Source organism: Phragmites australis, chromosome 13 (genome assembly GCF_958298935.1).
Source record: "Phragmites australis chromosome 13, lpPhrAust1.1, whole genome shotgun sequence".
Lineage (NCBI taxonomy): Eukaryota > Viridiplantae > Streptophyta > Magnoliopsida > Poales > Poaceae > Phragmites > Phragmites australis.
Window position 1 is genome coordinate 1,666,382 of NC_084933.1, and position 63,572 is coordinate 1,729,953.

General features: G+C 42.8%; 3 protein-coding genes across 8 annotated transcripts in view; 2 read left to right on the forward strand and 1 right to left on the reverse strand.

The window, feature by feature from the left end:
• The window catches only part of LOC133888355 (uncharacterized), a 2,299-nt gene extending 1,467 nt beyond the window's left edge, over nt 1–832 (reverse strand). The window contains exon 1 of the mRNA XM_062328562.1: nt 765–832. Coding sequence (XP_062184546.1) covers nt 765–832 — 68 coding nt within the window. The remainder of the gene's footprint in view (nt 1–764) is intronic.
• Nucleotides 833–31,644: 30,812 nt separating this feature from the next.
• LOC133888842 (uncharacterized) lies at nt 31,645–33,173 on the forward strand. Its single transcript, XM_062329215.1, has one exon. It carries the CDS (start codon nt 31,787–31,789, stop codon nt 32,381–32,383), a length of 597 nt encoding a protein of 198 aa, XP_062185199.1. The 5' UTR covers nt 31,645–31,786; the 3' UTR covers nt 32,384–33,173.
• A 487-nt stretch (nt 33,174–33,660) lies between these two features.
• LOC133888057 (SWI/SNF complex subunit SWI3D-like) lies at nt 33,661–41,572 on the forward strand. 6 transcript variants are annotated; one of them, XR_009903695.1, is made up of 8 exons: nt 33,661–34,053; nt 36,186–36,724; nt 38,052–38,735; nt 38,828–38,994; nt 39,076–39,614; nt 39,674–39,898; nt 40,049–40,073; nt 40,226–40,368. XR_009903695.1 is itself a non-coding variant. In XM_062328162.1 (7 exons), the coding sequence occupies exons 1-7, from the start codon at nt 33,720–33,722 to the stop codon at nt 40,917–40,919; spliced, it is 2,652 nt and encodes an 883-aa protein (XP_062184146.1). In that variant the 5' UTR covers nt 33,662–33,719; the 3' UTR covers nt 40,920–41,572. The 6 variants fall into 6 exon arrangements, 1 of the variants encoding a protein (XP_062184146.1); XR_009903693.1 differs by lacking the exons at nt 39,674–39,898; nt 40,049–40,073 and adding exons at nt 40,695–41,318; nt 41,426–41,572 and having other exon boundaries at nt 33,662–34,053; nt 40,226–40,389; XR_009903694.1 differs by having other exon boundaries at nt 39,674–40,073.
• Nucleotides 41,573–63,572: the final 22,000 nt, after the last annotated feature.

The following is a 63,572-nucleotide window of genomic DNA, read 5'->3' on the forward strand; positions in this document are numbered from 1 at the left end:
GTCGTAGTGAACTAGCCCCAGCATCCACCCCAGAACCTGCTCCCGAGGGCTAGCCAGTTCGGCCGCCAGCTGTTGCGCCGCCAGCCGTCAACCGAGGGTCTCTGCGTGGGGATGGCAGAGGTGATGGCGACGGAGAGGGCGAGGACAGTAGGGCGATGGGCGACTGGGGATGCTTCCCCTTGCCCCCCTGGCTCGGCGATCTGCCATCGTCTACAGCAGCGCCTCACCCTCCGTTGTCGTCTGCCCCGGGAATGTGCAGTGCCCCGGGGTCTCGACGCCCCGTGCGGTACGTCGGCCCCTAGGCGTCGAAGACCGACATCAACTCCTCAGAGCCATCCGGCCCGGTTCCAAATAGAGCGCCAGGTCTTCACGTGGTAGGACTGCCCGGGCGAGGTCTTTGACGCCAGTTATCACCTTGAGCAGTGCCGCCAGGGCTCCCTCATTGAGGTTCCCACCGCCGTCTATACACGTCCTCGTCACATCGCGAGACCCGGTGTACATCCAGATGGGAGGGACGCGTTCCCTCAGGGGTGCCAGCCATCGGCGTAGGAAGTCGGTGACCACCATCAGCGAGGTGAGCCCCAAAAACGCAGATCTTCGATGCGGTTCAGCACTGGGCGCAGGCAGGCATCCGCCGCGGGAGCCGACTCCTAGACCCGCTTGTTGGACTCTGCTGGTGACCGGGGTAGCAAAAGGTGGTCGTGGGGGCTGACGTCGACGTAGACCCAGTCCCGGCACCAGTCGTCCCACTTGCCGTGCAGCACCTGCTGGATGTAGGCGTCGCCGACACCCTCCCGCAAGTGAAAGTTGCAGCAGCCCACGACCTCCGCATCGTCCGACCCTTTCTTCTTCCCGACCGCCCAGAGGATGAAGAAGTGCCGGAACAGCGCCACAGACGACGGCACCCCTACGAACATCTCGCAGAGGTGGGCGAAGGCCGCCAGGATCACCACCGAGTTCGGGCTCAGGTGGGCCAACTGGACGCCATAGGTGTCCAGCACCTGCATGAAGAATGCCGGAAACGGCGGCACTAGACTGGCGGCCACGAAAGAGGTGAAGATGACGATCTACCCTAGCCCACGCGGGGCGGGCGGATGGGTGTCCAGCGTCACCACCGATGCTCCCCGTTGTCTAGCGGGGACCATAAGCATCCGCACCTTCTCCGCGCCCTCCTCGTTCAGGAGGCGGGATTTCGGCAGAATGGCACTGTCGTTCAATGCTCCCCGACGGCTGCCTCCTACCCTTGGCATTTTTAGGGGTGGGAAATGCGCTGGAAGTGGCTGGAGTGAAGGTGCACTGAAGGCTGAGAGAGGCTCCCAGTGCTCAAGAATGGCGAAAGCAAGAATGGCGATGAAGGAAGGCGACTATCCGTTGCCTCTCCCCTTTTTATTGCTGGGGTTCAAACGCCTTATTCCTCGGCGCAGTAAATGAGGCACGTTTTCCTCGGTCCACGCGGAAGCTTGGGTGTCTCCCGCCTCATCATCGTCTTCCTCGAAAGTCAAAATGGCGCGCGCCCTTTCGGCTCCTCCTTGGGTTATACCAAGAGCTTGGGCCCAAAAATTGCAAGGCCCGCAAAGATTTCGGCACCGGGCGATAGAAAGCCATGTGGCACCAATGCTGTGATCGGCCTCGAAGATATAGGGCCCCACACTTAGTCTCTAGTCCATCACTTGCCGATGGGCCCGGGGCTGCTGTCGGTGATATGGGATTCGGGGGTTCTCGAGTCCCGAGGCCAGGACAGCGTGGTACCACATGGCGCCTTCCGTCGGGGATCACCTCCCCGAGAACCCGAGGGAAGCACAATCCGGGAGTGGGTGCTTGGGGTCAAGAACAGTTGGTCCTCGAGCACCCAGAGAGCCCCAAGCACCGGGCAAGCCCCATGCCGGTGGACCACGCAGGGACTCCACGATGAGGTGTCGGTCAGTGGGAGGCCCGATGCTGCATTTAATGGGGAGAGTGGATGGTCACATCCAACCACTCTCCCCCACGCCTGCCACTCTGAATACGTCAGTCCCTGCCGCCGCCTGGTAGAAAGGCGTGGGCACAATCAATACGGCAGGTCCCATCGCATGTCCCCTCGCGGGGCCCATGAAGAAAGATGGCTTGAAGATATCTTTGATTGTTTCGAGGCTTATCGCATTGTTACATCAGACCGCGTCAGACCTACTCTGACCAAATGGGCTTGAGAGAGTACTCAGAAGCTGGCCGGTGGGTGCCCCTGCGCCTGCTAAAGCTGGAACACGAAGACCGAGGGAACCGTCCGAGGGATGTATTTTCAACCCTCTGTAACATCAACTGTAGACCAATGATGGTGACTTTCCATTTATTGTTTACAGGAACTTGTGCCCTCGTTCTGGACACTCCCTGAAGGGCCTCCCCCAGGTAGATAAAGGGGGGAGCACTTTGTAAAAAAACGAGGGAGACGAAAGGAGAGGAGCATTGATAACATATTGGACATACAGGAGTAGGGTATTACGTCTCCGCGCGGCCTGAACCTATCTAAATTCTTAGTGCATTCGTTTCTACTAGCTGACGATCCATCCTGCCTAAGTCCCACTCACATTAATCTCGCGTACGAGGTAGTTCTAGGACCAGCTCCCGGCCGAATCTCAAAGGGGGTCCCTCAGTATCCCTGCTCGCGGTGTTCATCCACCGACACATCTCATATACACATTCTATCTAACATTCAGTGTGGTTTTTTAATTTTACTTACATGTATTTATTGTATCATCACTTTAATATTTTTTGAGATTTTTGTTATTTTTATCTTAAAAAACCTCAGGTTTTTGTTATTTTTTTAATAAAACTAGGCTAACCACCCCTGAGAGGGCGGTAGGGGCGCTAACCGCCCTCTCAGAGGGAGGTGAGGGGCGGGCACGCGGAGTGGCTTATCGTAGGCACTAACCGCCCTCTCAAAGGGCGGTAAGGGGAGTGTGGGGTCTAACTGTTTGAAAGGTCGGTAGGCATGCCACGGTGGGACAGGTATCTCTTACCACCCTCTCAGCTCCTTTCAAAGAGCGGTAGGCACCTATTTATACAAATGTTTTTATCAGAAATCTATTTATTTAAATATTAATATTAGAAAATGTAAAAAAAAAACAGCTTGAAAACAAACCTTCTTCTTCGGTCCAATCCAAAATTAGCTGTGGGCTGAGTCTTGTGCGTGGCCCATCTGATTTTGGGTTGTTTTTCTTAAGTTGTTAAGTTGAGGTCGAGATCATCCCAACTATATAAAACACGAGTTGTTTCATGTGTCATATCTTCTTCATACTTTCCTCTCACCTATTAAAAAATTTTAAAATTCGAATAATTTATCCACTTTTGTTATTCACCCTTGTCTTCCCTACATCGTTACTGGCTACGGATATGCGACCGTTTTACTAATAAAAATAAAGAAAGAAATATGAGGAAAATTAACAGATAATCTTCTTCTCCTTTTTCGAATCTCATCTGAAATTAAGTTACAGCATCACTCCGAACGTATTCATTCGGTAATGCTCACATGACGCATCCATATCTCCATCCTTAAGTTTATACTTGATGTTACCGTATCTAATATTTATGTTTTCATTACAACGCACGAACACTCAGCTAGTTTAAGAATACCACCAATTTTTTAGACCAATAAAATTTATCCTTTGACCCAGCTAGCTTCCGGACCAACCCAGGTTAAGTCTAGCACGAGCCCTGTTCAGACCCGGACCCACATATTAGGGTCAACTCTTGACCATTGACTTTCAGTGGAGCCCACTGATCGGTAACTTTGGAGTTTCTGAAATTAAAACCGAGGAATATTCCAGCTTTTTTTCCTGAACTAATCTCAGATCGATATTCCAGAGCCCGTATCTTTCTCCTGCGGACTCCGATTCTAGCGATTCTTTTGCCCATATCTATCTAAAATTAAAATTCATCTCTCAATCCAAATTCCAATCTTAGAAACTCTCTTAGCAGTCTGTTTGGTTTCGTTAGTGTTCTATCGCTAGCCTTCTATCCAATTTGTCACAGTCACACCTGCCATTTCCTCGGCTGAAGCCATGAGGCGAGCTCTCACAGTTCGGCCATGATGATATCATCATCATCATCATCATCACAATCTATATTCGTTCACTATCAACCATGACCATACTCCTAAGCTGACGGCCACCACTGTGGTCGTCTTCAAGCCAAAATTATCTGCGGCCATATCCTTAGTTAGATCCGAAACCGAAGGATCATTTGCGCTAATTTAAAGCGCGCGAATCCTCTAGTACGCCCCTTCCTAGTTCTCTGATGTTCGCTCATCTCCCTGACTGAAATAAAGTGCCGCTCAATATATCATCATAGAATGTCGCCTAGGGAGCCTCGGAGTAGATCCACACAGCACTTATGACCTTAGCCACCTAGCCCGCACGACATCCGATAGACTAGTCTGTAGTCAAGGGCCACTAGACAAAACCCGATAACCAAACTTGGTCCAAATGGGCCGTGAATCCAACTAAGCTTAACACCATTTAGACCCATTGGTAACCCAGCCTTTTAACCCTGTGATCGATCAGGCGGCCCACCAAACAGTGGGATCTATCTATCAACGAAGCCTAATAGCCAATCCCGTCGTCATCCGAGTGATCTTTATCCAACTTTCGAAAATCAGGCAATTCAATAAGGGGCTTTTGCAAATTTGCCACTGGTTTTTTATTTTTTGCAAGAATACCACTCGAATGACAGTTCTGGTGGTATTTTTGTAATTTTTTAATGGCAAGTTTGCAATAACGGTTCAAAACAGTGGAAAATTTACAATTGTCCCATTCAAAAAAAATCTTCTTATCCACAAATAATCTTCCCAATCCATCTTCCGAATGCCTTAGATTCTCTGATTAATCTATTACTCCAGTAGTTCCTTCACCCAAATCCATCTAAGATCTTAGTCTATCCATCTTCCCTAGTTGATAATGCCTAGAACCATTTTTAGTTTATTTAGATTCGAGTAGCTTCGTCGTCAGACGTAATTAGCCCTTAAGCTAAATAACATTAAGATAGATTAAATTGGTAGCCTCTAGGCGTGATCTTAGTAGGATAAGAAGACAACTTAGTTAGTAGCTAGTTACCAGACAACTAGAGATGGTCAGTAGGCCATAAGAGATAGCAACCTCAGTTAGAAGGTCAAACTCTAATTCTTAAGGTCAATCCATTAGCATGCATGCACGACTCATAGTGTACCCTAGTAGATACCGTGCCTAGCCCTTGTACTTCATGTTCACATAGTAGTAGAAGACGCCAGTGGAGTCTTCCCTAGAGTTGTGACCCGCGTAGGTCACTAGTTTTGGTGTTCTTCTTTTGCTTCATTAATCTAGTTAGCTTTGTATTAGTTTGTTCCTTAGTCATCGTTTATTTGTTGACAATAGATTGCATAATCTAATAGATGGAACTTAAAGAAGCTATTAGAGAGACATGGGCCAAAGGGTAGGACTAACGAGACACTAGAACTACGACAAAGTTTAACAGGAGGAATAACTGCAAGAAGGCAAGTCCTAACTCCTTGATCACGTTGATCCCATCTTTGTAACTAATTAAAATGACAAACTACAACCTGGTAATTATATATGCATGCTACCTTTGCTACTTTACTGTAAATGCTAGTGTTAGTTATAACCTATTTGTTGAATAATACCTTGATTGCTACTCACAATGCTCAATAATAACCCTGGAATATCCTCATTATATGATATAATGATGTTGGATGAAACCTTACTAACTAGTATGCTTAGGCTTGGTTACTCAGCTCTTTTCGGAGATGCTTGCTCTCTCCTTGGACAGCTTTTAAACACTTTTTATCAAGATCATTTGCTTTGCAAATGGGTGAAATGGGTTGAGTGAATTGTGCTGTGTGTGGTGTTGGTGTTAAGAAAACCATAAAAACCACTTTGGTGGGGGTGAGCAAGGTAGTCCTTTGATGGTGGGTGCCTCAATGGAGCAAGTCCTTTGGGGAGGCTTGCTGATGAAGATGCTTGACTTGGTCATATAATGAATGAGTCATCGTGTTGTTGTGCTAAGCCACTCCAATGCAACCACATGTCCTGACTAGGTAGGACTTGACTTTTTTTTCTCCCGACCAAGATGGACATCCTACTAGGAGGGCTGAGAGTAGCGAGGATCCAAGTGACTAGTTAGTGCTATACTAAGGTGTTGTAGAAACCAGACGCTAAAGGTATAAGGGGACTGGCATCCAGTACCCTGGTGTTATAGAACGCTAAAGCTAAAATGGGACAAGCATCCAGTACGAGGCCTCTAATACTTGTGATGTCTTATAGTAGAGTCTACAAAGACATGATGAATGAAGGGCCATGGTATAATTTCCTCCTCCACTTGCAACGGTTGGAGACTAAGTATATTGTGTGGATACAACGTACTACATATGCAGAGTGTAAATCTATTTGAATAGTTGTGTCCATGGTATGAACATGCAAAGTTATAGACTTACAAGACTAGCTTTATGGTGTGAGTACTCCTTGATGTGTGAGTGGGCATTGTTCCCATGTTTTGGAGAAAATCGACTATATACCATTGAACTAGTTGGGACTAAATGTCCACCAGCTAAAAGATGGGAAATGCGGGGTTGGATAGCTCCCTCCTCCAGGGCCACCAACTCTTTTAATATCAATCAAACCTGGCTTTTCAACTATTTTAAACTAAGTGTTACACCTTAATTCATATTGCATGAAAAGCTTGCTTTATGCCTAAACTATAGCAATTACTCCCCTTATGCATCTACCAACCTCTTTAAGTAGTGTTAGGACTTACTAAGTACCTTTCGTACTCAAGCTTGTTGTTTTCAGATTAAGAGATGGGTTTCAACCTCGTGTCGATCGAAGATGAAGAGTAGAAGTCTAAGGTTACATCCACACCTAAGTTGCCTGTGGTATCAGAATACCATGCTCCATTCCGTTGTTGCCCTTCTGTTTGACCGGTCAATCATGGAATCCCAATACACAAGACCATTGTTTGCCCCATTCAGGTAATTAAATTGTTTGAAGTATGTATTTGATATTATACTATTGAATTCTATGCGTATCAACTACTGATCCAAGAACTGATACAAGAGGCACAGGGGAACCTAAGATCAGGGTCCGACAAGAACATCACCAAGTGGAGGCCTCAGATCAACTCCAAGGTGAGTGACTTGCAAGCCACATTGGAGGATCTGCGCTCCAAATTGGATCAGATCATGATCAATCAAGAGACTTCTCCCTACAAAAATAGTGGATTCACCTGGCAACTTCCTTGTGTGAGGCAACAATCAGGTCTAATGGCCACAATTCTGCACTACACGACCGGAGGTTAGGTCAGGGGTACATCACCACCCTTGAACCACCTGTTGTCACAAGTGTGAATAACTTTCAAAATCTCACTCCTATTCCTTTCGGATCTAGCTTTTCTAGCAATTCAGGTCAATTGGGTTGTCATCGTAGTTGAAGTGATGTTCTTCCACAACTAAATTTTCCTCAATTTGATGGTAGTAATCCTAAAATGTGGAAAACAGATATGTGAGTCCTTTGAGATATATAGTGTACCCATCCATATGTGGACTAGATTGGCCACAATGCATTTCATATGCTCAGTAGCTTTCTGGTTACAGTCGATAGAATGAAAAGTTCAGGATGCATCTTGGATATGTTTTGTGTAGTGTTGTCGGCATTTGTTTTGAAAGGGATCAGTACAGTAACCTACTTGGGAAATTATTTCATGTGAAACAAACTGGTTTAGTAGTGGATTACATAGAGCATTTTGATAACCTAGTTCATCAACTGCTACCTCATGATCCCACTATTCATGCTGATGTTATCACCAATAGATTCTTAGATGGGTTGAGACAAGATATTAAGGTTGTAGTACTTATTCAATGCCCTATGGATCTAGATACTGCTAGTTCGCTTGCAATATTGCAGGAAGAAGTAACCATGGATTTATCAAAGAGGGAAATCATAAGACTTGATGTCAATATCAATTCAAGAAGTTATGGCAGCATGAATATGCCATTACCTATGGGAAATTTGAAGAACTCTCCTATTACACATACGGAAGAAAAGAAGAATGCAGAAGTATCAAGAGTCAAGCATTCTGACGATAAGCTGTCAACTCTATGAAATTACAGAAAATCAAAGGGCTTATGTAATAAATGTGGGTTGAAATGGAATCCAAGTCGCAAATGTGCTTCCAATATTTCATTGCATGCATGTGGTAGAAGAACTATGGCAGGTGCTGCAAGGTACTGACAGTCATGCTGGAATCCCTCTTGAGCCAGAGAGCTCAGACTCTGTACATGATTTGATGCAAATTTCAGTAAATGTTGCAAATGGTACTGACTCCCCAAAGACTGTCAGATTAATGGGTCATGTTCAGGGTTATGAAACTATCATGCTTCTGGATTACGGTAGCTCTCACAATTTTGTTAGTGAGCAATTGGCAGTGAAAATATCTAATTGGACTATTCTCAAGCATCTAATAAAATTCAGAGTGGATGTAGGACTGAGGATGGTGACTAGAGGGCGGCGAATAGGCACCTCATAAATTTTTTTGATGGCCTTCTCCTATTTTGGTTACCCAACGCATCTCAAAAAATCAAAGCAAACTTAGGAAAGACATATCACACCAAAAGATCATCAAAGAAAGCATGGCTCTCGTGGATGTATATGAACACTACGTTCCTTTGAAACTCATTCCACGAGTCATAGCCACTAAAAGATTGCAACTTGAACGAAGAACACTTTGCTCCAAAGGAAAGATCACCGGAAGAAGAAATTCTCCAAGTTGATGATTTAGAGGCAAGAGAATTCAAGACCAACTTGTATACATTTGTAAGTGAATTTTATTCCTCTAGCAACAAGAAGAACAATTTCCTAAGGTGCAAAAATCTCAACTCAACACACAAAACGAAAATCACAATCCAAAAGAAAAAACTCGTAACAAAGCAAGGGAGCCAATAGAGCAAAACTAGAAGGAGATGAACACAACTATAAGAGGCAACATGATCTTCATTACTTGCAGAGCACAACCCTCTTTTTGGCAGATTACAGAAGTATTTTGTTCACAAAAGCTCTCACATACACATAGGCTAAGCACTCCTCTCACCTTCCTTCTAAATCCCTAGCATACAAACTCAAATGGCTGGCTCAAGCCACCCATACAGCCCTACCCCTCTATTTATAGGCCTAGGGAGGTAGCTTAGCCCTTAAACTTTCTTGTTCCCAAAATTACCCTCACTTCCAATAGCCTCCTACCTACCACCGAAGTATTTTGGTACATTTTTCACTCTATCCATTGGATGACCGTGACGCCTTCACGACTTAGCTTCCCTCGATGCAATATTCATGATGACGTCACGTGCACTCCATCCTTCCATGGTTTTGAGGCTAACTGCGAAACCGCCTTGCAAGAACTGCTTTGGTGAACTCTCCAGTGTTCACAGACCCCACCGCCGAACCTTTCGGCGTGTATATTTCTCCAGATAACTTGTTTGCACCCTCTGTGCAAGAAATAGTCTGGCGTATTCTCCGGCGTTCACATTTCTACGCACCGGACTATCCGGCAAGTGATATTCATCCAGACACATTTTGCATGCTCTCTGCAAGAATTAGTCTGGCATGCACTGCAGCCTATCGCCGGACCATCCGACGTGCACTTCAAATTCTGCCTCTGAGTTGCATGCTCCGGTGTGAACCTCAACTGAATGCCGGACCATCTGGCGTGTACAAATTACCAGTGCTGGATCATCCAGCGTGTATAATTTTTCTGGACTCAGAGACAAAAATGTCGACTCAATTTTTCTCTGCAACTTTGGTTAGTCATGATCATAATTGCAACACATATACATGCTTTTGCAATCCCACAAATTAACAAACCAAATCCACAACCTTGTCAATCACTCATCACATATAAACCAAGGCACATTTCAACTTGGTTTCTCAATCTCCCCCTTGATAAGTGCATTGACAACCCTTAAAGCACAAAGAATTTGATTTGAAGAGATTCCATAAGAGAAGCTCATTTAAGTGACCAAAAACTCAAGAAAGAGCAAAAAAAAAAGGTCACTTGGCATAAGAAGATTGCATAAGCCTGAAGAGAAGCAAAGACAAGCCAAAAAAGCAAAAACTCCCCCTTAATGAATGCATATTTTTCATTACACATGATTGTTCTTTGTGATTTAGTGCATATTTTCTTCACAAAAGTTTAGTGCATATTTTCTCCCCAAAAGCTTAGTGCATATTTTCTCCCCCTTTGGCAATGTAAATATCAACGATAAAGCACCATGCAATGCATGAACATGCAATCCTAAGAAGCTTTCACAAGTATACCACAAAGCATTTGCAAAAAATAGAAGCATTAAAGAGCTATAAAGAGTAGAATGTGGAGCTCACAATCGCATAAAGGCTCAAAAAGATATAGTATCACAAGAACATGAAGCTACACAAGCTAAACCTGAAGAATTATTAGCACATTTAGGTTCACATAGCCGAATCATGTTAAAAGTGACCACCACATAAGCATCCACTCGTACCGAGGCAATACAAGCATTAATTACTAGCAAATTTCAATCTCAAACTAGGTAAAAAAGCATTCATGACAATAGGTTTTGCAAACACTCACATATGAAATCAAGACTTAGTTAGATCAAGTGATTAAAGCAAAATAAATCATTTAGGCACATTTCTTTGTAATTCATTTTATCCTCAAGTTGACTTTAACAACCATGGGTCCACTTTTTTTGGCAAACCACATGAAGTATCAATACAACCGCATTGGATTATATTTTAGCGCAAGAAACTTGATTGCTCAATAGAATTCAAATTGCACAAATTATCAAGTTTTCACTTAGATCAAGTCAAGTAGTGTCTTTGTGACACGAGGAACACATGTTCCCCCAAGGTTATATCTTGAGCTAAACATTTGACAAAGACAGAATACATAGTGCAATGTTCCTCAATCCACTGTCTTGAACCAAGAAGCTTAGAGCAAGATATTCGTCAAACTAGCCTTATCACAAGCATTGACTAAGCCAAAGTAATTATGAACATGTGATCAAGAATGTAGCATTTTATAGTCCACATGAATCATAAAATTGCCAACTTTCATCTTAGGAAAGCTAGCTTGCTTGAAATGTTCCATGTCAAACCATCAAGAGGAGACTAAGATTAAAAGCTTGCTCTGCACAACTACTCAACTCAGTCCAAAGTCAAAACTAGCAACTAAAAATGCTAAAGACATACAAGTCAAATCTCAAGTAGCTTGATTATCTTACAAGATGAGATGCAATGCAAATGCAACAAAAGTAAGATAGAGTATGTACAAAGACAACTCCTCCTCATACAATACCACAGGGATGGCACATTCCAAGCTCTCCCCACAAATAGGCAAATCTTGTTGCATCTAGAGGCTTGGTGAAAATATCGGCAAGCTGGTGTTGGGTATCTATGTATCTCAAATCAATATCTCCCTTCTCATTATGGTCTCGCAAGAAGTGGAATCTCATATCTATATGTTTGGTTCTAGAGTGTTGGACTGGGTTATTGGCTAAGCTAATGGCACTGATCACTAGTAGAAATATGATTTGTACAGATAGTTTTTGAACTGTTTGTACAGACGGCTTGTTATTGGAACCGTTTGTACTAAGTTTTCTAGAGCTAAAAAAATCTAAATAATATTTTTCCTACCCACACCAGCCCCCTATATTATTATGTAAGCATGGTTGCAAGTCACACGATTTTTCACGCGAAATACCACGAGTGCATTTTCTAGGAGTTGAACCCACAACCTCTAACCTCGCACGAACCTTTCTTACCGTCTCACTTGTCGTTCATTGCTGATCATTGTATGAAAATAATCTATATAAGATATATACTCAAGACGAGTGGGACACTATAATTATAGACGGTTCGAACCATTTGTATTATTAGTACAAACGGTTCTAGGTTTAGAACAGTCTGTACTGCTCTTTTTTGTACAAACAGTTCTAATTTGGAACTGTTTGTACTATTACTACCAATAGTACAGACGGTTCCAAATTAGAACCATCTGTACAAAAAGGAATAGTACAGATATTTCTAAACTAGAATCGTCTGTACTATTAGTACAGACAGTTGTAGTTTGTAACCATATGTACTGTAGTGTCCCGCTTTGTTGCAACTTCTCGTTGCCATTTTCTCAGACGGTTCTAGTTTGGAGCCATCTGTGGTACCCTTTGTACAAGCGGCTCTATAGATCTATCTGTATATGGGCTTCCCACTACATAGATTCTGTAGTAGTGGGTGTTGTCACATAAAAGTGGAACACTATTGAAGTCTAACCCAAAATCCCTGAAGGTGGCAACCATCCACAAAATTTGAGAATAACTGCTAGCAACAACAACATATTCAGCTTCAGCAGTTGACTGCGCAACACTAGACTTTTTGCGAGAAGACCAACACACAAGAGAGATACCCAAGAAATGACAAGTACCGGAGGTACTCTTCCTGTCAATTCTACAACCAGCAAAATTTGCATCCGAAAAACCACGAAGAGAGATGGAGAAGATGCAGAAAACCAAAGACCAAATTCAAGGGTGTGTTTGAGATACCACAATATGTGCTTCACCGCTTGGTGGTTTGATGTCCTTGGTGATGCTTGGAAGTGGGCACACAAACAAACGGCGAAGTGAATGTCAGGTCTTGTTGCTGTTAGGTACAGGAGGGAGCTAATTATGCTCATGTACTCCCGCTGGTCCACCGCCTCGCCATCTTCATCCGGATCAAGCTCGGTTGAGGTAGTCATCGGTGTCACCAAAGGCTTCGCATCGCTCATGTCGAACTTCTTTAGCAAGCCCTTGTTGTACTTCATCTGGTGGACAAATGTGTCTTGCTTCCATTACTTAATTTTAAGCCTAAAGAAGAAGTTGAGCTCGCCTATCATCGACATCTCGAATTCTCTATTCATAGTTTTTGTAAACTTGAACACAAGAGCATGAGGGGAACCACCAAAGATGATATCATCCACGTATATCTGAATAAGTAGGAAATCATTGCCATACCTAAAGGTAAACAAAGTTTTATCAACCGACCCGATCTCATACCTATGCTCTAGCAAAAAAGACTTATGCCTATCATACCAAGCCCTAGGCGCCTGCTTAAGCCCATAGAAAGCCTTCTAAAGCTTGTATATTCTATGTGGATATTTGGGGTGCTCGAAACCAGGGGTTGCTTGACATAGACCTCTTCCTCTATGAAACTATTTAGGAAAATACTTTTGACATCCATTTGGTACAACTTGAAAGCATGGAATGCCACGAATGCAAGGAGAAGCCTAATGGTTTCTAGTCTAGCTACTGGTGCAAAGGTCTTTCCAAAGTCTATCTCCTCTATTTAAGTGAAACCCTAAGCTATAAGTCTAGCCTTGTTTCAACTATTGACCCATCCTCCCCTTGTTTGTTTTTGAAAAACCCATTTGGTACCTATGGTATGGATATATGGAGGTGGTTCTACAAGGACACAAACTTAGTTTCTCTCAAAGTTTTCTAGTTTTTTCATGCATGGCATTGACCCAATTTGAATTAGAAAGAGTGTGTCCAACATCATGGGGCTCGAAAGAAGCAACAAATGTAGAATCTGTGAAATGAGCATATTGAGCAGATTTGGACCTTGTTACCCTCTCACGAAGGTCGCCGATCATCAATTGTGAGGGATATGCTCGCTGAATGTGTCGAGGAGCCTCGCGTTGTGAGACGATCTCCCCCTCAAACGCTGCTGGTGTAGGCTTGAAAGCAACTGATGTGGAAGTAGAGGCTGCAGTACCATCTGCCAATGTCAAAGAAGCAGGAGCCAGCTCAGAAGCAGATGTAATGGCTGGAAGTAGTGGATCATCCTCATCATCACCGAGAGTTGGAAGGTCGCCATCTACAAATATGCTTTCACTCATCTTCTGATCAGCTGCACACTCAAGAACATGAATTGACAAAGAAAGGAGTGGTTTTAAAATGGGGACTTGCACAAGAAAAAACATTCAAGTTGTTGAAAGAGAAACCTACTTATGCTCTACTCCAACTCCCTGATTTTGGTAACACCTTTGAGCTAGAGTGTGATGCTAGCGGGATTGGAATGTTAGATGTGTTAATTCAAGAAGGTAAATCTGTTGCTTATTTCAGCGAGAAATTAAGTGGGCAAAGTCTGAATTATTCTACCTATGATAAAGAATTGTATGCTTTAGTTCGTGTGCTTAAAACTTGACAACATTATCTATGGCCCAAAGAATTTGTATACATTATGATCATGAATCTCTAAAACATATTAGGAGTCAAGCTAAATTGAATAAACGATATGTTAAATGGGTCATTTATTGGGTCTTTTCCATCTATCATAAAGCATAAGAAAAGAAAGGACAATGTGATTGTTGATGCGCTTTCTAGACATTATACCATGTTATCTCAACTTGATCATAATATTTTTGGTTTATAGACTATTAAGGACATATATGCTGTTGATTTAGACTTTAAAGAAGTGTTTGAACATTGTAAAGAAGGAAAAACATGGAATAAATATGTGTTGAATGAAGGATTGCTCTATCGTGCTAACAAGCCATGCATTCTAGCTAGCTCCGTTCGTCTTTTGTTGTTACAGGAGGCGCATGGAGCAAGATTGATGGCACATTTTGGAGCAAAGAAGACTGAAGATGTGTTAGCTGCCCACTTCTTTTGGTCAAATATGAGATGTGAAATTGAGCGCTACTTTTTACGTTGTACCACTTGTAACAAAGCTAAGTCTCACTTAAATCCACATGGTCTTTATATGTCTCTTCCTGTTTCTAGTGCACTATGGGAGGATATCTCTATGGATTCTATTTTAGGACTGCCTAGGATAATGAGGGGGAGGGATAGCATTGTAGTTGTGGATAGATTTTCTAAAATGGCACATTTTATACTTGTCATAAGAGCGATGACGCTACAAACATAGCTGATTTGTTTTTCAGGGAAATCGTTTGACTACATGGAGTGCCTGATATTATCGTCTCGGATCGTGACACAAAGTTTTTAAGTCACTTTTGGAGATCACTTTGGAATAAACTGGGGACGAAGCTACTGTTTTCTACTACGTGTCATCCTCAGATCGACGGTCAAACAGATGTTGTCAACCATACATTATCGACCATGTTACAGGCTGTTCTAAAGAAAAAATTTGAGGATGTGGGAAGAGTGTTTACAATAGGTCGGTACAATAGGTCAGTACACTCCACCACCAAGGTAAGTCCGTTCCAGGAAGTGTATGGATTTAATCCCCGTGCTTCTATTGATTTACTACATTTGCCTATTTTTGAAAGACTTAATTTATATGCTAAGAAACATTCTAAATTTATTCTTAAGTTGCATGAAACAACTAAAAAGAATATAGAGAGCATGACTGAAAAGTATAGGATTGCTGGAAGTAAAGGTAGGAAGGAAATAAAATTTGAACCGGGTGATTTAGTTTGGTTGCATTTGAGGAAGGATAGGTTTTCAGAACTAAGAAGATCAAAGTTGATGTCTAGAGCTTATGGACCATTTAAGATAATTAAGAAAATCAATGACAATGCATATAAATTAGACCTACCTGTAGATTTTGGGGTTAGTCCCACATTTAATATTTCAGATTTGAAGCCCTACTTGAGAGAAGAAGAAGAGCTTGAGTCGAGGATGACTCCAATTCAAGAGGGAGAGGATGATGAGTCCATGGCTCCTTCAGATACAATCAATACTACTAATATTCCTCAAATCATACAAAGTGCAATTACAAGAGCACGTGTACCACAATTAGACCACCAGGTGAACTCGTTTCTCGTTGTTTATGCTTCCTTGGATAGATTATTACTAAATTCTTGTGATATTTTATTGCTTAGGAATGTAGAAAAAGCACCACAATCTTACCCGGATGTCACACCTCGAAGGCCAAGTCTACTTGGACTCGAGGCTGGGCTCTAGTCGTGGTCGTGGTCGTGGTCGTGGTCGTGATCAAAGTCGTGATCATGGTCGTGGTCGAGTCCTAGGACAGCATGTCAATCAAACGAGCATAACTCTCGAATAGGGAGTCCAATTGAGGCGTTCTTGGACTTGCTGAAAATCTTATGATGAAACCATTTTCAATGGATCTATGCTCGACCAAATATTCTTTATAGTGTAGTCAGAGTCGAAGGAATAAGGTGTTGCATCACTATTTTGGACCTTGTCGGGTCTTGTAATCGTGACGGGGTCAGAGTCCAAGTTGTGCACGCCTCTTTCCACAGCTGCACAACCCTAGGTCGACCTCCTCACGTCCCCCTATAAATATATAGTAGTCATCATAGTTTAGGCTCAGGTTTAGCTTAGATTATTTTGTTTTAGATAGTTTCACCATTTATTAGTTTGTTGAACCCCAACTTGAGCACTTCATTGGTAATTAGCAATATTCAGATTGCATCTACTTGCTCTTGCTTGTGTTCTCGATTCTCTTGCAGGAAAAGCCTTCTTATCAAGGTCAATCACGTCTTGGCATGGTTAATAACCACGGAGTAGTGGTGTAGTGGTTGCGAGGGTTCTCGATCTGTTCTGGTCGGAGCCTTTGGATCATCAAAGTTGAAACTCCACCAATCGACTTATCATATTACCTTCGGAAGATCGGGCAAACACTCATCAGGCATCAAACCTAACTCATTGATCTCATTAACAAGAATGTTCAAACGAGAATACATATCATTAGCACATTCATGGGGTAGTTGCTTGATGACATTGAGCTTAGTAACAACCACATGATATTTCTCATTGCGCACATCCTTTGTGTCTTCATGTATTTCAATGAGACTAGTTCAAATATCATATGCATTGGTGAGAGAATAAACACGATTAAATGCATAAACACATATTAAAGTAAGGGTATCTCATCCCTAGCTACCTTTTTTATGTTTAGATTTAGATTTAAGGCATAATTAGGGTTTAAATGTGATCTAGAGATGCTCATGGTTCTTGCCATTTAGATCTTCGAATTAGCTAAAATTTGTTGCCAATATTAATTCAATTGTATAGATTCACATGGTTCTAATATTATATAAAAAAATGTAGCTAGAATTTGATGTTTTTTAGCATCTAGGAGGTTTTATCATGAATGAGGATTTTTTTTTCTCTAGATCTAGATCTAGATCTCTAGGGAAAGGGAGAGGGAGAGGGAGAGAGAGTAATGAATTCACATTATTTTGAACCATAAATTTGCTCCAATGTATATTCAATTGAGATAGACATATTATAATCATAACAAACCCATTTTTCCTTTTTTTAAAAAAATCTTTTTAATTTTGATTATCAAATTAATTAATTGATGTATCTAATTTTGTGGTTGAAGTTAAAGATGGACAGAGCATGGATGTACGATGCGCCAAGACATGGAGAAATATACATCAAAGGACTCTCTGCTTTTATTGAAGCCGCCAAGAAGGACACTTTGACTAAGAAGACAAAGGAAATATATTGTCCATGTTCTGACTCCAAGAACCAGAAATTGCAGGACAAATCAAGCATAATCAAATCACACTTGATCTTGAGAGGTTTTGTTGAGGATTACAAAAATTGGTCCAATCACAGCGAACAACATACAAGCGAACCAAATGAGGACATCGCTACTAATCAAGTAGATGGTGATGATGAGGGAGCAGTCGAATGCAACACTAATGTTATCATGGATGATGATACTGATTTTGATCTGGAGGAAACGCTATGCAACGCAGAACCGTATGTTTTAAGGGACACAAGAGGTTTAGATAATTTCGAGGCGTTACAGAAGGCATCGAAGGAACATTTGTACGAGGAATCAAAGGGCTGTGATAAGGAGTTTACAGTGTTGCATTCAGTGCTTGTACTTCTAAGGTTGAAGCCCAACAATGGATGGTCCGACAAGAGTTTCTCGAATCTATTGAGTCTCTTGGCAAACATGCTTCCGAAGCCTAACTCCTTGTCCAACACCGCTTATCAGGCGAAGAAGATTATCTACCCATTGTCATTGGATGTGCAAAAAATACACGCGTATCCGAACCACTGTATCCTCTACCGTAAAGAGTACGAAGCCTTGGATAGATATCCAGTGTGCAATGCGAGTCGGTACAAGAGGAATGATGATTGTGAGGACGAAGAAGCTTCCGCCAATGCGAAGAAGAAGAAGAGTAATGCTGGTCGTGACGAAGAAGACACTTCTTCCAACGCGGAGAAGAAGAGAAAAAGTCCTGCGATGGTAATGTGGTACCTACCAGTGATCCCCTGCTTGCAGCATTTGTACTCGAACCCTAGGGACTCTGAACTGATGCGTTGGCATTTCGATAAGCGCAAGAAGGATGGAACTAAGCTTCGACACCCCGCTGGTGCTAGCCAATGGAGAAAGTTCAATGCCATGTATCCAGAGTTTGCTGAAGAACCAAGGAATGTAAGGTTCGTGTTGAGTACCGACGAAATGAATCCTTTCGGTGACATGAGCACCTCACATAGCACTTGGCAAGTGGTTCTGGCCATCTACAACCTTCCTCCATGGCTATTCATGAAGCGGAAGTACCTTATGCTGACCATTCTTATTCAAGGACCGAAGCAACCTGGCAACGATATAGATGTGTTTTTGGAAACATTGATGGAAGATATGGCGAAACTGTGGCACGAGGGGGTCCGGGTGTGGGATGAATTCTGACGACAGTATTTCACACTGAAAGCCATGATTTTCGTTACCATCAATGATTATCCCGCCCTTTTTTCTCTATCGGAACAGGTAAAAGGAAGCAAGGATATGCAGTGTGTTTGGATGAAACCACGTATGTGTACCTTCCGTACTCACAGAAGGTAGTGTACACGTGACACCGACGGTTCTTACTCTCACAGATACCGCAAGATGAAGAAATATTTTGACAACATAGCCGAGGAAGATACTGGCCCGAAACCTCACAGCGGGGCACTAGTGTTTCAAATGGTCAATAGCATCAAGGTTGTTTTTGGGAAGCCGCTTAAGGGTAAAAAGAGGAAGAAAAGTGAGACGCCAACCAGCATGCTGTGGAAGAAGATGCCGATTTTCTTTAAGTATTTGCCCTACTGGAAGGACTTAGACGTCCGTCACAGCATCGATGTCATGCACGTTGAGAAGAATGTGTGTGATAGCATCCTTGCCTCTTACTGCACATACCGGGCAAGACAAAGGATGGAATCAAGTCACGTAAGGACTTGGTGCATTTTCAAATCAGGCCAGAGCTACACCCTGAAGACAGACCAAATGGGAAACATTATCTTCCCCCGGCTAGCTACTCTCTGACACTTGAGGAGAAAACGTCACTGTACAAGTGCTTACGTGGGGTGAGAGTCCCGACTGGCTACTCATCCAACATTAAGAACCTAGTCTCGATGAAAGATTTGAAGCTAATTGGCATGAAGTCGCACGATTGTCATGTGATGATGATGCAGATGCTCCATATTGCAATCAGGGGTATCAAGCCAAGATACATAAAGGTGGTCATCACACAGTTGTGTCACTTCTTCAACGCAATTGCTCAAAAGGTGATCGATGCTGAAAAACTGGGTGCTCCACATAGTTACTTGGTAGAGACTCTGTGCCAACTTGAGATGTGCTTCCCTCCATCCTTTTTTGATATCATGGTACACCTCTTGGTTCACATTGTGAATGAGATAATTGCGCTCGGCCTTGTATTCTTGCATCAGATGTATGCGTTTGAGCAGTACATGGGCATTCTCAAGGGCTATGTACGGAATCGTGCTCACCAAGAGGGTTCCATGATCGAGGGCTACAGTACCAAGGAAGTTGTTGAGTGTTGCATCGATTACATAAAAGATTCTAATCCGATTGGTTTACCTGTATCTCAACATGAGGGGAGGTTTTCTGGGAGAGGGACCAAAGGAAAGAAAAGATTCATCGATCATGATTACAAAGCAGTGGAAGAAGAACATTTCACCATCTTGCAGCAACTCCAGTTGGTGGCGTCGTACGTCGAGCAACACCTGGATGAGCTCCACATAAAAAATCAAGGCCGCTCGTATGATTGGATCTTGAAAGAGCACAAGCGTCGCTTCACCACATGGTTCAAGAACCAAAACCTTCCAGATGGTGAATCTATAGATAAAAAAAATTGAAAATGTTGGCTTGTTACCCATCAAGTTTAGTTACGTCATGGAAAGTGTATGACATTAATGGGTACATATTTTATACTAAAGCAAAGGACAAGAAGAGCACGACCCAAAACAGCGGCGTTCGAACAGAAGCCTATGACACAACAGCGGAAAAGGTCACCTACTATGGGTTCATAGATGAAATCTGGGAACTCGACTATGGAGTGAATCTGCAGATCCTCGTCTTTCGGTGCAAATGGGTCAAACACCCCAAATGGCGTGGCGGTGGACAACTACGGATTCACAACTGTAGACCTCAGTCTTATAGGGCACAAAGATGACCCGTAGGTACTCGCTAATCACGTCGCACATGTTTTCTATATAATCGACCCCACGAATGAAAAGAAGCACATAGTTGTTGCTTGAAAACAAAGAATTGTCGGAGTCGAGAATGTGGAGGATGAGAAAGAATACAATCAGTTCGATGACGTGCCGCCTATCAGAGATCCAGAAAAGATCAAACTTCTAGAAGCAACCCTAGATAGATCTATGATGCCCTACATGCGCCTTGATGGTGTAGGGAAAACAGTTCAGGGAAAATAGTGCGATGTTATGTAACATATGAAAACTTTACTATTTCTGAAAATGTCATTGTGGGCCTCTTTTGACCAAACAAGTTGATGTTTTGCGTTATTCTACTCGAAATGTATCCACAGTCAAGGACTTTGTATGCAATATGTAAGATTATGCTTTAATTTATTTCAAGGGCATGTATTGAGTAAATAATATGCTTTAGGGCATGTATTAACAAGTTGGTGTTTTTCCCAAAAAAATAAAAAAAAATCCACAGACGGTTGCTTACGTCAACCGCCTGTGGAAATTAATATTATATATATATATATATATAACCCGCCGAGGCCCCTGAAACCCTATCTCTTTGACGAAGTTTGGCCGCGCACCATCAGGCTCCCTGTTCCCTCGCCGCGCTCCTCCCCGACTCCGGCCACGTGCTCTCCTCGACTCCGGCCGCCTTCGCCATCTCCCCGACACCGCCGTCCCCCCGCCACCGCCCTCCTCATCTGCGACGAAGAGGCGCCTCCCCGCAACGCCGCCGCCCCAAACGAGGAGGTTCCACCCATGATGCCTCGCCACGCTCCTCCCGACTCCGACCACATCCACCCCCCCCCCCCCCCCTGATGATGACCACAGCCGAAGTAATAGCCGGTGCTCCGGCCGGCCGGGTGATGCCTTCCTCTCTTTGTGATGCCAGCCATTGTGCTGTTGTGATGCTGGCCATCATGCCGTTGTTAGTCCATGGCTATGGTCTGATCTGGTTGTGTTCGAATCCAATGTGGTGCATGCGGCTCAGTTGCGGCGACGAATTTGTGCCATCTCAGCGACCACGTGCTTGACCAAGATAAAAACCAATGCCATCTCAGCGAGTATTTTGGGCGTACTCCTCTGATTTTTGGCTGCAAATATTTGGTTATTTGGTATGCTCGGTGATGTGAATGTGTCATTAGATGTTGATTTGGACAATGGCAGTTCGAGTTTTGGCCTTGAACTGATATTAGTATACTAGTTGCTTCCTGTCAATTTATGAAGCTAGAGAGGTGATTTATGATCAACATTTGGATCCAGAACAAACGGCAACAAATTTGATGATTTTATGCAGTCCTAATTAGAACCGTTTTTGTTTATGCAGTGCAGATTTGTCCATTGGTATTTATTTACTTCAGAATTCTAGGGTGTAGTTTCCACCCTATGTACTTCTTTGAGTATGTGCTTTGGGTTTGAGCAAATAAATATATTAGGTTTTCTTAAGACAATATATTAAATTGTAGCAGTTAATGGGAACTAAAACCTATCCCACTTTAAGGTGTTAAGGAATGGAGATGCGGTAAAGTCATCTCCCATGTTTATTCATCCGACTCAAAAAAATCGAGAAGTTTAAGAGGAGCAAATGGGCATGTGATTGTGGTGGTTAATGATGAGATTGGGTCAAATAGAGGATGGGACGGAATGAGGGAAGGGAGAGGAAAGGGAAACCAGTTGCATGAGGGTTCATTTTGTGGGATTAGGACAAGAGAGAGGCTGTTCGTTTTGTGGCTATTTCTCTTCTTTGCGAATTGTTCCCTACATAGATAGAAGAACCTTAAGCTTTGAATCGGATAGAACAGTGCAACATAGAAAAGCCATCGTTGTAGACTCCGCCGCGAAAAAAAACCCTTTGCATCAAGGTGAGTTTATCAAACATATATAGTGTTGCACATGCATGTATAAACATAAGCATATTAACACAATAAAAGGTACAATGGATAGGACACATATTTGATGGAAGTGGAAGTGATCAGTAAAATAAATACTTTTTATTGTCCGCATTGTTAATTTACCTATATGATATCTTTTTCACTACTACAAAAGCTATTTTTCGAGACACCTAGGTTTTATTTCTACAGACGATTTGTATGACCAACCGCCTGAGAAAGTGGTTGAGGCCCCGTGCAGCTGTGGACCGCCTGTGAAAACTAATTTCCACATGCGGTTTCTTATGTGAACCGCCTGTGGAAATATCTCTATTTTTTAGGTGGTTCATATAGTCAACATGGAAATGTCAAAATGTCATCAGAATTTACCAACAATTTGCTTCAAAAAATGTAGACTAAGAAAAGCAAAATAGTTAGTTCAATTAAGTATGGCTCAAAAATAATGCCACTTGATTCCTTTTCTTTCCTATACAAAAAGTTTAAAACACATACATTGATTCCTTTTCGTTCCTCTAAAGTAATATTATTGTATCTTTCTATGTAACAATAATCCAGTTGTCGAGTAAGTACCATGGAGCCTAAGAGGCCGCTCCCAATAGAAGGCGTCCCGGCACAGAGGCTACTCCCAATAGAGGGTGCCCCGGCACAGAGGCCGCTCCCAATAGAGGGTGCCCCGACACAGAGGCCGCTCCCAATAGAGGATGCCCCGACACAAGATGGAGCGGATGCAAACAGGATGTCGGATAGGAGCCTAAGCCCGCATCAGCCGTCCTCCTCCAACAACAGCAAAAGCTTGGGCTCGTATCATAGCCCGAGCCCAGTTCCGTGCGATCGGGAGATCTGACGTCGGGAAAGTGACAACGACTACGATCCCGCCAAAGACGTATTTAGTTAAGTCAATGCATTTTATACTTCTTAAATGGAGGAATATCTTCTGTTCATGTCAACTCTCCTTTTTTTCTCTAGAGGGTGAGGGTGCAAAGATCTTCGCGTCGATCATCTGCACCACAATCCACTGCTACCTCTGTGCCCAAAACTTCGGGTCCCTCTGGGCCTTCACTGAAACGAAGAAGGGGCGAGCGTAGCAGAAACAAGTTGTTGTCCGGCATTTATACAATAACACAGGTCAGTGTTGAAGGGAAGCATGTTGTACCTCGTGAGGCCTGCGCCAAATTCCGCAACAGTTGCAGATTTCTTGTAAAGGAGTACGTCCCAATCACTATAACTGATTGGCGGTTGCTGCCGGTTGAGACAAAGGAGTTCCTGTGGGTAACATTGCAGAGAACCATCCGATTCCCCTCGGAAACAGAGGAAGCCGCCAAACAGAATGCATTGAAAACTATGGGAAAGAGCTTCTAAGGCTGGAAGAATGAGCTGAATAAGGACTTCGTGAAAAAGAACCTGGTACCATTTAATAAATACGGAAAGATTACGCCAGACCAATGAGCAGAGTTTGTTATGTAGAAGACCACACCTGAGGCCATCAAACTGGGTGAATCGTTCAAGCACCTTGCGAAGAAGAACAAGCACCACCATCACCTGGGCTCGTTTGGGTACGCCCCCAAAATTCCTGAGTGGAGGAGGCAAGAAGAAGAGGCCGCCCGGGCTAGGAAACCGAACCCTTTGGAAAATTGTGATGAGCGAAGCAGGAACTAATATGAACAAGGGTTCCCGATCTTCCGAAAGGTTCTGGTAACTCTCGATTTGGTGGAAACGAGACACAAGTCGATCCGGCTTCCGAACAACACGATCCGAAACCCCGCAATCGCAGCACCACGTCTCCTCTGGTTATCAACTGGCGTTGCACGGTTGACCTCGCCAAGAAGGCTAAAATCCTTGCCTGCGAACCGAAGAACACAAGCAAGAACAAGAAAGAATGCAACCAAATTGCAGATGAATGATTAATCTCACGAGTTGGGGTCTCACAAACCGACGAAACGGCGAAAATGTTCTTGACAGAATAATCTAAGCAAAATCCAACCCTAATTAGGACAGCGGCTACTGTATATAAAGGATTAGGGTCGGCCAAGGACCCCTGGACGCGTCCCTAATGGACTCCAACACGATACATGGCCCAACGGACCAAAAACGGTGACGCAGCACCGGGACAGATTCTGGACGCTGACTTGTTTCGACGTTTTCCGTTGACTCAGAAGGAATTTGGACCTCAAACCAACGCCATTGGTTTCCTTATGAAATTATCTTTCCAACCATATGTGAATCGTCGAAAACGGAGTCCGGATGCGTCCTGGGCGTCCGTTTTACTGCTCGCTGGTCCTGGAGGTCGAGGCTGATTCGGACTCGAGTTGGACTGGACCTCCTGCTGTTGTTGGACGTCCTAGCTGCTCCTCCACGCCTCCAAGCCTTCCTCTATGTGTCTCCTTGTCCTCTCCATGATTCCTAAGCAACACATAATCATTAGATAGTAATCTATTCTCAAAATTATATAAAGAGTTGCTTAGGAACGAGCTCACCTCTAAATTTAATTGTCGTGCGCGAGCCCTTGTGATTGGACCTTGAAAGTTCAATGGAGGATCATTGTATGTATCCGAGGAAGTGATGTCCTCATCAGGAACTGGCTCTACGCTTGGTCACAACGAACCGAGTCTGGGAACTTAGCCTTCAATAGCCCCGAGACCATGGAGGTGACCCAGACCATTCAAGGTATTGCTAACAAAGGGTCTCTAGAGCCCGACAGGGAGAATGACCTGCTTACCAAGGCTCTGGGGAACAAGGAACACCCGGGTCGCACTCAAGGCATCGCATCAAAAGTGGCCTGGAAGCGTGGATCCCAAACGCCGCGGGCCAGTACAAGACCCATAATAGATATAAGAAGACCCTAGAGGAACAGATACAAGAACATGTCAAGGTCCAATTCATGAAGATGTGGAATGAAAAGGAGAAGGAAAGGGCGGCATTAATGCTGATAGAGCAACCAACCAGCCCAAGCTTTCGGAGCAGCTTCGGGTCCAAGTAGGCCGATAACTAGAGATATCCTGTGGATGATATCACAGAGGCTACACACTACATGCTACATGTTCCGGTCGGCAAGGGAGACTTCACTATCAAGGCTGCCACAGGCCAAGCCATTCCAGGCCGTATTTTTCACAATCAAGACATTCCAGCCGGTTACACCAGGGTACAAGTGGACTCAGTATAGTCGTTTTTCATGAAGTACAAGCTAGACATCAACACACCTGAGGGTATCGAGCTTCTCAATGAGGCTGTTGGCAACTTCATTCTGTGGCCCAGACGGGATATCATCTTCAGCCGTTAGAAGTTACAATCGCCAGCGTCACGGCCGCCCCCGTGCCCGGCATCTCTGCCTCAGGCACCTCTGCCCCAGAGCCGAGCCTCTCCACCTCAGGCACCTCCACCCCAGGGCCAAGCCTCTCCGCCTCATGCACCTTCGCCCCCGCGCCCAATATCTCTTCCTCAGGCATCTTCACATCATGCTTCATCGTCTGTGACTCAGGCACCTCCGTATGTGCCTCCACCACATTCACCTGAGCATCGGAGAGTTCCTGTCATGGTTACCCCCTACGAAAAGACTCTACCTGATCTGGTGAAGAGGTGGCTTCTAACCTCATCAAAAGGAAAGGCATCATCTGCTCAGGAATCAGCGAAGGGCGATCTCGCGAAAGAGATGGGCAAAACATTAAGTACCTCTCAGATGGATTTCTTGCCTACACTGGATGTTCCTGAGAAATATGAGCATGGCAAGCCATTTCTGCCATCGTTTCAACTCCAAGAAGGTCCATGGGAGATGAGGAAATTCCACGAATGGTACATGAGGGCACGTCACGTGGGGTTCTCCATAATAACTGCTTCTGTCCCCGCTAACGTTTATCTAAGTGGAGACTCCTATCTCATGGTGGATTTTGAAGACATGCATGCTTTGTTCCGCCACGACAAACTCAACATCAATCTCATAAGCACGTGGTGCCTGTAAGTGCCTACAATCTACCTTTACGTTCATATATCTACCAATGTATGCTATAGAAGCTAATGACTAGTGACTTGTTCTGTAGGATGCAATTTAATGATGCAGAAAAGTTGAAGGCACCCGTCGGATTCATTAATCCGTAATGAATTTCCTAGCCTAACATGGCCGTGAACTTGAGGACTAATGACCCCAAGATTAAGGGGAAGAGTAATAAGGAGAAATCAAGGGTCATAAGAGAAATGACCAAAACACGCAGGCTTGAAATGTCAACCTATATAGGAAGAGCTATGCTAGAAATGCAGGACAAGGACTACATCTTGGCTCCCTACAACTTTAAGTAAGTGTGATACGTCATGAACCTAACATAATTATTCAACTTAATTGATCGATCAAGAATCTAACATAAGTATTCATGTAGCGACCACTATATCTCTATAATGTTGATGCCGAAGTCGAGCAAAATTGTGGTCCTAGACTCAGCCGATCTTCAACAAAAGTCCTACCAAGATTTCATTGATGTTATACAGACGTAAAGGAAATCTCCATACATAAAATTCATATAAATCATTTATGAATTGATAATTACTTATTGGTATTCGAATAGGGTCTTCAAGTGGTACGTAACGAAAGGTGGGATACACGATACAGACAGGCCGGATGCGATGACGGTCCGTACACACTTTCCGGTAATAACACACTTCTAATGCTTGAATCTCACTATTTATGATGAAGAGTCTTATTGAGCTAACGAATACGTTACGTTTCTATTTGTAGTGCCACAAGCAAGGTGTCAATAGCGTTCATTGTGGATACTATGTTTGCCAATTTCTTAGGGTAAACGGGAGGTACACAACGAACCCTGAGGACGTAAGTCATCATTACGCCTGTATATTCTTATTTGGTTATGTTTCCGTTGTCAATAGTGTTTTAACTCTTTTAGTTGTGTTTCATTCCAGGCACGGATGATCCAATGTACCAACCAATCTCTCACAGACAAAGATATCCAAAACGTCCAACGTGACATGTGCCGATTTATTATGCATGAAGTCATCCACAAGAGTGGCAGATTCTTTGATCACGGAGGCGAATTAGCTAGCCATCCGAGGCTTTATGAGTAGGGGAGGAAAGACTCTTAGCAATATAGGCTTGTGATGTTGTGAATATTATTGTACTTGTTTTAAATATTGAATTTTGTGAAATCTTTGATGATGTTGAAATTTATGATGTTGAAATCTGTATTGAACTGTGTGAAATCTGGAGGGAATAAAATATATGCTCATTATTTTTTTAAAAGAAATACATACCACAGGCGGTTCTCTTACGGAACCGCCTGTGGAAATCTTTATATCTATAGGCGGCAGCTAAAGTGGGCCACCTGTGGAAATCCATTTCTAAGCCAACCGCCTATGGAAATCCATTTTCACAAGCGGTTCCTTAAGCCAACCGCCTGTGAAAATGGATTTCCACAGGCGGTCTGTTTTGCGCCTATGGAAATCGTTCATTTCTATAGGCCTTCGATCCCAGGCAGGTGCGCTATACGTTTGTGAAAAGGTGTTACCACCCGCCTATGATGACGTTTTGTGTAGTAGTGAATGCCACCCCTAGTCCATGTTGGAGCTCCACAAAAAATATGCTCCCGATCGGCACGCAACCACGGCTCTTGAGCTACCAAGTTACAAAGACAATGCATCCACCTGGATAAGCCACCAAACCAACAAGGCAAGGTCTCAACACTAGCCTCTCTTCCGGTTCCTTACCGTCGTGATCACTTCGGAGCTTAAGCCACCAAGGCAAGGGTCTCTGCGTCCCCACACAATCGTCTTGCCGCCGCTCCACACCAAGTCGAAGGGTCAATAAGCTTGCTGACGAGTCACCAAGACTCCAAGATGTCAATGTACCACTTGGTACAAGGTTGGATCACTTCTTGATTCACTCTCTAGGAAGCAATTACCTAGCAACACTCTCTCTAGACCTATAAGCACTGATCACTCACTAATCTTGTGCTTAATCGCCTTGGACAATCACTTTAAGCATTTTAGTGGCTTGGATGTCTTCTCAGGTGTACATGAACTTCTCTAGACTCTAGCACCTTCAAATGGTCGAGTGGATGGGTATTTATAGCCTCAAACTCGCGCACTAGCCATTAACCTAATAACTCTAAAAATTGTTAACAGCGGATAATATGGTGAGAACAATAATACTAATACCAGATCATCCAGCGAGTACACTCTCACAAACTAGCCATTGGAACCCCACTCAAACCTCTGTGAACACCAGACACTTCGATGTATACTTCATCTCTATCATCGGACTATCCAGTGAGTTATCCTGAATCATCCGAGCATTTCCTTCTTCTCTGTGTATATTGCTCTAGTGTATGCACCCGGCGTACATCACTTCATCACTAGACTATCCTGTGAGTTGCCTTCAGCCAACCGAGCCAATACAACCCTCTCTAGAAATAATGCTCCGGTGTGCACAATCTTCATCACTAGACCATCCGTTGCGTTGAACTTTGTTCTGCTTTTTTGCACTGTTTTTTGTCTGGTGTATTATCTGGTGTTCATTCCATTCACATTGGACCATCCGATGGTTGAACCTTCGATCTTCAGCGGCTGCATCCTTCTCTGGTGATAATGCTCCGGTGCATTCATCCTTCTCAACACTGGACCATCCGGTGGGTTGAGCATTCTCTTCTTTTCTCTGAAAATGCTCCGGTGTAGCTCCCCTTGATTACTGGACTATCTAGTGAGGCTTAACCTTCATTCTTCAGCACAGCACCTTCTCTGGAAGAATTGCTCCGGTGAGCACTCTTCTCAAACACCGGACCTTCTGGTGAAGTCTTCAGGCCTCTCTCCCATTTGACAAATATACTCCGGTGAGTTCAAATACCTAGAGCACCGAACCATCCGGTGAGACAAATCTTCTTATAACTTCTCCAATTCAGTCTAACTTTGTCCCGACTGCGGTGGTTTTTCAAGTATTGCATCCGTGAGACCTACTAACATATATTATTGATAAACATGTTAGTCTCATTGACTATATTGTCATTATCACCAAAAATCACAGTCATGACCTAATAGGCCATTTTCGCTACATGCCTGTTCACTAGGCGAGAGTAAGATCTCGCCCGATAAACGGGTGACACGTACATGTGGCTGCCAGGTCATCACCATTATTAAAATCAGGTCGATTTGACCGTAAGACCTATAAGATATCACCCGTTCATAGGACGAGACCTACTCTCATCCGGTGAACTAACAACGATAACCTAATCTTGCAAAATGTCCAAACAGACATGTAATTTTGCAAATATTATATATATATATATATATATATATATATATATATATCCTGAATAGCATCACTAAATACCACTGAATAAAAATAAGGTCACTTTCAATATTGCATATTTTTTTATTATTGTTACTATTCAAAATAGTGTTTTAATAATATTAAATCAACTCTTTACTGTTTACACAAAATAATATCTGAATAATAATTCTAGAGGACGAGTTAATTCTATATCCTTACACCGTCTCGCACTTAAGATAAATGTTACTTGTCATTACTCAAATTTGAATAGTATCTTATTAGCGAATAGTAACTCGAATTTGAATAGAAATTATATATATATATATATATATATATATATATATATATCACGTGGTCCAAGAAACTTGCATGTAAATGTAACGAGTAATGCTACACTTTAAAAAAAATATACAAAAATTTCTACTTACATGCAGACATGGACAAGAAGCACCTTACCTAATGTATCATGAAACCTTTCAATTGCTAACACACAATCAACATGCAAGGTTGTTGCAAGAATGCATGTCTGTTGGTGGGCGCCATGTGTAAAAGTAGGATTTTCCATTCGTTTAATTTGTTTTAAGGTTGCAATGCTCTGTTATTGATTCTAACTAGTGTGGTTCCCTTGCCACCTGTATATATGCATGGCTCCAAAAGGAATAACAGTACCAGTACTCTAGTGGCTGCAGTTTGTAGCTATTGGACAATCAATCAGCCATGGACAAGCGACTTGATGATCTCGAAAATATAGCAATTGAAACGAAGCAACAACCGGTGGTTGGCACGCAGCTATCATCAGATCGATGATCTCGAAAATATATGCATGCATCGTCCTCAATGAGTGAACGGATGCCTTTCAGGTTTGCCGACCCCCAAAGCTAGTCTAGCACGTTCCGTGAAGCTTTAAGTATGGATCAAGTATTGGACATACTAATTATATATACTCCCCTTATTTCCTTTTCTTTTTATAAGACATATTAGAAATTAAAAAAGTCTTCAAAAATATACCGTGACCATTAATTTCTCTTACAATATATTAACAATTATTAAAAAATTAATAGTGTATTAAAAGACCTATAAAATACAAATCTATTAATATAACTTTTATATACTAATTGTTCGTCAAAACTAACAAAATGTGATTTTTTTTTCCAACTCCTAATACGCTCTGTAAAAAAAAGGAGGGAGTGTATATATATGTATATATACGTGCGGAGGCATGTAGACTATTTTAATTATTTGGAGTAGGAGTGTGATTGATCGAAGTTAGTCTAACGTGTCGTAATTATTGTCTCAGAAAAACTTGTAGTTTTCACCTTCTGGTTTGATCCAGTGATTACATTCAATAATATTAGGGAATGCAAACAATAATTTTGGCATCCATCATCAACCGGGGAAGTTTACTGTTCTAGCTAGAATAACTTCCAATTAATCGAACTACAGAGAGTTTAGCTTTCACACACAGTTGTTCGATTCATCGTGATAGTTGAATTACCCACCCGCCAATTTGCCACATTGTGGTAGATGAGTTTGACTTTCACAGCCAATGGTTTGGTTTGTTGCGAGCTTCACCGTATTTGAATAATTTGTCTATCAGTATTGGTTCCATTCCGATTGAATTTATAATTTCTCTATAAATGTTAGGATTAGAATTTATTTGGTTGGGCTAAGACTTCTCCAAAAACTGTTGTTGGAAAGATGCTTTTAAATTGATTTTTGATATGAATGGAATGTATAATATAATATCTCTTAGAATATCATCACTTAGAAGCTACAAAAGCTCATCTAACCTTCTCATAATAATAACAGTTTTTACTTTAAAAAATCATTTAATTAACGAATTGTTTAATTCAACTTTTACTTTTAAGTAACAATAGACAGCATAAGCTAGCCTGGCCTTAGTTCAACCGTGTACTAAATTCGAAGAATATGGATATAAATCCACCCTATCCAAAACAGGCCCTTGGTATTGTACCAACACCTTTAATTAAATCAGAGTAGTTGAACCACCTCAGAAAATAATTATTCCTCAACACCTTCGCTATCATTGCCAAAACTTGTCAGCCTCACTCACTCACTCACGAGTGGTAGTAGGCCACACTGCTACTCTCTTCTCCACCCAGCACAGGACAGCGCAGAAATCAGAGAAGGGTGCCGGCCGCCGGAATAATGCCGACGCTGCGCCGCCGTAACCCGGACGTGAGCGTGAAGGCGCTGGAGGGCATCGTGTCCGCCAACACCTTCTTCACGGTGGCCGTCTTCATCGGCATCACGGGCACCATCACGCCGTCCTCCTCCATCCCGCCCAGCTGCGTCGCCGGTGACGACATCGCGCGCAACTTCTTCCTCTTTGAGATCATCTCCTTCGGCTTCTACCTCCTCTCCAGCCTGGTGGCGCAAGGGATGAAGCTGGCCGTCACGCTCCTGGCCGCTGACGACTATTACAGCGAGGGCGAGCAGAAGCCCCCGCCGTCCGACGACTGCGAGGAGATGCCGGCGTGGCGCGCCGCGGGGCCGAGGGAGCGGCGACGCGCCGTGCTGAGGTTCGCGCAGCCGATGATGCTGCTGGCTGCCGGGTGCTCCATCATGGGCACCTTCTTCCTGCTGCTGTCCATGGTGGACGCCATCCAGCTCAAGTTCGGACTCGTCTCCTGCGGCATCCCGATCGCCGTCGGCGCAACCTTGGTGCTCGCCGCGCTCGTCGTCGGCGGCTTGCTCTTCTACGGATCCACCATCGCGTACGCGCTCACGCACTACCTGCCCTGAATACCACCGCTTGTCAGCCTAGCCGGTTGGTCAATTATTTAGCTCTTTTTACCTTTTCTTTTTTACTTTTACGAGCAGTGATTAACGGTGAATTCAGAAATTAATTGTGTGTACCTGCATTTCATGAACAAGGAGTAAATGCTTTGATACAAAGCAAGCTGCCATTGCTTCGTAGTGGCAAGTTTGTCGGCGCCATGATTTGTTATCATATAACCGTGTCAAACTAGTTAAGTGCACCAAACATGGGTGTGTTTGGTTCCGAGAATTTGCCCCATCCTAAACCGTGGATACATGTTATTTTAAACAGAAGTGTATTTAGTTATCTGTATTTATTGTTATAATTTAAATTAGCGAGTGTAAATATACGGTATTATTTTGGTCTAGGAGTGAGTTTTACTCTGTAGCCTAGTTCAACAGATACAGACTCTTACATCCATTTATACAGACGGAGTTCATCTGTCAGTGTTACAAAATCATCTTCATGCGAATAATTAATCATAATATCAATTATTACATCTGTTTATGCAGCCTCATATTCAATTAACCAAACAGAAACTCGATTCAAACTATCCAAACAAATATAACCAACAAAATACTCTTCCTTTTAATAAATATAATTTCACTTAGTCTGTTTTCTCTCGACCTATATATACGATCCATAAGAGCAAGATTAACCAAACACACCCCATTTGAACGCCCTATTGCCACACAACTATTGCCATTTAGCAAAATTCCCTTTCTTTTTTGCCTCTTCACCATCCATACCACACTAGCCCACCAATGGTAGTCTGGAATATTGTCTGTTCCACCCGTGTCAGTGGCGACAGATTGTATTCCGGTTATAAGTACATATAGTTAAACTTTTATAATTTTAATTAATAATAGCTTTAAAAATATCTAATTTAAAAATCTTAAAATTATATGTATAAATTTGTCTGGTCTAAAATCTTTCATAACATCATAAATTCAAAATATTTTATAAATATATTTTAATAAAAAATAGTTGTTAAAGTTATACATCGGAGACTATGTCTTATCTAACATAATATATGTTTATAATCGAAGGGAGTACTGTGTATCCGGTGAAATCGTTAATAACATTGGTAATCTCTTATCACTGCCCCTTTTAGTATTGGTACCAAAAGCATGAATATGTGGAAAATGACCTAATAAACGAAGAGGTATCTCAACAAAAAAAAATGGAGAGAGGTCACTGGTAGTCGGGCCCCACATGTCAGAGGAACGAGAGTGCCCTGCTAAACGAACGCAAGAGTCTCCGCCAGACGACTCCTTGCAATCAATCACTCGAGTCAACTTTGGCTTCGCCTTCTTCGCCATGGACATGGAGCCCAAACCCTCGCCGCCCGACGCCACCCCGCCCAAGCGCAAGGCGAAGAAGGAGGCATCCGCGCTTGCCTCGGCGTCCCCGCCGCCGAAGCGGCAGGCCCGGGACCGCAACCCTGTCGTCGACCTCCCGCCACCGCTCAGCCGGCCGCCCACCCGCAAGTCGCGCCGCAAGCCCGCGCGCGAGAAAGCGCCGCGGCGCTCCGTGAAGCCGCCTCCTCCTCCTGATTGCGCTGCGGCGGCGCCGGCGCGGCCATCGGGGGAGCAGGAGATCGAGGCCGTCCTGTCCCGCGGCGCCGGCGTCCACGTCGTCCCCACCTTCGCCGGTAAGCGCCGCATCCTAACAGTAGTGAAATGGTATACCCTTCTTTGTCTGTTTCGTCAATGTGACTTCTTGGTAGGGAAATCCTATGGTTTTCTTCTTCTTTTCCTGTTTGTTGAAATGCTTGCAAGGAAGCACTTTTAGTTCCAGTATCTAGCTGCGATGCAACTGCTACTAGCTAATTTCGTCCCATGCCATCGTTTATCTGAATGCTCACTTATGCCCCTTTTCCCCTCAATTTAAATTAGGCCAAAATTGACACGCTGCAATTTAATTCCAAATGAATGATTTTGACATGCATGTATTGCATTTGCATCATACAGCTAGCTTACGGAAGTTACAATATTCACACAAAAAATAGCTCTTAAAAGATAAAGTATGAACTGCAATACATTTATTCTTAAATGAACAACAGCAGGTAATGACTTACAAGGTACAAAGGTAACGACTATTAGCTGCTCTCCAGAACATGTCACAATGCAAAGCTGAAGTTTCTAGTTACAAGTTGATAAAAGAAGCACATGAGTAACTCTAGTTCTCAAAGTACAGAGGACACTTCTATCAATTGACTAGGATGCAGATATCTAGCAGTTCATACTTATCTTTTGAGAGCTGTTTTGTGAATATTGCCACTTCCGTGGACTGTTAGTATGGTGCAGTGCTGCACCCATGCATTGTCATGTTGAAATTGTTATTTGGAGTTAATTGCAGAATGTCCTTTTTAGCCTAGTTTATTTGCTGCGTATTACTCCCTCCAATCACAAAAGAGTGTTGTTTTGGGTTGCGTGTTGTCAACACGTTTAAACTTTGACCATAAACTTTTGAAAATGGTATAACTAGATTTGTCTTGATAAGTAGTTTCATAATATTACAACTTTCCTGTATTTCGCATATATGTTACACTAGAAATTAGTGGTCAAAGTAGTGTATTGGTGACCACGTCAAGGTTCATAACAACACTCTTTTGTGACTGGAGGGAGTCTTTGCTACACTTATGCCCTTGTTTCTTTTTCTTTTTTATCTTCTCGTAGCCTGCCTAGCACTACTTTTGGATTACACAACTATTAGGCTATCGCTCTTCATATATACAAGAATACAATTGCTCCAAAACTCAGCCACGATTTTCCAATTCTGGCTTGTTCCAACCTGTATCAGTATCTATCAAGTTTTCCAAATTAGTTCTGTCCTCGAGGAATTTGCTGTTTCAGGCAGAAATATAGCTCACAACCAGGAAAACTGTTTATGAGGGTAATTCTTGTTCGTTTGCTATGTCGTGTGCACTTAGGAAAGAACGCATGTTTCTTTTCCTCTAATTATGGTGACTACATGGAGCATTGGAAAGAGTTTGTCCTTCATTCCACTTAATGTACAAGGCTTCTCCTGAAAGAGTGCTCGTCCATGTCAGCTGAAAGAAGTTTGTTCTTTTGTTTTTCTTTTGAGCCCAGTAACAGAAGCAAAGTGGTAACATTTTATTTAAGCTAGGATTTGTCTCTGCCAAATTTTACTATTGGAACACTTGGCAAAACGTAGTTGGGCCTACATATATATTGCACCCTCTAGATCGCTTCAAGATGCTATCCGCAATGGAAGTACAATGGCAATGCAAATCGTTTCTCTCCCACACCATTTCCTACAACCATCTTTCCATTTTATAAACCTGGACAATCATCTATGTTTCTTTTTCTGTAAGTTTATACCACTTTGTTATCCGGTAAATGCACAATAGGCATTTTTTTTTTTTTTTGATGGTACTTCTATTCAAAATCCAGCAGAGTTACCAATATCACTTTATAGATTTTAGTTGTTTAACAAATGTTTAGCATATCTAGTTCAAGGGAATAGTTATTGTTATAACATACAGAGCAGAAACAGTTTAATCTTTGCCATGAGAATGCAGCGATATTTCTTGTTAATTGCAGTATGTGATTCTTAATTTGAACTTACCGTCTATGTTGAATTGTGATTGTTTGATGATGTCTGAAACATTCTGGAGCTACAATGCATAATAAGCAAGCCCTTTTTAGCACTAAAATGCAGCAGATACCCTTGCATGCTGGAGCTACAATGCATAAAATTGCACCTGTGTACTGTACTGTATTATTGTTTGTCGTCTTTACTTATTCCTATTCCTTAAAGGATGGTTTTCGTGGAAGGAGATTCACCCAATTGAGAAACAAACATTGGCTACATTTTTTGATGGAAAATCAGAGAGGCGGACACCCAATATATACTTGGGAATTAGAAATTTTATCATGAATAAATTTCACTTTAATCCTCAAATGCATTTGGAGTCCAATGATTTGTCTGAGTTGTCAATTGGCGAGATGGATGCTCGCGTTGAAGTCTTGGAGTTCTTGGCCCACTGGGGCTTGGTCAATTTCCACCCTTTTCCACCAGTTGGACAGGAATGCAAGCTGGTTGAGAGCAAAAGCAATGTTGATACAGAGGAGAAAACTTCTCTGGTTGAGAAGTTATTTCAGTTTGAAACAGTTCAGTCATATCTGGTACCTGTTCCCAATAAAGTAGATGCCGTATCTCCAGCTCAGGTTGCTAGCTTGCTTTTTGAGCCTACCCTAGTTGAAGATGCGATCACTGCAGCTGAGTCTTCTGTTGAGTATCATTGCAACTCCTGCTCAATTGATTGCTCAAGAAAGCGCTACCATTGCAGAACTCAGGTTAGATGATTCTATTTCATTGCTCTAACAGGAGTTGCATCACTGTGCTGTTCTATTTATCGTTTTATCTACAAATGTTTCAGAATTGATTGTGTCAAGTACTGAAATGTGTGTTGTATATTGTTATGAGCTTGGGAGAAAGGACAACTATAGATTAGAGGATGCAGGACAACAAGGAAAGAGGGAAACAGAGCTGGCTAGAGAGGGTTGTGTGCGATAGATGTAAAGGGTTGGGCTAGATACTTGATATTTCTTTCTTCCTCATGGCTGACGACCTCCTCATATATGTACAGAGGAGTCCCTAACAATATTGAACTAACCGACTACTAGATAAGATATTTAGCTAATAGCTAATTATTTGAATCGAACTGACAAATCAAACTAAACAAACTAACTGATAAGGAATGGATCTGCTGTTCCTGCCGTGCTGTTCTTCGGGCCCATACAACCAGCCGGCCATGACATATATAGTGTGCATGGTCCGCATTTTGTGCTATTGGATTAACATAAGGATGCAAAAACTGCCTAACTCAGCTCCAATCTAGCATACATCACCAGTAGGAATCGCTTCATGCACTGGAGCAAGGAAATCAAGTTCCAACTTTCGATGGTTTTTGTTTCGTTGCATCTCTTTCTTTCTATGCGTTTACTTATGTAGCCACTGTTTCAGAAATGGGCCACCTAGCCTGCCTAGGCAGCTTCTAAGCACTAGGCTCCACCCTCCTGCTGCGCCTCATGGCCATCTAGGCCTCCTAGTTGGTGATTAGGTGTGAGCTGCCACCCCCTGCCTGCCTAGCGCCTAATGCTTTTACAACATTGTACGTAGCAAACATAGTTGGCCGATTCAAATATCATTATGTTGTATTGAGTAATTATGCTTATGCAGAGCTGCAGCTGAGTAACTTCTGTCAATTTATGCAACTCCTTATCTTTTTTATTGAGAAATGATATTTTTTAGTCTCACATAAATTATATGCTTATGCAGAGCTGCAACTGAGTGAGGACCATACGTTATCTTGTGTATTATGAATGAAGGATGAATGTTAGATCGTTGTAACCCCCCCCCCCCCCCCAAAAAAAAAAAATCTGCCAAACTCCTTGTATGAGGTAGCTTCACCTCATATGTAGTGTGATTATTTCCAGTTAATAAGTTGTTATGGTGTGGCATATTCTAGATGACTCCAACCCATGCTAAGTGGTATCATCATGTTATTGTGGTGCCTTTCACCTTGTCGCCAAAAGTATTAAATCATCATTCCTGAACTCTGATGGTACTGTAATTCATTTGGGCGTCTAATGCTAATTGTTTATTCTTAATTCTTTCCAGGCAGACTTTGATTTGTGTTCTGATTGCTACAATGAAGGGAAGTTTGATGAAGGCATGTCACAAGCTGATTTCATCCTTATGGAATCTGCGAAAGTTCCAGGCTCTGGTGGTACTAGCTGGACTGACCAGGAGACATTGCTTCTTTTGGAAGCATTAGAAATTTTTAAAGCAAATAAATGGGATGACATTGCTGAGCATGTTGCAACAAAAACCAAAGCACAGTGCATGCTATACTTCCTCCAAATGCCAATTCTGGACTGCTTTCTAGATGGTGGAGATTTCAATCTAACATCTGAGAAGATCACAGAACAGGCTTCAGCAGAAAAGGGCACTTTTGATGTACCTGAGAAAATGGTAGTAGAAGACAATGCAGGAGGAAAAGAAAACACTGATGAAAAAACTTCCAAGACAACAAATGCTGATTCTACAGAAACAGGAACAAAATTATCCGATAAAAATGTTTCTGCAAAAAAAGATACCAAGAATTCAGATGCTAATGATCTAGTTGCATCTTGCATTGTTGATAATTCAAACAAATCGTCAGGTTCTGACCCTGGAAATGGGGAACATGCTTCCAACTTTGTTATTGATGTCCTGGGATCTGCTTTTGAAGCTGTTGGTCACTTTCTGGAGAAAGAAGACATGGGTTCATTTGCTGAAGCAGGAAACCCTGTGATGGCACTAGTGAGTAGACGCTTTTGATTTTTTTTCTTCTTTTCTATTTTCTTTACTTACAAAACAAGAATGTTTTTAAATGTTTGGATAAATAACTGCAGGCAGCATTTTTGGCTGGTCTTGTGGAACATGACGATGCTGTTACTTCATGTTGTAGTTCATTGAGAGCTATATCAGAGATATCTCCTGCCCTTCTACTGGCAACTAGGCACTGTTTTATTCTTCCAGATCCACCAAGTGACCTCAAAAATCTAACTTTCAGTGTCAGGTAACATAGCTCGTCCTAGGACTCTTGTTCAGTACAGAGGTGCAATTGCAAAATTTCATTTTTTTTAATTGGAACTTGTAGCCCTGCAAGCACAGGTGGTGAGCACCAAAAAGACAATGATGCGACTCCAAATGCAAATGGTACTGATAAAGACAGCAATAAGAAGGAAGATAGTGCTTTAACTTTGAGAAAGCTGAATGCTTCATTCACTTCACAGAAAGAGCACCAGGAATTATCGAACACAAAGGGATCATGTGTTGAAATTCCCCAAGTGGAGGCCAACACCAACAGTACTAAGGATTTTGATAATCCAACTGATATGGTAGAGAATAGTAGTGCATCTGATAAGATGAGAGATGAGTGTGATTCCATTTCACATTCTGTTACTTCAAATAATACAAATGAACCTAGTTCCATAGCGTCCCAAGAAGCCAGTGCAGCAAGTACAGAGGACACTACTGGCCCGGAACGAGTAGAAGGGGACAAACTGAGTTCTGAAGAATTACCAGCTGATGTTTCACCTTCACAAGGAAAGGTAGAGACAAAGAAGATTGAACATGCGGCCTCGTCTAGCGTACAACACCACGAGTCCAACCAAACAGAAACTAGCAATACTGAAGGTACTTCATTCAACCTTATTATACATTAAAATTTTCATTGATTGAGGAATCTTCTTCAGTTCCAGGGTTCAAACTCCTGCAACTGGAGCTATTGACCAATCATCAAATTTCCTGGACCCAACCAGGATTAGGAAAACTGGCCAGTTCTGATTGTTGTTTATGGGAAGGTGTGATTATCCAAAATATAGGATACAAAAATAAATCAAGTTGAAGAGAAGATAATTTTTCTGCTCCCATTTTTCTAATTCGTTGCAGCTGGTGTGTATTACTCCCTCCGTTTCATGGTATACAGCCTGCTCCTATAAACATGGTCTTAACTTTGCGATAGATTACTAGTGACTACAAAATGGTTTTATTTTTATGTGAAAAGAGCCTTTATATGGTTGCAATAATTGATCGTCAATACTTACAAAGTTTTACTTGTGCTGCGCGAGGGGCCTATATTATGAAGGAGAGTGGGTAAGTAATTGCAATTCCTTAGTATTTGAACAATAAAATACGTTACGAAAGTTACCTGTAAATGCAGCTTAGCTTTCTCACCCTTTCCTCGGGGTACACAGTTTGCAGCATAGTTTCCGTGACGAAGAAATAATTTGGCTCATATGTGACAGAACCTAACAGCAATAAGAACATTGCTGCCGACGGTGGTTCCATCATAAGGCTACAGCGAGCGGCAGGTACTGCCATTTCAGCAGCTGCGGTGAAAGCTAAGCTCCTCGTGGAGCAGGAGGAGGATCATATTCGACGACTAGCTGCACTTGTAATCAAAAAGCAGGTAATTCATGTGCCGATGATTGTAAGATGTATTGATGTTACTACTACACGCTCATCTATCGCTTGTATCTATATGGTCAGGGAATAAAACTTCATTTTCAACAAATTTTCAGAGCACAGTTTGATTTTCGGTTAACTTTGGTAGCAGAAAATTTCAGAAAAAAATCCTTTTATAATTTTAAAATTTTGATTTTTTTTTCTATGGAGAACTGGAAGGGGGCAGGGGCGAAAATGTGACCACCCACATCCCTAGTTCATTTCTTACCCCTGTGCTGCCTCTGCTAACTGACATCCTATCTCATGCAGTTTCAGAAGGTGGAAGCTAAAATGTCGTTTTTCGCTGAACTTGAACATTTGGTTTTGCGAGCGAGAGAATTAACCAAAAAAATCCGGAAGAAGCTTCTGATGGAGCGGATTGCGATAATTGCTGCCCGGATGGCTGCAGTGTCATCCAGGCCAAACCAACATGGGGCTCCTGGAGCTAGATTACCAGTAGGCTATGCTGTGAGTCAGCAGCTTAGGCGGCCTTGAAGCCTAGATGCTTTGCTGATCCTCTGATCCAACCTTCTAGAAGTATATATATGATGTAGGGCTGGCTTTTGTAGTTGTGCTAATCCACCTTGTAAAAATCCAGTGTTACTGCTAGAAGCGTAACTTTTGGGTCAACCTAGGGTGTAGTTATAACCCCTTGTTACTCAGCTTGTTGTCATGCTATGTTTATAACATATATATGCTAGGATTTGTGTAGGGATGCAATCTCACGAGTTATGTGTTACACTGGTTTAAAGTCTAGGGTCGGTGCTCGTGTGCATATATGGTGTCTGGGTTGCATGAGAGATGTTTTGATGGTTAGCGATGTGGCTCACGCTTTCTGAAGAAATCCTGTGACGACTCGAAGTGGTGTACTGCAATTCTGCCAAGAAAAAGAAGGTAGTGTCATAGCTGATTACTTTTTTTTTCCTTTCTTTTGTTTTTCCAATGCGTGGGCGTGAATTTTGATCTTGCGACAAAACGAACTTGTCTTTGTATGCGTGCAGTACTTGCTGAAACGATGGGCTGTATCTGATGTTTGTGTGCTTGTATACCATGCCATTCGAGTCGTTATACCTTGGAGCTTGTGCGCTATGATCTTGTAAACCTGGTTGTAAAACTCCTTTATTGAATCAGCAGCAAAGGGAGCTTCATGTTTTTGTCTATAACCTGTCGCAGAGCTGAAAATGGGCCAAAGCATCCTTGGACTTAATTTGCCCTTCGACCAAGCTGCTTCTCGTAAAAAGCTGTTTTTGTAAGTAAAAGCGTCATCAACATGACCGACTGCGGGTAGTTTAGAGAACAGGAGAAATGCTATTGTTATTGACCAATGGATAGGGCAGTAAAAAAAGCTTCTACTAGGCTTGCAGGGCTGCTGCTGCTCTATGAAGAACAGGTCTAGTGGAAGAGCGGGTGGGGGCTTTGGAACTCGCATGACAAGCGGAGGTGGTGTTTGGTTCGTAGCTACAATTTGCCGCACCTACATGTTATAATAAAAAGGTAGCGGCAATGCACCAATTAACCTCTTATCTTGTGATAAAAAATAAGGAGACCTTCAACCAATAGAGAAGTAATCGAATAATAACAATCACATGCATAATTGACACAACGATTTAAGTAGAAAAATCTCCTCAAGGTGACGATTAAAAAACCACGAGACCAATCGGCTCACTCCAACTTTCCACTACAATCAATAATAGGTACACGAAGTCTTCTCTAGAGTCTCTAAGGATTACAATAGTAATAGCACCTTCATCAATTTACAACTTGACATCAACAACAACAACCACCAACATGAGCTAATAAGAGGTAGCTAACTCAGCTAAAACAGAGAAGGCTGATTCTATCCCCTTCGGTTATCAGATCATAACTCACAAATCACATGTACACAACACATGAAATTTGGGAGGCATGTAGTTCCACGAGTACCCTACTGAGTACTGACTATCAAAATTTCAGCTCAATTGGACACCATTTCACCACCCAAACTAAACTTCTACCAAATCTGCTCTGTGCTGAAACTGCAGTTACCCGAACTGACAAAACCCCTCTCAAATCTGATGCTCCTCTCATCTAATCCTCAAAATAACTGACCAAATCGAAGTACTCTAAGTGTAGAACAAGATCACCAAGTTTGGAGCCAATCCATCCAAGTTTGAGCCTCCGATCACAAGCTTGAAGACGATTCGTCCAGAGCCACTAAATCTAGATATATTTTCTTCTCCTTCTTCTTCCTCTCTTCTCTCAAGTTATGTGTTGTGTGTGTTGCTCTCTCTCTCTCTCTCTCTCTCTCTCTCAATGATAGCATGCATCTGAGGCAAAGGGGGCTAGAAGTTTTCTTCTTTTCTGCTCTCTTCCAAGGAGGCATCTCCACTGTTGAACGGCTCGCAAAGAGCTGGGCTTGTGAGCTGCAATGGCTGATGTTTAGCTCCATGTGGATGGAATTCATCCCAACAAGTTCCCCCTCCCAACATCACGGAGTGTCTCACTACCTTCCAGAAATAATGTCAGTGAGCCGGCAACATACCTCGAGCTTATCTCTTGTCATCACCTTGGTCAACATATCAGCACCATTATCATCGGTGTGAACTTTCTCAAGTTGCATTTTCTTAGAATTCAACACATCTTGAATCCAATGATAACGAACATCAATATGCTTTTACCTTGAGTGAAAACTTGAAATTTTACTCAAGTTAATAGCACTCTGGTTGTCACAAAACAACACATAATTGTCTTGATCAAACCCAAGTTCTCTAGCAAACTTTTTCAGCCACAATAGCTCTTTACTTGCCACTATCGCTTCAATGAACTCAGCTTCATTTGTAGACAATGTCACACATTTCTGCAACTTGCTTTGCCATGACATAGCCCCCTGCATAGGTGATCAAGTACCCTGAAGTAGACTTCCTACTATCAACATCCCCGGCTATATCTGCATATGTGTATGCAACCAACACAAGCTCATTTCAACCAAAGCAAAGCTTCAAATTAGTGCTGCCTAGAGGTACCTCAAAATCTACTTCAACGCTTCCCAATGTGGTCTTCCTAGATTTGACATAATTCTTCTCACAGTACTAACCTCATGAGCAATGTTAGGCCTTGTACACACCATAGCATACATCAAGCTCTTTCAACTGCTGAGGCATAAGGAACATGTTGTATTTCCTTCTTCATAACATCAGTAGAAGGGCATTGCTTGGTGCTTAACTTAGAATAAGTTGCAAGAGGACAACTGACATTTTTTGCATTGTCCATCTTGAACTTACAAAGTACTTTCTCAATATACTTCTCTTTAGACAATTAAAATTTGTTGGAGCTTTTGTCTCTCTCAATTCTCATCCCGGGAATTTGATTCGCTGGCCCCAAGTTTTTCATGGAAAAAGAGTTGCTCAACTCTTTCTTTAGCTTTGTAATCCTAGAGACATTCTTGCCAACAATCAATTTATCATCAACATAGAGCAACAAGATTATAAAATCATCACCTGAGAACCTCTGAAGAACACACAATGGACTGAGCTACTCCTCTTGTAGCCTTGCTCCCCCATAACTGAATAAAACTTGAAATACCATTGTCTTGGTATTTGTTTCAGGTCATAGACTCTTTTTCAGCTTGCACAGATAGTCTTTGTCTTTCACAAGAAACTTCTCAGGCTGCTTCATGTAGATTTCTTCCTCCAAATTATGATGAAGGAAGGTTGTCTTCATATTCATTGGCTCAACCATCAAGCTGAGACTAGCTGCCAAGCCAATGATCACTCTAATTGATGTCATCTTCACCACCAAAGAAAATATCTATCAAAGTTAACACCTTTCCCATGACCAAATCCTTTCACAATAAGCCTAGCCTTGTATCTTCGATGTGTTCTTTTCTTGCTTGATTATGTAGACCCTTGCCCTTGGGCAACTTCACCAACTCATATGTATGATTCTTATGCAAGGAATCCATCCCTTCTTGCATACCCTTCATCCACTTCGGGTGCCCATTCCATTGCATCCGCAAAGCACTCATGTTTTGAACCATCAGATACTAACACCACATACTAATATGAGGGATACCTGGTGGAAGGAACTCAATCTATACTGGATCTTATGAGTGGAACTATTGATGGATCTTCTGGTACTAGTGGCTGCTGATCTGAATCATTAATTTCAACATCAATCCCATGCTGCTGGGGAGCATTCTCATCACCTGTACCATGCACACTATGCATCATTAATACTGATACATGTATCGATATCGGACTGATACGGATACGGGGATACACTATTTTCCTAGAAAACCCAATATGCGGATGTGTTTTACTTTTAAAAAAACAGTAATAAGTTTGCAGTACATGTTTATATTATTTGAATCACTCAGAGGCTACTATTGCCAACATGACCTATCAAACCAGATCATATGCCTAGATTTAAGTCATCAGTAATTTGCATATGAGATGACAAAAGGTAATTCAAATTATGCAATATCAACATTAATTTGCTTTGTTGTCTTCACAACATGCAAAATTGTTTCCACTCCATTTGAATCATAACCACCAGCCAATTTTATTAACCACTTAACCTAAAAAGGATGAGAGTTAGAGAGGAAGTCACTGTCGCCAGGGCTAGGAGAGCGTCGTGGGCGGCGGTTGGCGTGTAGGCCGCTATGCGAGAAGGAGACATGCGGGACTACGGGCAGCAGCTGGTGTGCGGGACTGTAGGTGACTTTGTTAGGTCATGAGAGCGCAAATGGGCTAGGACGTATCCCCAAAGTATTGGAGAAGTATCCAATTTTGTATCCATAATTTATGTAAATATTTTTTTGATACTTGCTGAATACGTATCCGACAAGTATCCTATGCGTATCAATATCGGATACGCTATCTGATATGGATACATTGCCTTCTTGAAGTATTAGTGTTTCAGAGCATGCACATCATCATGTAAATCATCTGCAACATCACATTTAGCTTGTTGCGGAGCTAGAGCTACAGGAACTAGGTCTAAATCAATCATTGGTTCTTGCTATGGAACATGCACCTTTGTCTTCACAATATCGTCAATTGTTTGGTCTTCAAGAAACATAGCATCACGGCTTCTCACAACCTTCTTTGCAATTGGATCAAACAGTTTGTACCCAAACTCATCCAATCCATAGCCAAGGAAGATACACTGTCATGTCTTTGCATCAAGCTTTAACCTTTCATCTTGAAGGATATGAACAAAGGCCTTGCACCCAAAAACCTTAAGGTGGTCATAAGAGACGTCCTTGTTGTACAAACCCTGTTAGGAATTGTAATGCTCTGGCCTATTAGTGTTTCTGGTTTTGACCTGTGTGACCTAAGTGTTCTGGTGTGGTGGGTTTAGTACCATCTTGATAGTTTAAATACGTTCGGGTCAGCTTATAAGCCTTTGTGTTCTAAACATAGTACCTCCAAGTTAACCCTTTTATACGAAGCGAGAACGAAAGTGTAAGAGAGGTACTATGCGTATTCAGGTTCGCCCCATAGGTGGGCCGGGTTGTAAGCAGATTTTGGATGCGGAGTGTTACAGATGATATCAAAGCCAACTCTCATTGCATGAGTGCATGTGTGTCAAACCATGGGGGGATATGGCATGGTCGTGGCACCGAGGAGAGATCTTGGTTTCGGTGTGGTGAGTTCAGTACCATATTGGTAGTTTAAATAGGTTCCATCCAACTTATAAGCATTTGTGTTTAAAATATAGCACTTTTGAGTTAACCCTTTTATATGAAGTGAGGATAAAAGTGTAAAAGATGTGCTATACGTATGCGGGCCCGCCCTAGGTGGGCAGGGCTGTAAGCGAATTTTGGAGGCTGATGAGGACATCACTCCTTCAAATATATGCAACACTAATATTTCTCCTTTAAGACATATAAGGGTCAATTACAAGAGTACGTGCACGATAATTAAACCACAAGGTGAACTCGTTCCTTGTTGTTCATTCTTTCTTGGTAAATGATAGAATGCTACTAACTTCTTGTGATGTTTTATTACTTAGGAATATGGAAAAAGCACCATAATATCACCTGAGTGTCACTCCTCAAAGGACAAATCAAATCGAACGCTAAGTAATTCTCAAGTCAGACTCCAAATTCGGTTCGAAGTCTACGAACACCATGTCAATAAAACATGCATAACTTTCACATACAGAGTCCAATTTAAGTGTTCTTGTATTTGTTGGAAAGTTTACGATGAGACCTTACCAACAGATCTGGTTCCACCCTTAGAATCTTTAAAAATCAATCGTAATCGAATAAATAATTTGTTGCACCATCGTTTTAGGCCGTGTCGGGCCTTATAAGCGTGTTGAGGTCCAAGCCCAGGTGGTGTGCGACCCTCCCCACAACCACACAACTCTAGGTCGACCTCCTCACATCTCCATCTCATATAGTTAGTAGTCGTCATAGTTTAGACTCGGGTTTTTCTTAAATTATTCTGCCATGTTGCAGTTTTGCTACTTGTTTGATTTGAGGAACCTCATTTTGTGAACGTCATATATATTCGCAATAGTAATTCAAATTACATATTCTATTTTCTTGTTTGTGTTCTTGATTCACATGCAGGAAAAGTGTTCTTGGTGAGATCAATCGCGTTCGGCATGGTTGATAACCATAGAGTAGTGATCGCAAGGGTTTTCGATCTGTTATGGTCGGAGCATTTGGATCATCAATGTCGAAGCTCCATAAATCGACATATCACATTATCTTTCAAAAGATCGGGCCGTACTTCCATTAGAGGCGCGGTGTTACAGGAACATCTCCCTACAAAGGATAAGATGGTGAGAGATTAATAAGATAAACTACAGTCATTAAAAAACCAATAGTTCTTAGGAAACTTTGCATGTGATAGTGTAGAGAAAATGGCTCTATTAGGTCATGATTGTGTGATTAATAACAACATAGTCATTGGGGCTAACATATTTGTTAAGAATATATGTTAGTAGGTCTCATAGATATAATACATCAAGAAGTCATCACAGCCGGGACAAAGTTTGATTGAATTGAAGAAGTCCTAGGAGAATTGACCTCACCGGATAGTCGGTGAAATAGAATTTGCACTCACCGAAGTATTGTGCATAGAGGCTAATAGCCTCACCGGATAGTCCGGTGCTCTGTGTGTTGCACTCACCGGAGTATTTCTGATAAAGGGAGGGAAGGCTGAGGACCTCACCATATAGTCTGGTGATCTGTACAGGGTAACACCAGAGCATTTCTTGCAGAGAAGAATGCAGGTATAGAAGATTGAAGATCAACACACTGAAAGGTCCGGTGCTTGGTTTATGCTCACCGGATTATAGCATTAGAGCATTTCGCAAAGGCAACTGCAAGTGTTGAAGAATGAAGAACAACCCATCGGAAGGTCTGGTGCTCTAAAGATCAATGCACCGGAGTATTTCTTGCAGAGACGACTGCAAGTGTTGAAGAATGAAGAACAATCCACTAGAAGGTTCGGTGCTCTGAAGATCAATGCACCGGTGCATTTCTTGCAAAAAAGAAGTGGTGTGGTCTAGCTGAAGATTACTCACTGGAAGGTTCGGTGATGGATTTGAAGGCACATCGGAATGTCCTATGTCTACAGAGGCTTTCAGTGGAATTCCAACGGCTAGTTTCTGAGCTTGTACTCACCGGATGATCCAGTGTTAGTACTACTATTCTCATCGGATCATCCGGTGTTAACAGCTTTTCTGAGCCGTTGAGAAAACGTCTAGTTGACAGGTTTGATGCTATAAATACCCCTCCACTCAACTCAATCATTTGACAGGGGGCATGCTGTTGGAGTCTAGAGGAAGCTTATACACACTTGAGAAGACATCCAAGCCACCAAAGTGCTTAAAGTGATCATCTAAGGCAATTAAGCACAAGATTAGAGAATGTTTAGTGCTTATAGGTCTAGAGTGAGTTGTAGCTAGGTGCTGCAGCTTGAAGAAGGGATCAAGGAGTGATTCTAGCTTGTACCGAGTGGTACGTCGGAGCCTTGGAGTCTTTGTGATTCATTGGCATTTTGGGTCTTGGTGGCTCAAGCTTGTTGACTCTCGGATTTGGTGTAGAGCGGTGGCAAGACACGTGTACGGGGATACGGATACCCTTGCCTTGGTGGCTCAAGCTCCGAAGTGATCACGACAGTAAGTAACTGGAAGAGAGGCTAGTGGTGAGATCTTGTCTTGATGGCTTGGTAGCTCATCGTGCTTGAGACCTTGTCTTGGAGACTTAGTAGCTCAAGAGCCATGACCGGAAGAGTTGTGCTGACCGGGAGCATATCCTTTATGGAGCTCCAACGTGGACTAGGGGGCATTCATGCCATCGATACCATGGGATAAAAATATCATGCTGAGTTTGTCTCTCTACCTTATTTATGTTTTCGTATTTACATACTTGCAATTTATCTTGCTAGAGTACGTTGCAATCCCCTTAAGCAGTAGAGTAGACACACTAGAGAAACCTAGAGCACATTTAGATAGAAATTGAGATATGTTTATCCGGGAAAGTTTTTGGAACTGAATAGTTTTTAAGTGTCATAATTCACCCCTCTCCTTAGGACGTCACCATTCCTCATAGATAGCAAGCATCTCTCTCTCTCCATAATTCTCCTATTCATCCTCTCAGCAATACCATTCAGCGGTGATGTCTTTAAAATTGTGAATTGGTGTCTAATCCATTGCTCTTTGCAATATGCATCAAATGGCCCAATGTATTCTCCTCTATTATCAGTTTGAATGCACTTGATCATCTTCTCAGTTTCTCTCTCAACTAAGGTTTGGAACTGCTTGAACACACCTAGCACTTGATCTTTATACTTCAAGGGATAAGCCCAAACTTTCCTAGAGAAATCATCAATAAAAGTGACAAAGTACTTAGCACCACCAATTGGTCTTAACAACATTTTGCAAACATTAGAATGCACCAAGTCCGGCAACTCTGGCTTCTTGTGAGGAGGTAGACCCTTGAAAGCAACCATGTGATGCTTCCCAACTAGGCAATATGTACACTTCTTCAAATGCAGACATTTCAACCCTTTCAAAAGAATTTTCTTCACTAACATGTTCATCCCCTTCTCACTCATGTGCCCTACATCTCTTGTGTATAGAATGCAAGGGTCTTCTTTTTCCAATGCATTGATAGAAACAATAGAGAGATTAGCATAAACATGGTACAAAAGACAAACTTTGTTGCCGTTTGCAACTACTATGCTACCCTTGGTGAGCTTGTACTGTTCATCTCCAAATCTTCTCAAGTACCCATCTTCAGCAAGCAATCCAACTGAAAATATGTTGAGTCGAAGCGCCTCAACATGCCTCATGGATTTGAGTACTAACTTGGTATCATTTACAGTTGCCAAAATTTACACCCTCCTTTCCAATGATGGTTATCCTATCATTGTTGGCCATCTTCACAACATCAAAGTTACATACTATGTAGTTTGCGAAGTACTCTCTGTGAGATGTAGCATGTATGATAGCACAACTATCTGATATCCAAATAATCTCATCACCATTCACATGGTTGATGGATGCACCATCAGAAGCTATAGTGATCTCGTCAATAGTGGAACTAGAAAAACCCTCAATATCTCTATTTTCAGCTGCAATGGCAATCATCATATCCTCAATTGCATAAGTAATATGGCCAACATCATTATCACTATCATTGTCTTGCTTCTAAGCTTGTTGCTTCTTCTTATTCTTTGCTTTCTTCCATTTGTAGCATTGCCACTTTTTATGTCCTTTCTCATGGTAGTGGTAGCACTCCAAATCGGCATGTCTACTTATTGACTTGCTTCTACTTTCAGCTGCAACTTTCTTCAAACCTCGTATCTTTCTTCTCCCCCATGACTTAGTGACCAACACCTTAGAATGCAAGGAGTAACTTCCCTTTTTTGCAATCCTTTTGGTTTCTTCATTTAGCACCATTGTCGTCACAAGGTTTAAAGTGACAACACTCATTAGGGGTTGAATTGCACAAAGTGACTTTCAATGTTTCCCAAGTGTCCGGCAATGAGCCAAGTAGCAACTAGGCTCTAACCTCATCTTGAAATGTGATACCCATTGAAGATAGCTGATTAATATTGCCTTGAAAATCATTCACATGATCAATCATGGGAGCATCGTCTCGGTACCTCAAATTTGTCAATTGCTTGATCAAGAACATCTTGTTTGTACCTTCCTTTCAGGCATACAACTCCTCTAATTTTTGTCATAAGGTACATGCATGTGTCTCATCACTGATATGGTTCAAAACATTGTCATCAACTCATTGTTGAATAAACCCACATGCTTGATGATGAAGAACCTTCCATTCATCATTGGATTTATCATCCGACTTCTCAATGGCAACCACTGGTTTCCAATACTTTCACATAGAGCAAATCCTCCATCTTACCTTTCTAAGCTTGGTAATTTGTACCATTCAATAAGATTATTTGTTGGTGTTAGCTTTCATCTTGAGCACAAGGCAATCAGTGAGTAATCAAACTAAGCACTAGTTGAACACAAACTGAATTATAGTTCTGACACCACTCTGTTGTAATAAAAGGGTAGCGACAGTGCACCAATTAACCCCTCAACTTATGATGGTAAATGAGGAGAGCTTCAACCAATAGAGAAGCAGAAAAATAATAACAATCACATACACAATTGACACAATGATTTACATGGAAAAACCTCCTTAAGGTGAGGAGTAAAAAAACACAGTACCACTACTACAGAAAGGGTCATCAGTGCTGGCTCAAAAACGCTATCAGTGCTGGTTCAAAAATCGGTATTGATTACTCGGTACTGATAATCCATGACTATTAGTGCTAGTTTATGAACCGATACTGATAATCAGAGTATCAGTGTTGGTTTGTGAGTTCAGTCGACAGTGTTGCTATTTTCAAGAAAACAAAAAAAGAAAAGAAAACCAATCATCTCACAAAATCAAATCGAAAGCATTTAGTAATCATACCATAAGGTCCAATCATCTCATAGCAGTGAATATTACAATCATCTCACAGAGCACAATCAGAAGCATTTAGTAATCATACCATATTACAATTATCTCACAGAGCATAATCAGAAAATTAATATCTTCACCACAGGGTACAATCATCAACCTAAAATAATGTGGGAATAAAACCAAACAAAAGGTTGTGTAGCTTCTCATTTACAAGCTTTTCAAGTAACCAGAGCCAGCTCCATAACTGAAATAAGAGAAAAGGAACAGGTTGAAACATAGCTATCAGATTAGTCTATCTTAGTCTCATAGATAAACCTTCCAAAAACATCACACATGAATAGAAGGTCCCAAACTCATACAATCTATACATTGAACAGTTACTTAAAAAAGCTGATTTATATTCTACGAGGCATGTTAATCACTATCAGTCATTCAGTCTATACATTGAAAGTTCCAACTCATACAATTAGACTCATTGTACAAGAAATTGCTATTGGTGGCAATAGTGAACTTTTGTTACTTCCCCTAATCGACCACAACATGCATATCCTCCAAACAACTCTTAAATACCGAACTAGACACCACAATCACACAATTAGCACAAGCACATGCCCGAATGCACCTCTTCGTGCAAACACATTATGAAAACACATAGAAGTAGGAAGCAACTTACCATACAAAGCATCCCCTTTCTCAGGGTGGTCAAACTCTGTTAAGGGCATCACAATCGACTGGAGCATCACCCTCCCTCCACGGTTGTTTTGATGGCACAAGAACATACATTGCATCAGTAACTCTGTGTCTACTACGGACCAAATGACCACAGCAATTAGGTGGCAATTAAAGAAATACCTGATACTTCATGAGCTTTTTAGCATTCTCCCTCTCCTCGTCGCTCGATTCCTTGAACAACCTGGAGAAGGAAATGTGCATATGAACATCGTCATTTATCACAGAGAAGATAACTATGCCATGAGCTAACAAAGGCCCGTGAACGATACACACACATCATCATTTATCAAATTGCATACTTAACTAGAATAGTTGACTACTGATACCAATAATAGACAAATACTGAATCTTTTTTCTACCAATTGCATCCCATTCGATTGAAAACGGTCAAATACTCAGAAACTTTTGAATAAGTTAGCATACATGCACACTTGATTAGAAGTTGAATTACCAGACCAACACATTGGTCAAAGAAAGAAGCATCAATTCACAAACACAAAATGATAGGATGGCCGGTATTCTCCGATATCCAAACAACCCAAAAAGTAAATCCAAAAGCTTAAGAAGGAGGATGAGCGAGCAGAGCACCTACTTGATTTGCTTGTTGATTGTGGCCTCGTAGTCGTCGATGAACTTGTGGCGTGCGAGCAACTGGTCAGTGCTCTGGGGCACGAGAGAGCTCCCCCTTGATCTCCTCGAAGACCTAGAACTCTTGGGCATAGGGGTAGGGTGCTGGTCCACTGGTGGAGTGGCCTGGCCGCCTGGAAGCTTGACGAGCCTGTCGAGGACGCAAGACCCCACTACTGGATCTAGGAAGCCCTAGAGCCACCGTGGAAGATGAGGAGAGTTCAAGAGAGGGAGGAGAGTTCGAGATATGGGATCAGAGTGAGAGAGGATAAGGAGAGAGGGGCACAGAGGAGATAGGATAGAGTCGGATGTGAGGCTTACGGGCTAAAAGTGTAATGAAGTGAAATTTTGGGTCCAGATTCTATATCAGTGCCGGTTCTAATTATAAACCAGCACTAATAGTATCAGTGCCAGTTTGTGTTTGGAGCCAGCATTGATACTGAGTATCAGTATCGGTTCAACCTGGCTCAATCAGTAATTGAGCATGAGATGTTATGAACCGGCACTAATATTTTATCAGTACTGGTTCTAGCCTAGCCAGTACTGATGACCTGACGCGGATGACATGTTCTATTGTAGTGGACCAACCAATCTAACGATCCACTTCAACCTTCCTCTATGATCAATAATAGGTACAAGGGGTCTTCTCTATATCATCTAGAGGATTACAACAGTAGCAAAATCTTCATCAAGTTATAAACTTGACATCAATAACAACCACAAACTTTCTTCAACAAGAGCTAATAAGAGGTAGCTAACTCAGCTAAATAGAGAAGTATGATTCTGTCCCCTATGGTTATCAGATCATATCTCACAAACCACATGTCCATAGTGCACAAAATTTAGGAGGGGTGTAATTCCATGAGCTGACTATAAGAATTTCAGCTCAATTGGACACCATTTCACCATCCAAACTAACTTATGCCAAACATGCTCTATGCTGAAGCTGCAGTGACCCGATATGAGGAACTATCCGAATTGTATTCTAATTAATAATTAGGGCGATCATTTACACAATAACACCCACAATGATTAACCAGAATCCAATCCCGATAGTCCCGATAAGTGTTTTATACCTAAGATCGAAATACGAGCCCTTACAACATGTTTCATCATATCAAGTCATAATAAAGAGCGAGTAATGAAATTATATTACAAGTATTTAAGGTATTACAATTTCATAATAATTTACATAGCACAAATACTAGGAGAGCAAAAGACAGTTTCAAATCCTAATTGGTTAGAGTTACTACGCAGTGGAAAAATAAATACATGAACGATGAAAGACGGGTAGTGCCATGTGCCTATAAGCACCACCCCAAAATAACATCTCACGAGTAGATAGCACTACTCCTGCCTGTCACCAATGTCGGCAGGCGTGAAGTAACCGAACACTAACTCTTCCACACATGCACAACAAAGCAAGAATATGAAGGTACTCGCAAGACTTAAGTCATAATTAGTATATATAATAACCCGACTTCAAGAATAATGCATTTGGATGAATTAGCAAGGAATCAGACATGAGGTTAAGTGAATTCATATGCAAAGCAATTTTGACACAAGTATGTGAGCACCTACAACTTAACCAATTGTACCCTCCTATCCAAAGATCAATATCGTAAACATATCTGTACAAGGAACCATCTCATAACTAGCATCAACCATCACAACCACCTCCCACAACAGAACTCTATGATTGATGCAAATGGACAGAAGTATGCTCATGACCGAGAGTGTGGTAATTCGAATTGATCTTACACCCTATAGAGGGTACATCTTTACCCACATGACACAAGGACCATTCGGCTTGTGCGACCCGCTAAAGTTCACACAAGGGGGTACTCATGACAACCTTTCCCAACAAGCTCCAACCGTTTAAACATGCGCCCACAGGTGTGGAGGTCATCTAGAACTACTCCCTGAGCAAACTAGATACCTCTACAAACCTATTATGCTCATAATACCATAGACTCGCACGTCAAATAGTCATATCTACAAAGGTATTCAGCTCATACGTCCCATAGCCGGATACGTGGTAAGTACGAAAAGGTGCTAAAGCCAACTGCAACAACGGACGATGCTTAATCGATGCAAGCGGTCTATGACATTCAGGTTCCTCTCCTAACCTACCCCTAACAGCATCCATATCTCGTCTCATCCTCATAACTCATACAAACCAACATCATCATTATCTTTGTGAACCAATAAATAAGCACTAAGCTCACGAACGATGGTCAAACCAAAGCACCGCTTGACTTCTACCGAGAAACTATGCATTGCTAAGCATTTAAGATAGTTTTAAGTTAGACATTAACATGGTTATACCCAGGCTATAAGGATTGAGATCATCAATAACAAGATAGAGATAAATGCAACAAGATATGTGCTATCCGATTCCTGACACAGACTTGCTAAACATGTACAATATACATAAAACGATAACTTATCAATCTTGACTCCACATGATCCAAATTATGAGGTGAAATATGCTTAGATTCTTGCCTTGATGCTCAGCTTCACAAACAACAGCCACAAACTTCGGATCGCCCTCGATCACTCCCGCATCACGCTCTGGCCCTTCATTTTCTAAAGAAGAGTGCATGCAATGCAATGAGCATGAATGAGGTGCAATGAAGTATCCTATAAGATGCATAACAAATGAGTATGTAGTACAACAAGCTAAGAGTACAAATGCACACGAAAGAACAACGAAAACTCCGATACAAGAAAACATTGGAACTTCTGACTGGAATCCAGAAGTTTTGGATTGAAGTCCAAAGTTCTAATTGAAGTTGGAACATCCGGTATAACTTTGGGATGACCCTCTCTATCTAGACATCATGACAACCCGAAAGTTTCGGAATGAAGTCGGAACTTCCGGATGACCCCTCTCTGTCTTGGTTCTCACATGACACCCGGAAGTCCGAATTAAGGTCAGAACTTCCGGACAGGCGTTCTCGGGTTGCAAACTTTGATTTAATTGGAAGTTCCAGATTAAGGTCGAAACTTTCGGGTGGCCGGATTCTCCGGGTTCCCTTCCGGGTAGGGGTTCTCGGGAGGGTTTCACTCGGATTAACTTGAAACTTTCGGGCTATACCCAAAACTTCTGGGTGGTTCTAGTGTTGTCTACTTCACGAAAAAACCTTGGCCGATTTGATTTTCATGCCTCACCAACTCAAGGAGAAGAGGGTTTTGCACTAGTACATTGGTTCTAGACTCCATCCACAACAAACAACATGATTTTCTAGCTTCTTCTCATCCAAACTCCTACTAGCTCCAAAACATCAAGAACAACAGTACGTCGCAACAACGCAAACACAGCTCCAAAACCTATCCAAAACCAAACTAAAAATGTGCATTCTCACCATGGGATCCTAGGAGACTTACCCAAGGTCTTTGTTAAGGTCGGTGACCATCGGGTGAGGAAGGAATCAAAGGAAAAGCTTGAGGAATAGAGGGTACGCTGTGGCTCCTTGTGGCTTCACCCAAAAGAGAGAAAGAGGTCATGAACAGCGAGGACATCTTTGTGCATGCGCAAAATGATTGGATGGATGGGGAGCTGGGAAGCTAGAGAACGCAATGGTGCCACATGCATACCTTGGTTCTTGCTTCTTGAGGGAGGATTTGGGGGAGAAATGGAGGAGAGTTGGAGAGGAGAGGGACTGCTGCTCTTGGGCTGTTTGGTTGGGAGTGAGGGAGAGGGAGTGAGCACGGCGGGGGAGGGGGAGTGGGGTGGCTGCTGCAGCTGAAGGGAGGAGAGGTGGTGGGCCAGCATGTGGGCCACACTTGCTAGTGAAACAACTCCATTTCAACTGAAATTACTATTCTTCTCTCCTCATTTTCTTTCTCTCCTTTTATTAACCCAAAACGAGATGCTCTAGCGATCCAAAAATTCTACAAATTTTTGTGTAGCGATTATGAAACGAGGTGAACCCATTTTTAAATGGATTCACCCACAACGTATATGCAGACTTAAACTAAAAAAAAACTCCACAGTCTGGTATTTTCCAAACCCTTAACAAAAGTTAAGCCACCAAAGGATAATAACAAGCACCCAACAATTGCTCAATAATTAAATATGATTTTCATGATGCTCATGATGTGATTATTCTTAATAACATATCTACGAGATTTGGAATGTGACACCCGAGCTGATGAAACCCGTCTCAAATCTGATGCTCCACTAAACTAATCCGCAAACCAACTGACCAAATCGAAATACTCCAAGTGTAGAACGATCTCACCAAATTTGGTACCGATTCAACCAGCCTCTGATCACAAGCTTGAAGATGATTCGTACAGAGCCACTAAATCTGGACATATTTTCTTCTCCTTTCTCTCTTCTCTCAAGTTGTATGGTGTGTTGCTCTCTCCCTCTCTCCCTCTCCCCGAATGACAGCTAGCAACTAAGGCAAACAGGGCTAGGGTTTTTCTTCTTCTCTCCTCTCTTCCAAGGAGGCATCTCCACTGTTGATTCCCAACCGAAATCAACCGCTCACAAGAGTTGGGCCTGTGAGCTGAAATGGGCTGATGTTTTGCTCCATGCGGAGGGAATTCAGCCCAACACATGTCTGACCACATATGCTTTACTATTTGGTTTGATGCCAAACACGTGGCTTGCTAAATCTTCTTATCATTGAGGTCAGCTATTAAAGACTCAATTTATTACCAAAATATTACCATAGTTGTGATGAACGATCATGAAAGAACTAGAAAGAAACATTAGCACAATACGACAAGCAATCAAATAGGCCCTTAATCCACCACCACCTGAGGAGCATGTGAACCAATCCAACCAAAACCCAAAGCCCTTGTTTGAAAGGTTTGCGAGCAATGGGATCACATCTGCGGCGAAATACTACCGCCAATTTTGTTTACTTGTTATCAGTTTTACTGTAGCAATTTTGATCTTGTAATATCCTGAGTTTAAGTATGCTGATTAGTTACAAATTTCAATCTAGTTTAATTTTTTAGATTAGTTAAGCTAACTAAGATTAAGAAAATAGGTATGTAATGTATATGTACCAGTATATATACATTCATATATATTAGATGTGCTAAGTTGAATAGGAGTTCCAGAGTGAACTAGAATCAATTTCAAAATAATCTTGTGCATCAGTTGAGTTTTTGTGGTTTTTGTGTGGAGATTTGAAATTGAATGTCTCTCAATTTCAAATCTACTCTTAGATTCTATTCAACTCAAATTTTTTAAATTCAAAACCTCTTTAGATCCTTATCCAAATCCAAATTAATGTTCAAATATTCCAAATGGAGTTGATCTTATTCCCAAGTCAAAATTCAAATTCAAAATATTACACTTTGAATTATTCCCAAAATCCATCTCTCTTTTCTTTTTCTCTTTTCCTTTTTCTCCTTCTCTTTTCTCCCGGGCCGATTTCCCCTCCCCTCTCTCTTTCTCAGCCCAACAAGCCGACCTTCGTGTCGGCCCTTCTTCTCTCTTCCGCGCGCCAGTCCTTCCTCTCTCTTCCACGCACCGGCCCTTCCTCTCTCTTCCGCGCGCTGGCCCATTCCCCGCGCTGGCGGCCCGGTCGCGCCCACGCGCGCTCGCCCATCCGCCCGCGCGCCTTCCCCCTTCTCCTTCCTTCTTCCCTTTCCAGCGCGACGACGCCTCCATCGGCCGTCGTTTCCCCGGGAAAATCTTCCAACCGGCCTCCGCGATCTCCGCTCGCTCTTCTCTCTCACTTCTCTCAGACTCTCCGCTGCCCATGCCCCACTGCCCATGCCACAAGACTTTCGCGTCCCACGCGCTCATGGACGGCGCAGAGCATGCCCATGCCTCGGGAAAAAGGGTGGGCGATGGCCGCCACCTCGCTGCCGATGTCGTGTGACTCCAGCAAGTGGCACCACCTCTCCCCATCTCCGTCTTCCCTTATAAATAGCACATACGGGGCTCATATCTTTCCCCTTTTCCCATTTAGCCACCGCCGCACCTCTTTTCTACACCCCTGCTACACCGTCGCTGACTCGCCGTCAACTTTCCACCAGGGAGCACCGGGGAGCCGTCACCATCCCTGTGCTGCCGTCTGTTTGCTAGAAGCTCGATGAGAGCCGTCCATTTGCTGGAAGCTTCCGCCGCCGGCTGCCTTCCCGTTTCTTCTACTCACACGCAGGTGAGCCTCCCAGTTCCCCCTTGCGTTCGCTTACATAGCGTATAGGCATCCGCGTAGCTTGTTCTCGCACTTAGCCGCATGCCACCGTAGCCTTTTGCCTCCGCCACCGTACTATGGTTATCGCCGGCATTGTGGATGCTCTGTGATGTGGCCGGCCATCCTACCGTGACACCAAGAGGCACTAGGCCTCTTTTTCCTGCAGGTTGGCACCTCCCAGTGCAGGAGAGGTGCTGCCAAATTCTCACGCGCCGCTGCACTCTAATTCGGCCACTGTTTGGTAGTGCTTCTATCACCGGCTGCCGTCGATGAGCTCCCCTCTGAATTCATCGTGTCGTGTAGTATTCCGACGTCCACTCGTCATCGTGAATCCCTGGCCGGAGCGTGTCCCCGGTGAGCTTGCCAGTGCGCGCTGCCGTCAATTTCTCACCGCCACCCAACTTCCCCCTCCCCTCCACCGCCCACCCCACCCCCATGTACGCGCGCTTGAAGCAGCCACGGGCCGTGGCTCGGCCTGGCCGATTGGGCCATGGCTCGGCCCAACGGTCGGCTGGCATACCAGGCTGGCCCGGCTGCCAAAGGCCGTATGCCCGTGGGTCGGCCAAGCTTCCTTAGCTCGTTAGCCACCAGCACAAGACCCGAGTGGGCCAGTATTGTGCAACCCAGCACTGTGCATTTAAGCCCGGCCCAGGCCCATCTAGGCCGGGATCCGACCCATCCAAGCCCATTCGGCCCAAACCATTACTATTCAAGTGGGTCCCACCAATTCACTGTTCATGTGGGGCCAGGTTACTGTTCAGTGTGTCCCACCCATGGGCCCCACCTATGAATAGTGCCATTTCATTTTTTATTTTATTTATTTAATTAATTTTTGATTAAATCTTTCGGGAGCCATAACTTCTCCGTTCTGGCTCCAATTTCGGTGATTCTTTCATCAAAATTTATCTAAAATCAAGATATACTCATCTGTCATATGATATCCATTAGAACTCATTTGGCTTTCCTTGGTGTTAATTGATTCTTCTCTAGTATAGCCATTATTAATCATGGTCGCAATTGCAGAGCAATTAGAGTTCTGCGAGTGCTACATATGAAGCATCAGGAGCGAGGAAGACCCCGATTACAATAAAGACTTTGAAGAAAACTCTAGAGAAGGCAAGTTCTATTTCCTTGATCATACTGAACCTATGGTTTTCAAATAATATACATGATCAACTAAAACAGGACTTATTATCGCATGTGCTATGTATTACGCTTTTACAAACTACTGGTAATAGTTAATCCTATCAAACACATGCCATGTCTTGAATATTATCATCCAGAATACAGATCACCTTAGGATTACCGGTCATCATCTATATTAACATCAACGACGCCTCGATATCGAGCATGCTTAGGATTGAATATGTCTCCTCGGAGACGTCGCTTTTAAAATATCTCTCCTCGGAGATAAGATTTATTGTTATCTATGATAACTCATATACCATGAATCCTTAATGGTTGTGAATTTGTGATGATTGTGAAGTTCTTGATGTCGTGTGGGATATGGAGGGTGATGTGTAAAAATAGGTGAAAACTGTTTTGACGCGGGCAGGTAGAGTGGTCCTCCGGGGAGGATACTCTTTGAGACTTGAGTTACCTCGTGGTATTCAGTGCCAATGAAGATGCCTAGCCAGACCGCGGACCGAGTCTTGCGCCGTCATGCTTAGCCACCCCTGTGCAACCATGCGCCCTGTATAGGTAGGACTTGACTTTTCCTTCACCGGACTGAGTTAGGCATCATACCAGGAGGCTGAGAGCAACGAGCAGCCAAGAGTCCATCTGTCTCGTTGTTTGGAGGTTTCAGGGACCGGCTTAGGCTTAAAAAGGGATGCTGGCCTTCCGAACATGCAATTCTGGTACTTGGCATGTCTCGTGGAAAAGCTCAGGCAGGAAAGGTGTTTGGAGAGTCTCGGTATGATTCGCTCCTCTGCCTGCAATGGATGGATGATGAGCATATCGTGTGGGTAAAGCTATACAACCTCTACAGAGTGTAAATCTATTCAAATAGCCATGTCCACGGTCATGGACGTGCGAAGGCATGCTCACTTGAATAGACTCCGGGTGCGTGTGTCTTGATGAGTGAGTGTGTGGATTAGATGTCCATGTGATGTGGTTCCTGCCTCGATCCGTCAGAAGCTGTGTGGTACTAGAGGTACACCAGATGTGATAAAAGGGACTGTGGAGTGAGGTGTAGCCCCTCCCAGGACCGAGAAACCCTAAATACAACTTGTTACTAGTTTATAAACTACTTAAACTGTTTTTAAGTCATTAGATGATGATACCACTGACCACCTGCATAAAACAGTTTTATGCTAAAACTAAAACCATAAAGCCTTGCCCTTGAAATACCCCTTTATGCATCTATCAACACTTTGAAGTAGTATAGGGCTTGCTAAGTGCCTTCCGTACTCACTCTTGCTGTCATTCAGATGAAGAAGCCGAGGATGATGAGTAGTCTTTGAAGTCACATTCGCACCCTCGCTGCTTGTGGCTTGGGCTTCTGTCCCGCTGTGTATTTTGATGGCTGCTAGGCCAAGCTTGTAATATGCAATACATGTTGTAACCTTTTGAATTCTGAACCTCTCTATGATGTACGAAGTATGACTGTGATACTACGACTGTTATACTGTGCATATCAGTTACGTAATACAGGGACTGATACTAGAGACACAGGAGATCCCAATAATCGGGGGTCTTACAAATCTTTACGTTTTTTTACGAAAAGTATATAATACTAGTGAAGTACATTTTACAATGAATTTAATAATATAAAAGTTTTATATATCTATAAATTTTTCATAGAAAAACGCAAGATTAAAATTGCCATGGTAAAAAATTAGTGACAAGTAAACTAAAATAGAGATAGTAGAAGAGTTGTTTGTTCTCTCCAAACATCCAATATAAAAATTTATGCATGCAAAATATTATGGGAAGGAAATTGACGTTTGGATTTCATTGCTATAGTCACTGTCATTCTTTTTGAAGCATGACAAAAAATTATACTTGTTGGGGGGTGGGGGGGGGAATAAACCAGTCTCAGGATAATGGTTGAAGGTCACCATCCAGGTCCCTCCGGAGCCTTGATCTCCAAACCCTCTGTTAAAAGCTCGATCTACGATATCATTAGATCCTTTCACGGTACCCCTTCACACCTACGAAGCCTTCCCTTGACTCTGCCGGCTCGACCTCCTGAAGCCCCGGCCCTCCGGGGTCCTGTTTTCCAAAGCTTTCACCTCCCGGTTCTATGCCTCCCGAGGCCCCCGCCTCGGGCTGATCAAGCCGCCTTCCCGAAGCCAGCGGGGTGAGTCAGCAGGCCTTAGGAAAGATCTACTGGAAGGGGAGCACCGGTTGTGCTTTTCCTGCAAGGAAGTGACCGGCATTAAAGGCTTAGGCTAATGTACGCCACTCTGACACCCCGGCGTGATGAAGGCTATCCTGACACCCCTCACAATGCGGCATCGGACCAAAATTAGCGAACGGCTCACCCCCTTCAGGGGGTAGGCACCACGATAATTACCACGATGGATATTTATCTCCAGGATAGGATAGAAGGTAGTTATCCGGGATAAGGCCTAGTAATTTGGTCGGATCCCGGATATTTGTACATTATGATAACTTGTACGCCAAGCTCCGCATGGCCCTATAAATAGGAGGCCATAGTCCTCTAGGCAAAGGACGGACACAGTGGGAGAGAACAAGCAAGACAGCAAAAAAAGATACAAAGGTAAAAGCACACTAAGTCACGATGTGATACTCCTTCCAGAGTGATATATTTTTCTATCATCAATATATCCGTGGTGTTCCTTCCTCTCAAACTTCATCTCCAAGCTTGAGTCTCCTCCTTAGAAGAAACTCTCGCCGTACTTGCTGGGGCAAGACTAACTCTTGCTCCAACAGTGTGCCATCCGTGGGGATTCGAACACAGAAGTTCAAAGAGAGGTAGGAATCCACCAAGAAAACCACCAAAGGATTAGCTAAAACCACCATACCCACCGTTGCAAGCATGCAACCATATGCATGGCTGCCTCAGCCATACGCACCGTATGCATGCTCCAGCCCCGTTGTCGTATGGGACGGCGTTCCTCAGACCTTGGCCAACTTAGAACCCTGGGTCGATACAGGAGCTCCAGACAGCGTGGAGGCCTTCCAGCCTCTGCATAACGAAGACCTCACCGCCTTAGAAGAGGATGCGACCGAAGCCACGGTCAAGCAGGCCACCTTCCAATGGTTCTAGGAGGTCCAACCCAGGAGTGCTAGCACCTGGACTTGGTCCCTAGGTATCCCCTTCGACCACACCTGGGATACCCCGAGCGAGCCAACATCTTTAGAAAGTCTGTCCACCCAGCGCCCTCCTTAGACCTCTCAAGCGAAAGAGGGTTCCAAGGAGACAGAGGGCTCCTGGGTGTGCAGACCCCGCCAGCACCTCCAACACCGCCCACGCAACGCCAACCGTGCACAGGGAACCCCTAGCCCACCTCGTCCGGGGAGGCATGGTCAGAACTACTTCGGCCCCAAAGGCTGGTGCACCGGGCAGCCTTGATGGTCTCCCAAGGGGGAAGAAGACCCAGGGAAAACCACAGACTCCTGGACACACCACCTTCGGCAATGACCCCAACGATAACTCCAAGCTCCGGTGCCCCCGGAGGCACACGAGTGCGTCCTGCACGGACTAGGGCGCGGCCACAATAC

Bases quoted from the DNA above. Each gene is read 5' to 3' on its own strand.
- LOC133888842 (XM_062329215.1), top strand. From the start codon at position 31,787: ATGCCGACGCTGCGCCGCCGTAACCCGGACGTGAGCGTGAAGGCGCTG.
- LOC133888057 (XM_062328162.1), top strand. From the start codon at position 33,720: ATGGACATGGAGCCCAAACCCTCGCCGCCCGACGCCACCCCGCCCAAG. The intron at 38,995-39,075 runs GTAACATAGCTC...TGGAACTTGTAG, and splicing joins AATCTAACTTTCAGTGTCAG to CCCTGCAAGCACAGGTGGTG. The intron at 40,390-40,694 runs GTAATTCATGTG...TATCTCATGCAG, and splicing joins CACTTGTAATCAAAAAGCAG to TTTCAGAAGGTGGAAGCTAA.